At 32.8% G+C, this 71,236-nt stretch overlaps 5 protein-coding genes, 1 long non-coding RNA gene and 1 pseudogene across 8 annotated transcripts in view; 3 read left to right on the top strand and 4 right to left on the bottom strand.

Annotated features, from left to right (window-relative positions):
* LOC133703517 (uncharacterized) overlaps window positions 1–3,367 on the bottom strand; it is a 4,739-nt gene extending 1,372 nt beyond the window's left edge. The window contains exon 1 of the long non-coding RNA XR_009843899.1: window positions 3,043–3,367. This is a non-coding gene — a long non-coding RNA (uncharacterized LOC133703517). The remainder of the gene's footprint in view (window positions 1–3,042) is intronic.
* Window positions 3,368–8,736: 5,369 nt separating this feature from the next.
* LOC133693459 (F-box protein At5g03100-like) lies at window positions 8,737–11,792 on the top strand. 2 transcript variants are annotated; one of them, XM_062114680.1, is made up of 4 exons: window positions 8,743–8,983; window positions 9,445–10,743; window positions 10,920–11,105; window positions 11,210–11,792. In XM_062114680.1, exons 2-4 carry the CDS (start codon window positions 9,544–9,546, stop codon window positions 11,408–11,410), a joined length of 1,587 nt encoding a protein of 528 aa, XP_061970664.1. In that variant the 5' UTR covers window positions 8,743–8,983; window positions 9,445–9,543; the 3' UTR covers window positions 11,411–11,792. The 2 variants fall into 2 exon arrangements, with proteins under 2 accessions (XP_061970671.1, XP_061970664.1); XM_062114687.1 differs by lacking the exon at window positions 10,920–11,105 and having other exon boundaries at window positions 8,737–8,983.
* A 25,572-nt stretch (window positions 11,793–37,364) lies between these two features.
* On the top strand, window positions 37,365–38,460 carry LOC133693128 (probable glutathione S-transferase parC; annotated as a pseudogene).
* A 1,141-nt stretch (window positions 38,461–39,601) lies between these two features.
* Window positions 39,602–40,446, bottom strand: LOC133702137 (probable glutathione S-transferase). The gene is made up of 2 exons (XM_062126415.1): window positions 40,080–40,446; window positions 39,602–39,916 (listed from the first exon to the last, which is right to left on the bottom strand). The coding sequence occupies exons 1-2, from the start codon at window positions 40,389–40,391 to the stop codon at window positions 39,602–39,604; spliced, it is 627 nt and encodes a 208-aa protein (XP_061982399.1). The 5' UTR covers window positions 40,392–40,446.
* An 8,100-nt stretch (window positions 40,447–48,546) lies between these two features.
* On the bottom strand, window positions 48,547–54,499 carry LOC133668759 (ubiquitin carboxyl-terminal hydrolase 25-like). Its single transcript, XM_062088746.1, has 9 exons — window positions 53,959–54,499; window positions 53,416–53,878; window positions 53,258–53,333; window positions 53,044–53,136; window positions 51,038–51,124; window positions 50,116–50,897; window positions 49,579–49,707; window positions 48,990–49,126; window positions 48,547–48,906 (listed from the first exon to the last, which is right to left on the bottom strand). The coding sequence occupies exons 1-8, from the start codon at window positions 54,146–54,148 to the stop codon at window positions 49,021–49,023; spliced, it is 1,926 nt and encodes a 641-aa protein (XP_061944730.1). The 5' UTR covers window positions 54,149–54,499; the 3' UTR covers window positions 48,547–48,906; window positions 48,990–49,020.
* A 1,284-nt stretch (window positions 54,500–55,783) lies between these two features.
* Window positions 55,784–58,841, bottom strand: LOC133692651 (probable sugar phosphate/phosphate translocator At3g14410). Of its 2 annotated transcripts, none has more exons than XM_062113757.1 (8): window positions 58,553–58,841; window positions 58,129–58,236; window positions 58,005–58,039; window positions 57,779–57,891; window positions 57,105–57,366; window positions 56,717–56,985; window positions 56,343–56,503; window positions 55,784–56,155 (listed from the first exon to the last, which is right to left on the bottom strand). In XM_062113757.1, the coding sequence occupies exons 1-7, from the start codon at window positions 58,652–58,654 to the stop codon at window positions 56,379–56,381; spliced, it is 1,014 nt and encodes a 337-aa protein (XP_061969741.1). In that variant the 5' UTR covers window positions 58,655–58,841; the 3' UTR covers window positions 55,784–56,155; window positions 56,343–56,378. The 2 variants fall into 2 exon arrangements, with proteins under 2 accessions (XP_061969741.1, XP_061969732.1); XM_062113748.1 differs by having other exon boundaries at window positions 55,784–56,122; window positions 58,553–58,840.
* A 7,452-nt stretch (window positions 58,842–66,293) lies between these two features.
* Window positions 66,294–70,625, top strand: LOC133675952 (glycolate oxidase). The gene is made up of 12 exons (XM_062097523.1): window positions 66,294–66,454; window positions 67,209–67,383; window positions 67,496–67,620; window positions 67,756–67,802; window positions 68,388–68,465; window positions 68,589–68,713; window positions 68,819–68,885; window positions 69,012–69,074; window positions 69,468–69,537; window positions 69,632–69,732; window positions 69,836–69,940; window positions 70,199–70,625. Exons 2-12 carry the CDS (start codon window positions 67,247–67,249, stop codon window positions 70,388–70,390), a joined length of 1,110 nt encoding a protein of 369 aa, XP_061953507.1. The 5' UTR covers window positions 66,294–66,454; window positions 67,209–67,246; the 3' UTR covers window positions 70,391–70,625.
* The last annotated feature ends 611 nt before the right edge of the window (window positions 70,626–71,236 follow it).

Consider the following 71,236-nt stretch of genomic DNA (forward strand, 5'->3'; position numbering starts at 1 on the left):
TTAAAATTCACTTGCACAGAGTCTATGCTAATCAAATTAACAAAGAAGCAAAAGTTTGCTTACCTGGTGCTGGAGACCGAAGACGCTTACAGTGCTGATGGATCCTCGCCCGCTGCTTCCCTTTGTCTTCCTTATGCGCTCACCTGCCTACATGTTCCTTTTGTTTTCTCAGCAACTTTGAAGCTGAAAAGGTGATGAAGAGGTCGACCTGCTTTGAATTGGTTTTGATTCTGGGTCTTTCTCTGTCTGCAAGGACGAAAGTAATTGCAAAGCCAATCCTCCTCTCTGTGTTGCTCCTTTACTTTTCCTTCTCTTTTCTGCGTTTTTTTTATCCTCTGGTTTTTGGTTTTTTGTCTGGGTTTAGCTTCTGTTCCCCCCTTTCTCGTGGCTCTTTTTCTTTAGCCTCCTCTATTTCTTTGAGAAGAAACAGAGGAACGAAAGTCTACTCGTGGCTCTCTTATCGTCTCAGTATCATGTCTGTTCGGAGGGGAAAGGGGGTGGCGCAACCGGAGACGAGGTTGGCGCTCCTGTGTTGGCTGGCCAATGCGCCTCACTATTTTTGTCTCTCCAGTCTTCTCTCTCTCGGTTTGTTTCTGTTTTCGTTGTTTTAAGGCCGGTATTGGTAAGGGAAGGGTTCACTTTTGGTATGGGGTTCTAAAACAACACTTAAAAATTCAGCTGGTATCTTTAGGTTTCTCTCTTTTGGTTTCGTTCGTCCCCTCTCTGTCCAACCAACCTCTGTTTTTTCGATGCTCCTCCGTTTATATAGAGTTCGGCGGGTGGTAACGGGCGGCAGGCTGAGGGTCGACCACCATTAAAGTGCCTATTACTGAAGCCAACGGACGACGATTACTGCTGCAACGTTCGGCGTCCTCCATTACTGCAGAAACGGTCACTGGCTTAAAGGAGAAGAAGATGAACAACATCCTCAAAACGACGCCGTTTGGATATAAACAGTGGCTATTTTCACTTTGACCCATGAAGTTTCGACAATTTTATAATTAAACCCCTGTTTTAAACAGTAATTTTCCCTGCATTTCGGCGCCTTTTACAAGTTAGTCCTTGGACTTTAATCTGCTGCAATCGTATCCCCAATTAACCCCAAACTTTGCTATTTCTTTAATTAAGTCCCTGATTTCATTAATTTAATTAATTCCAAGCTTAATTAAGTCTCAAAACTTATCAATTCTCCAATTAAACCCTTGATTGGATGAATTAAATTAATTTCAAGCTTAATTAAGTCTAAAAATTTATCAATTCTCCAATTAAACCCTTGATTTGATTAATTAAATTAATTCCAAGCTCAATTAAGTCTCAAAACTTATCAATTCTCCAATTAAACCCTTAATTGGATTAATTAAATTAATTCCAAGCTTAATTAGATTAATTTTAAAGTTTAATTAAACCCCAAAACTTCTAATCATGTTGCCCTTAACCCAAATTTTAATTCATTCTTCATTTATCTCATTTTACTTGTTTTTTTATCATTATTATTTTTTTATCATCATCATCATTTTTTTTTATCCTTTTCAGTAAATAAAATAATAATAATAATTAAAATAAAATGGTCAAAAATTAGGTTATGACATGATCGTTAACTTCAAGGCCCGCAAGATTAGTCGAGGTGCACGCAAGCTGGTCCGGACACTTACGTTAATTAAAAATAAATAAACTACTCTCTAAAGATTTCTTACTGCATGGAAGGGACAGGCATATAATGAGCTAAAATCAAAAAGCTTTTCATCAACTGAATTGATACTGCATCAACCTGATTGCTTGGTAGTGGATTCAGATAAATCATTCAGAACTTGGTGAAATCAATGAGTATTTGGAAGGGGGAGGAACACCACAGCAACTCTGTTTTAGCTCATAACAATATCACTCTGAAAGTTGATATGCCCTGTCAAAATCAGCCCACTAGCACTCTACATTTCAATGATATTGCCGTCCTCAATCTCATAGATTTCAAGTTCTCTCAAACTTTCAATTTTGAGATGCAAAACAATCTATTCTATCATTAACACTTCGAAAGAAGGTGAGTACAGATCGTTCAGATTGAAATTAAACTTAGAGTAACATCCTTATAAGATGTGTGGCATAACACATCCAGAGAATCCCCTTCCAAGACTACGAATCCAGCAGTCTCGTTCACCAACTACGCTCTAGGCAATACAAGAGAGGGAAAACAGATTGAATTTACGACATGTCATAGTCCACAGGCCTTGTCAGACACAATCAAGATGAATCGAATATCACCACAATTAATAAAAGTGTATCTTTCTAACTTCAGAGGTAACGCTACTGTGTATTTGACCAGATGATGAAGGAAAGAAAGGGGAAAGAAAGTCTTTGGTGAGTGGGATTTGAATTAAAATTCAAAAGAAAGCTGTGACGAGAAAGAAAGAGCAAACAACCACCATCCTCACAACAGTTGGTTCAAAGAATCCTATCCCGAAACAAAACAACTGCAAATTCTGACCTAATCACTGAGAATTTTGAAATATAAAGGCGTGATATAGAGTTCCAAAAACAAAACCCACTGACCACACCATAGAAAAACCTAAAACCAAAGTTACTTGACCGGAAAAATAACAAATTAAAATTCAGCACCGCTATGAAGAGTGCCTCTATACACTACGGCAAGCAGCAGTTGCAGCATTCATTACCAAGTGACCTTCATGTTAAGACCAAGAAAAATTCTCAACCCTTTCTATCTATTTAAAATGATTCTACCACATGACCACATTCTCTTCACCAAAACCACAGGAATTTCAATACAGGCCAAAGCTTCTGAATAAATGGAAAATAACATCATGAGCTATTAAGGAATCCAATTATTTTATAACAAGAAACACAAACTACCTGAATCCCCTAAAAATAATTAAAGTCTCAAACAAAAACTAATGTGCAATACCATTATAATCAACTATTGAGTGACATCATCGAAACATAACAACAGAAATAAAAAAATAGCTGAAACTTCATGGAACTAACAATTATATAAACAAGAAAAAAAATTATCAATAGAGAGAAAGAGTGGACCTTGAATGTTGTCAGGTTTCTGTGAAGAAGAAAAACCCATAGCTCGAACAGAAAAGGAGCTTCTTTTGTGCAGCACAACAAGAATCTAAGACAAAAGGATTGGTTTTCGGAGCAATAACAAATTGGGTTTTTGAAGAAATGGATGTTGATGTTGTTGTCAAGCTTATACTCCCACGACTTGAAGCCATGCGGGGTGGGATGGTGGGGGGGGTTGATGATCCATAGGAATATTGTGCGCCTGGAAACACATGAATTTTATTGGGTGATACGTAGCTTTCTTGACTTTGACCAGATAGGAAAGAGATAGGAGTGAATATTTTCGGTTCGATCCGGTTTTTATTTAAAAAATTAATCAAATCAATTAAAAAAAGCCAAAACCGCACTAAAATCAATTTAGGCCGACCCGTTTCGGTTTGGTTAATTGAAGGGAAAAATAAAAAAAAACCGGTTTAATTTTTTTAGCTTTTTTTGGGTATTTTTGTGACTTTTGATAGTCATTTAAAAGGCTTGTAATTGATATAAAAAAACCTATATTCATTGTTTAACTTTCCATTACCGGAATTCATCTCAAATGACAGGAGAAATATCTTTTAATTTGCACCCAGTGGTTTTCTCAAACCAATCAACTCTAATCAAAATCCAAAATAAAATTATACATAACATGAAAAATGATTAAGACCTTGAAAACAATGGGCCTAGACCAAGAAAACAATGCCTCTAATAAAACTAAAAAAAATACAATTTGTAGAAGTCTTTTGAAATTGAAATAAAACGCATCAATTGTCTTTGTCCCAGCACCCACAAATACAAAACAAAAGGAAAGATGTTTTTATTTTAGTATTATTGTTAACTAAACCATATGCATTTAACATTTTATTGCTTGTATTTTCTTAGAAACAAAGTGAGAAGAAACTATAAAGAAAAAAACCAACTATTAAGGCGCGCAAGCATGGACATTAAAACTGCATCTGGTTTTCTTGAATAGTTCACCGAAAAGTTTAACAAAATAGGTTAATATAAACTGATAAAAACTAAAAAGAAAAAAAAAACAATTTAGAAAAGAGAATAGGCAGCATCAAATTTCTCATGCAACTTTGAGAGACAAAGAACTTCAAGGAGCGACTACTAGTTTTGATTTAGAGAGAGATTAAAAGATGGAGATTTGATCGAGAGATTGAATAAGAGGGAGTGGGGGGGACGACTTGGTTTGCTAGGGTTAGAAGAAGAAGCTAAAAAGTAGATATGTAGATGAGAAAGATGAAGATTTGGTCGAGAGATTAAACAAGAGAGAAGGGGCGGTGGATGGGTTTGCTAGGGTTAGAAGAAGAAACTAAAAAGCAGATCTGTAGATGGAATAGATGAAGATTTGATCGAGAGATTGAACAAGACAGAAGGGGGTGGCGGCTGGGTTTGCTATTGCTAGGGTTAGAAGAAGAAACTAAAGAGTAGATCTATAGATGAGAGACAATAGATATTAAGATTTGATTGAGAGATTGAATAAGAGGGAGTGAGGGGGAAAAGGGGAGGGGCGACGACTGGGTTTGCTAGGTTAGAAGAAGAGACTAAAAAGTAGATTTGTAGATGGGTTTGGAAGTTATTTATAGTATCGGTTTTTTTATTTCTATTTGAACCGGTTCGATTCGGTTTATTCAATTTTAGCTTTTTAAAATCGAAATCGAACCGAATTGTTTTTAATCGGTATAATCAGGTTTTTTTCACAGTTCGATTTTTTTGGTTTTTTTCTGGTTATCTCGGTTTAATTCGCTTTTAAATTTTTTTTACTCACCCCTATAAATAGAGGCTCTGTATTTTCCGCGTGGACAATGCTATATCTCTAGAATGGTTTTCTAGATGGGCTAACATCTCTACTAGGCCCACGTTTTAGCCCAACCACATTCCTATACATTTGGGCTTTCTAATGTCCTGCTTTTTATCGGACCTCGGTTTTTGCGAATTCGATACTTTCATATATTAGAAGTGTGGTCTATTCTTTCACCTTCTATTGTCTTTATAAAGGAAGAGAAAGAACTCCTATTTCCATTTCAAACAAACAAAATCAAGTTCGTTTGTGGTGTTGAAAAGTAAGCAAGGCTTGCTTTGGTTGTTGAGAGATCATTATTTTTAGTGCCTGTTCAGGCAGTAGTTGAACCTGTTTTTCATGAAAATTTATTTTGTTTTGTTTCAAATTAATTTTTTAAATGTTTTTGGATCGTTTTGATATGCTGATATAAAAATTAAATTTTAGAAAATAAAAAAATTATTATTTTAATGTATTTTTTTAACGAAAAACAATTTGAAAAGTAATTGTTATCACACTCTCAAACACCTTCTTAATAGAAATCGCTTGTTTCGCGGATGTGCTACGTTGATAGTTAACAAAACACTAAAAGAAGTGCATTTTCAATAGTGTTTTGTTTTGTTTGTTTTTTAAATCTATGTTTTTTCTTTCTTTCAATTTTTTCTTTTTACATTTATTTTTTTGGGATTGTGCTTCATAATTTATTTTTATTTTTATGGGATTTCTTAGTCTCATAACCCGAGTTGTGAGTTTGGCGAATTAACTTGTTGACTTAGGTTTTTTCCTTTTTTTAAATAACTTTTCTTTTTTTAATTTTATCCTTCAACATTTTATTGATAAGAAATTAAACTTCATAATTTGTTTTGTTTTGTTTTTTTATGAAGTTATTTTAGTTGCATGACCCAATTCATAGGCTTGGCGGGTTAACACGAGTTGGCTCGAGTAGTTTTTTTAGTTTATTTTTAATTTGTTTTTTCAATTTCATTGGATTGATTGAGAATTTTGTTTCATATTTACTTTCTAAGGAGTTATCCCAACCTTATAACCCAGGTCGTGGGTTTGGTAGGTTAACCCAAATTGATTCAGATTGTTTTTCGGTTTGTTTTTTATAAGGTTAACTGAGTCTCTTGATCAGGTTAAGGGTTTAATGGGTTAACCCATGTTGACTCGGGTAATTTTTTGTGCTCTTTTTTTAATTGAATTTTTTTTTAATTTCATCCTCCAACATTGGGTTGATTGGATATTGAGTTTTATAATTTGTTTCAATTTGTTTTCTATAAAGTTATCTCAATCTCATGATTTGGATTGTGAGTCTGACAGGTTAACATAAATTGAATCAGGTCATTTTTTTGTGTCCTTTTTTTAATTGAAACTTTTTTCAATTTCATTCTCCAGTATTAGGTTGATTGGGGATCAGGTTTTATAATTTGTTTTAATTCGCTTTTTTATAGGGTTATTTCAGTTTCATGACATAGATTGTGAGTTTAACATGTTAACACAGGTTGACTTGGGTTGCTTTTTATGTCATTTTTAATTGATTTTTTTCAATTTTATTCTTCGATATTGTGTTGATTGAGAATTAGACTTCATAATTTATTTTGATTTTATTTCTATTAGTGTTTTATGGTCTCATGATTAGGGTTTGCAGATTTGACAAATTAACTCGGGTCGATCCAATATATCTCATCTTAATATTTTTAAAAAATATTATCTTGAATTTTTTAACCTAATTTATATTTTTACTAATTATCCAGGTTGTCTTTAAAAATAACAAATTTACCGAATGATATTGAATCAACTTTCACATAATTAAATTAATTTTTTAATGAAAAATATTAGCAATATCTAAATATTTTTTTTAATGTATTAAAAAAAATTTATCCATCCGCAGGGCAGTATGGATCAATTATCTAATTTTTCTTTATACTGAACTCTTACCTTTTCTCTGATATAATTTGGTCATATATGCCTTTTATGCCACCATTAAAATTTAAAAAAAAAATAGACAAAAGTATCAGGTCATTAATAGCCCGTGGTTAAGTTATGACACTGTTCATTTTCTCAGCAGAAATTTCAAACGTGCAGGCTCTTTGTTTTGGGTCCAAAATTAGTCATTCAAAAGCCCGTGGTTAAGTCCACAATAATACTTGCAAGAGATCCAAGAACGGCCCGTTTACATGGGTCCAATTCGCTACTTAAGGAAAGCCCATGTTCACAATATACAGTCCAAAGGAAGAGAGACAGCCCAGCTTAATACAGAAGGAAACTAATGAACTTTTAGCCGCGCGGCAACACAGTAGCAGATCTCACACTGCAAGTGCAAAGAGATAAGAAAATGTTGTTGAATATATTTGTACTTGAGTGGAATATTACTTATTTGCCCCAACTGATTCATACTGAGATGTGAGAGTGTGATTGGATACAGTAAAAAAAAAACACTAGATTGGTAGCTGCAGCTCCTGGATCGGATTATTTTTTTTTAATTAGAAAAAAAGTTTAAGAAACAATTATATTTTAAAAAAATTAAGAGAAATTCAAAAATCAATTTAAATCTTGATTAATTAAATAATATGATAAAAATATGAGGCAACATAAAATTAAAAAACAATATTGAATGATGATATTGATAAAAAAACATGACAAAAAAAAATTTCAGTCCCCGTTAACTTTTCAAATTATTGTCTAAGTTATCAAATCGGAAGCACTATACATGAAAAAAATAAGGGTTAAAATTACACAAAAAATTCAAAATAAAAAACATCAATAAAAAAATGACGGTTAAAATCACAAAAAAAATCAAAAGATAACAACAAATTTTTAATTTAAGAGTTAAATTGAAAAGAATAAAATCATTAACAAAAGGACAAGAATCAAAAAAATAAAAACCCAAATGAAAAAAAAAACACTATAAACTTGGATTTGAGTGTAAAATTAAAAACAATGAAACTTTTATAAAAGAATCAAGGAAAAAAATCATAAATAATAAGAATAAGGATCAAATCTAAAACATCAAAACATAATAAAAAAAATTGAACATGTATAATTTTTCAATGTCTTTTTTTACATTAAATAGTTTCTAGATGTAAATTAAAAAACTTGTGCACATATCTAACTAAACAAATCAATAATTACTCTATAAAAAAAATCATCAACAATAAACAAAAATAAAATTAAAAAAATAAAGATATATATAGATCAATATATTTGATATCACAACACGAGTAATTTACCCAATTATATTTAATGAATTTGTTCAAAAGCAAAATAAATGGTAATCAAAATAAGGAGTACCAAAATCAATAAAATTACAAACCAGAGAAAACAATTGTTTTTTTGGAGCGGTTGACATTAATTTCAAGGACATGAAAGAGAAAGAATAGAGGAAAGAAAAAAAAAAACTTAATCGCAGCCCAACTAAACCTTCTCTATGAGCATGCATCATATCACCAGAAAAAGGACAATTCACTACTCCCAACACCGCTGTGAATAGAGGATCTTGGTAATAAGATAGACCCGCACGAGCCACCTGAATAGCACGGGTGTTAACAATTTTTTTAAAATAATATTGAATTACTGAAAATTACTAAATAGCCCTTAACCAAATCTAAAAAAACCAGAATAAAAAGACTAAAACACCCTTGAATTCAACATTGTTTTTTTAGATGCATATGGTATTTCAGCAATTTAATTATTTAAAAAAATTAAAAAATCAAAGCAATCTCTTTCTGCATATTCATTTTTTATTTTCTAAAGATATAACCGTAACTTAATTGTGCTTTTTTTTTTAAAAAAAAAAAAGATTAAGAGTCTCGCGAAAGCATGGTATTTTTTTTTTGCATGGAAAAGATAATTCTACCTCCAATTCATAGCTTCATCAGTTCTTTTGTCAAGAATAAAAATATAATTTCATTGTTGTAATGACGAGGAAGAAGTGTCTCTGGCGATAGTATTGTACTTATGCCGTGTCGAACAGACATTTCTAATTTATTGTTGATTCTTTTAAGGAATGCCCGACCATTGGCAGTACTCCACCGACAGCTAAAGTTTTCTGAGTTGCGTAACCTTCTGACTTTAGACTCGAGGGAACTCTGAACTCTCATTTCCGCCCCCGTCTCTCTAACGCCAAAGCACAACAAATTCCTTGTAAGTTCTTCTCCTCTTCCCTTTTAATACAATTTGTTTGCATTTGTCTCTTTTGTTGTACATGTTTTTATTTTTGTGAACTCTAATGGTATAGCTGTTTGTTTACAACAATCCCATTTTGCATTTTCTTGTAAAACTTTTCACAGCTTCAAAACATATTTGCACAATGCTCTCCTAGCAATACGAATTGCAAATATAATACTATATAGCTGCAAATTTCAATCTGTAGTTTTGGTTTTGTGTGAATTGTTTCTGTTTTGATAATCCTAGCAGTAACTCCATCTTTCCCCTTTTATTTTAATGGCCCAGAAATTCATATTTTGAGTTCTGATTTGTTTCTATCTTATTTGTATGTTTTTATTCTGTTCCTGGTTATGATTGCTTTGTCTTCAACACGCTGATTAGTAGGTCACATCACTATATAAGTCCTTATTGAAATGTTCTCTTAACACAAATTGCAGGGTGCAGTAGCTAAATAAAAACTGGCTTTGGCTTTCTGGTAAATCTCACTAGCCGTATCATTCTCACTATATAAGTCCTTAGTGGTGGGGATTTATCCCATGGATCATATTTCGCGTTTTCCTGATGGTGTTCTTCATCATATTCTGTCTTTCCTCCCCACTAAAGATGTACTTCGAACTAGTATCCTTTCCAAAAGGTGGAAACTTGTGCTTGACACTTATCCCATTTTAGATTTCAGTTGGGGTGACTGCGTAGGACAAAGTAGTGATGCTATGTACAGTGAGAATGCTTCTGATGAATATCGCCAAATGCTAACAAAATTCATGAATTATGTGGATACGTCAATTTTCAGATTCTGCAAGTACAAGCTTAGCATGCAGAAGTTTAAACTTTTTCTTGTCCTCCCTGATCTGGAGTTGTCTTCTCATTTGGACAAATGGGTACAGAAGGTTATTGAAAATGGTGTGAAAGAGGTTGATTTTGGCATTGATTTACCTGGTTATTTACACTTTAAAAAACCCTACAATATGCCTGATGCTATTTTTGCTGCTAAATCAGTCACTGTTTTGAAATTATTCGGTTGTAATGTGAAGCTTGAGGAGTCCTTCTGCATAAAGTTGCATTCTCTTCAGAAGCTTGCACTGAAGGAAGTCCAAATGGATGATCATTTGCTTAGAAGAATTGTCACATGCTGTCCATTAATTGAGGATATATCTCTAAGATTTTGTTGGGGTTTTAAAAAAATTCAGGTTTTCGAGCTTCTCAGGCTCAAGAAGTTTGAAATCTACTCTCACTTATCTAAGCCTGAGAGTGTTGAGATCAAATCACCAAGTCTTGAAAGTTTCCATTGCTCGTTTACTGTAAGATCAGTGAAACCTATTGTTAGCGTGGATGCTTGTCAAGGACTCAAAAGTTTAATCCTATCTGGTTCTTTTGTCACAGAACTTCTATTACAAGATTTGGTTCCAAAGTTTCATGTCTTGGAGAGTTTGAGAGTTGGTGACTGCCCGGTATTGAAAAAGTTGAAAATTTCAAGTTGGAGGCTTAAGAGTTTGGAAATTCATTCTTGCGAGAATATAATGGATATTGAGATCAATACTCCAAATTTACTTTCATGCAAGTACTGTGGTTCTGTTGTACCGGTTTCATTGATAAATGCTCCATCTTGTCATTGGCAAGTTGAATTTAGCCTGATGAACACCCTTGACATTCTTTGGTATATGACACTGAAAGAATTTCTTGCGAAGTTGAATCAGCTTGTATATCTACACGTATATGTATATCTAACAACAATCATGGTACGTAATACGTATAGCAATTCAAGTTACATCGTATGCTTTTGTATATGCTTATTTGGAGATTCTTGCCATATATATGAACTACTTGATGCATTTTCTCTTTAAATTCTGGTAGACCTTTACATATGCTTCTTCAGATATATCATGATATAAGTACATTTTCATTGTGAATTTAGAGTTCACTTAATTTGGAAGACTTGAGCAACAATGCCTCTCCATATGTGGTCGACAATGTGGTCCTAACAGTACATTCTGCATCTCCGATAATGACTTATGCTAATTTTATGGATGGTTTGTTCTTCTTTTCTCGTCCCAAAAACTTGTTTATAAGATCCACTGATGAGCAAAAGAGATATGTAGAGGTATGTGTGTTGTGCTACTTGCCTAATGGTGATGCTTGTGTCACTTTCAGTTTTGATGGATATATCTTGGTAAGTTCTGATATACTAATTTGCTTGAATGGCAGTATCTTTGTGGGTTTTTGAAAAGAGCTCTATCATGCTGCAACCATAGGAAAGTAAAATGTTGGCGACATGACCTAAAAGAAGTGAAGCTTGGGAGCTTTGTAGAGAGTGCAGATGGGATGGTCGATTACAACAGAATGACCTCGAGTTTCTTTTGGCTTGTAAAAGGCCACACTCATTGTAAAATGGAATGGGAATTGTAGTACATGCTTAGGATTAGCAGTGAAGCCTGCATTCTGCTCCTTATCTTTCCCCTAATCTGTTATATTCTAATGTGTGGGATTCTTGTTCTTATTAGTAACCACATTTGTGTGGTTTTGCCTAGAGCTATTGACAATCATGAATCTTGATTTCTTGTATATGAGTTGCATGATGGATCGATGATTTGGAAGGCCTACATAATTTGGTAGCTGTCCCTGTTAGCAAGATTGGAAGGAGCAACAGTGCAATACTGTGTCATGTAAAACTTGATAAGCATGAGGGTTGAGCAGATTCTATTTGTCAGATAACCTGTAAGCATGAGGATTTCCGCACTTATCATTTCATCGGAATTTTGAATCACCCATACGCTCTTGTTTTGGTTCATTCTCCCTTTTACTGGAGCTTCCTGCGTACAAGTTAACAGATCTTTCCTTTCGTCTTGCATATTTTTGGATTAGGTATATAACTATAATTTCCTATGAACTTAACATTTCTAGTTCTGTTTGGATAACTTGGGTTGCCTTCCATACTTGCTGGTGTTTTCATGCAGATTGGAAGTGTAATTTCTTCAGCAAAGATGGTTTCTTATGGCAAGGTGACGTGGAGTGATGGAAATATGCCTTATTATTGTGACTCCATTGCATTTCCATGGTGAATAATGTTCAGTAGATACTAATTTCAATTTCGAAGTTAATCTTTAACGCAAGAGAAGAAATCGCCTGTGTTAATAATGCTTGTTTGGAAGTCATGAATTTCTTTTTAATTGAAAAACAGAAAGATATTTATGTTTAATAAAATAAATGAAAAAAATATAAATTAATAAATTGAAAATGTTGTTAACACTAATTAAATATTAAATTAAAAAACTAATCTTCATAATAAAAATAAAAGATATCTCCACATGTAAATGTTTTTCCCATGATTGTTCTTTTCTTGTTTAGAAAATATAATGAGTAGGTGGTGGCTCATGCTTTTGGTTTCGTCAAAATTTCTCTAACATAAAAAAAAAATGCTTAAGTGACACTAGTTTTAAAAGAAGTAAGAATAATTTGACTATTTGTCTAGGTTTAATAAACTCAATTAATTTAATAATATAATTAAAAAAATAAAAAATAAATTGAATTAAATAAAAAAATTAACAATAATTAACTAAAAAAATAAATGTTTGCCAACATTACAAAAAGACTTCCTCCTAATATTTTTAAAAAGTCTTCATAATTTTATTTGATCTCAAAACAAAAATTAAATGAGAACGTAATAACTTCATAAAAAATAATAATATGAAGTTTAATTCTCAGTATGTCAAATGTTGAAGGATAAATTAAAAAAAAAAATCAAATTAAAAAAAAATAAAAAATCTCAACTCGAGTTCATCTGAGTCATCCTGTTAAATCCGCGACTTGTTCATGAAACCGGAATAACCTCTTAGAAAGCAAATTGAATAAACATTGAAGTTCAATTATTAAACAACTTAATGTTGAAGTGAAAAACTGAAAAAAAAGCAAAAAAAAAAAAACTCAGATTAACCCACCAAGCCCGCGACCCTAGATATGAGATCAAAATAATCTCATAAATAAAAAAAATACAACTATAAGACTAGCCCTATAGAAGGCAAACCTAAAAAAGTTATCAAGCAAAATTCCCTATCAACAAAATGCTAAGAGATAAAATTGAAAAAAACAATTCAATAAAAAAAGGATCCAAAACAAAACAAATAGGACAAAAAAATAAGGACTAAATTTAATATAAAAATAAAATAAATCCAAATGATAAGTATAAAATTGAAAAACAATCAATAAAAAAAAGATTTAAACAAAATAAATATGAATAAAAAGAATGGGGACTAGATTGATATAAAAATAAAATAACAAAACACCTTTTAATTTTTGCAAGCCAGCACAATTCTCGAGAAGATAAGAGTGAAAAAAGAGGAAAATAGAAAAAAGTCGTCGGAACCCTAACATCGGGAAAAGTGTGGTGTATCGCTTTCAATGTCATTATGAAAGTCAACATTTAGCCACCAGGGGAAGTCGTACGCATAATTGGAACACGACAAGCTTCCCCACCCATGTGCTCATGCATTGGACGCACTAGCTAGTTGACCTCGCTCGTTTCCCTAGTCATCATACTTGTTTTAGTATCAATTTTGATACCTTAATACTTAATTGTTCTAAATCATCTTAATCTTATTTTATTTTTTAAAATCGAGCATCAACAAAGCACTGAAAGTTTCCCTCAATATTGTAAGACCTTATATGAAGGCAATTAAAACAAACTATCAAGTCAAACCCCAAATAAAACCAATATGAATGGATCAAATTGAAGAAAAAAAATCAAGTTAAGGGACTGAGATTAAAAAAATAGACATGAACTTCTTCTTGACTGTGCAAATTAGTCTCTGATGTTGGCAAAAAAAAACAAAAAACTAAACATTTCTTTAAGCTTCAAATTTGGTCTTTATAACTCTAATTATTTTAAATCAATAAAACCTAATTTGGTTTGCCAAATCAAGAATTAACCAAACGACAAAATATTTTCTTAAGACCTTAAGATTCTTATGTCCATGCATGCAAAGAAAAAAAATTACCAGAACTAATCACAAATCAAAACAATTTTAGAGGACTAAATAAAAAGACAGAAATTAAGAGATAAAAAAATAGAAATACTATTTGAATGAATAGATAGTGTTTCTCCTCGCATGTTTTATATATATATATATATATATATATATATATATATATATATATATATATATATAGTGAAATACAGAGTCTTTTTAAGGTTTTTGTTAATTGTCCTATATGTAATAATATGTTGGGAATTCCAACCGGTGATGTTCTGATATTTGCCTATTGGAGGCTAAGCACACTGACACAATATTTAACGTGGTTCGGCAAAACAACCTATATCCACGGGAGAGAGTCATTGTATTAGAGCTAGAGAAAGGTTTACAATAAATACATGTAGAGGAGGAGGATTACATCCACTCTATTCAACTCATCAACTCTCATTGCTGCTCTTGCAGCTGCTGCAATGGCAGCAAGGCTGCTGCCATTGCAGCTCTCTCTTTCTCTCTACACTCTTGCACAAACTCACCACACTCTCTACACATTTTGCTCTCACTCCCGGTGCCCTTTTATAGGCAACAATGGTGCCACCAGCTTCTATTCTTCTTCAACAAAGGTGGCTGCCAACTCCAGCTTATTCAACAATGGTGGCTGCCAATAGTCAATGGTTGTTGCCATCCATTTACTGCACATGCAATGACAACAATCCAACAATCACCCCATTTACCATTCATGTGGGGCAATTGTCCTCTTGCTTCTTCAGCATAGGCTTACATCTTGCAGCTCTTCCAAGCTTACCATTCTGAGAGCATCTGTGGCCGAGTTTACAGGTACTCGCTAAACCTTTCAATCACCAGAGTCACCAGAGCACACCTTTTCTCACACAAAAGGATCACTACAACTAGATGATCTGCCACTTCACATCTGAAGAGTGTTAACGCTTGTCTCTGGACACAACATTCCCTTTCGAGCGTATCAACCATGCTCGGTCCGGAATGATTCATCAAGCCTTACACCAAGGCTTACAGCACCCCCTCAAACGAATATTCTCAAGTGCGACAGTCATTGAGTATTTCAATGTGATCACATGCTCGCCACTCTTCTAAGAGTCTACTCATCTAGGAGTTGCGCCTGCCCTCTGTTCCACCCTAGGAACCACGTCTTACTTCTCCATGAGTCTCTCGCTCTTAGTCGTAAGAGTCCAGGTAGCTCTCCACCTTTAACCATGTGGGTAGCCCATTAAAGGTTGATCCATATCTGTCTTCATACTCTGAGTATTACAATGCCATTACCGAGCTCACCACCTTGACAAGAGTCAACCCGTTCCCAGAACCTGCGCATGCCCTTCTACTTTTTCATAGCAGCCGCATCTTAGTGCTCCACAAGTCATCCACTTATTGTCCAAGGCAAATGTCTTTTAGCTCATTGATCTTTAGCATGAGAGCAATATCCATGAAAGTCAATCTTGCATTTGTCTCCATACTCATCATAGCCACTTCATTGGCTATACACCTGTCCACTCATATCTAGCCATCACATTGGCTCTGGGCGTTCTGAACTGGGCTCATATCATAACCCACACACCTTCTCCTTAGGTGTCTCCGCTCGTCGTCATGCGGCGGTCTGAACCGCGGCTTTTATCACGGCCCTCACACCTTCTCTAAAGTGTCTTCGCCTGTTGTCATGGGACGGTCTGATCCGGGCTCCTATCATGGCCCTCACACCTTTTGTAAGGTGTCTTCGCCCGTTGTCATGGGGCGGTTGCATCCTCCTTCAGCTTGAGATGCTTCAAAGTGGCTCCAAAATTCTCTACCGCTATGTGCACGATGGGAGAGATTACTGCCACTGACTACATAGAAAGAGAAAGTTGCGGTATACTCCTCGCAATCCTCCACCTCGATTTCTATGTTTGGAGCTTTTATGTTTTTCTGCTTGACAACTCCACCTCCACCAACTCTCTTTGGTGTCTTCGCTTTTCATCATAGGCAGCCGCCTTTTATCACAGGCGTTTGCACCCCCTCAATTAGATGCCTCTACAACAACTCTCTTTCCATCCTTGCATGCATTGAAAAAGTCTTCGCCTGTTGTCTTCATCAAGAGCATAAGAGACTTCCTGTTGTACAAACTTTAATAGTCTCTGCTCTGAGCTTCATCTGGGAACACTTCTTCCCATTGCACCTGTTGTCTCATTACAGTACCTCGTTGGATCCTACGGGTACTCCTGCACAATCTCCATGTGCCTTCATGCAATTTCTGTTCTCCAGATTTCTCCATATTCCTTGCTTATATTTGACAGCAGCTCATTCTATCACAACACCTGTCCAAGTCAAAATAGGGTGCCAATGTTTATCCCCTTGCTCTATTTCTCTTCCATTATTAGGGTCTTCATCAATTCTCTCTCGAGAAATCACAGTCACCGAATCTAACTTCTTTGGAGAAATCACCACTTCATCAGATCCTTGAACATACGGAACTCAATTGTTCCTTTGTGCCATCGAATTGCTAGTCTTCAACCGTTTCATTACAAACTGCTATATATACAAAAATAGTATCGTATGGATAATCCTTCCACTAAGCAAGTTCCCAGGAAAGATTAGAGGGGTCACACTGGTCCCGCTTAAAACCCAATCTCCTAGACAGAACTTCTTAGGCCATATCTATCAATCGTACTGTCTTTCCGTATATACAACCATTTGCTAGCTTTGTTGCGGCTTTCCTTTACAAGTGATCTGGAATATACTGGTTTAATACATGATTTCTCAACATCTAACGAGACTACCAGTTCTTAGATTCATCAAGATTGGTCTTCATCAATTTTCACTCTTCACCTCAAATTGTCCACATAACCGGGTGTCCAGAGTGTCCCAATTTTGCCTTCCCTCAAGGCAATTAAAATTCTCCTCACTTAGCAGTTCAGCACATGTAATTGGGTAAACATGTGCACCTTCTTCTTCTTCATCTCCACCGACCACCATGATGCCCTTCAGATGCCTTTTAATTGGGCAATCTATATTAATAATTCACCACCACCACTTTTGGTCACAAATCTCAACAATCGAACCATACCATTGCATCTGGAACGATCAAATTAGCTGGAAACAAGTCTGAAATCGTCCAAATCGCATTTCAAACCGTTAAGATTTGATCAAAACAATTCTGGCCTGATGAACGACCCAGATTTAATCTCAGATCCGGTTGCATGTAGACTCCGCTGCACAGAATCTTATCCCTCCGCTCGCAGCTCGGCTCCCAAAACTGCTCGGCTCAACTTGGCTCGGCTCGCGGCTGATGACATGACAGGTGGGTCCCACTGTGCTGACGTGTCAGATGACTGAGCACTGACATGGCATGCCAACTGTGCATGCTGACATCATACTTATATCAGGCTGATGTCATCCCTGGCATGCCTACTGTGCATGCTGACATCACAATTATGTCATGCTGGCGTCATTCATATCCGGGTCAGTCACATGGGTCGGGTCAACTGGTATTCGGGTTGGGTCAGCCCATCCGGGCGAAGAAGACGCGTGGCACGCGTGGGGCGCGTCTACACGCGTGGACTGCCACCTTGTCGGTGTGTGGGGGCGCGTGCGGGCATGTCCGACGTCGTTTTCACCAGTGGCTTCGTCTCGGCCTCCTCTACACAGTGGTATGGTCAAAACACCATTTTGAGAACTTTCATTTTTTAGCAAAAATCAAACACCCCTTTAAACCATGTGTTCTGATACCAATTGTTGGGAATTCCGACCGGTGATGTTCTGATATTTGCCAATTGGAGGCTAAGCACTCTGACACAATATTTAACGTGGTTTGGTAAAACCACCTACATCCACGGGAGAGAGTCATTGTATTAGAGTTAGAGAAAGGGTTACAATAAATACATGTAGAGGAGGAGGATTACATCCACTCTACTCAACTCATCAACTCTCATTGCTGCTCTTGCAGCTGCTGCAACGGCAGCAAGACTGCTGTCATTACAGCTCTCTCTTTCTCTCTACACTCTTGCACAAACTCACCACACTCTCTACACATTTTGCTCTCACTCCCGGTGTCCTTTTATATGCAACATTGGTGCCACCAGCTCCTATTTTTCTTCAATAAAGATAGCTGTCAACTCCAGCTTATTCAATAATGGTGGCTACCAATAGTCAATGGTTGGTGCCGTTCATTTACTGCATATGCAATGGCAACAACCCAATAATAATATAAAAATTACTTTGTTCTTTTGCTTGGAAAGAGAAGAAGCTCAAATGGATATGAACGTGAACTAGGGCTCAGCGTACATGAGGCTTTACGCCCATAAGAATTAACGAGAAACGTGGTAGATCAAGATTAATCGTTGAGATATATATATATATATATATATATATTGAGTCGCTATTCTTGGAATAGGGTTGTTAAAGCTAGGCTATCTTATCTTTTTTTTTTTTTTTTTTTTTTTTTTTTTTTTTGATTATCGTGGGTGTCCGGGCCAGCTTGCGCGCACCTCGACTAATCCCACGGGCCCTGAAGTTAACGACCATGTAAGCCTCCAGTGGCCATCATATGAGCAGCCATAGGGTTTGAACCTGAGACCTAAGAGGGAGCAAACCCCTTAGTCCCAAGCTCTTACCACTAGGCCACCACCTAGATGGTTTAGGCTATCTTATCTTAAATTCATGAGAGGTGTTCTATGGTCTCATCACATGACATCCATTCAATTGCACACGTACCAAGTACTTCATATGACCGTACTTCATCATTTTTCATTCATATAAAATATCCCATCCCTCACTTCAAAAGTGTTCGGCGAGGCGTTTGAAATGTTGTTTGATAAAAAATTAAATTTTTAAATTTTTAATTTTTAATTTTATATTATTTTTATATAATCCTCCGCCTTTGAAAGGAAGAGGAGGAGGTTGAGAGGCCGCCCACCGGTCTACTCATAGCTTATCTCTCCAATATTCATTCAAAGCTTTCATTTTGCTATGCGTTGGACCTATCCCGTGTCTGTATCAAAACTTTTGAACAAATATTCAAGCAAAATCACAACAATGGTTATTTGAGAGGGGAAAAACAGAGCAATGGACCGTGCTGGTCTGCACATCTCATCTTCTTTCTTTCGAAAGTCGGTTAAAGTCATGCAAGACAACAGCAGTAACTTTTGGACGACAGCAACAAGTGACCACAAGTGGGCATTCTGGTCCCCGTCCTAACAACGTATTGGTGCAGTCAGGAATTGCAGCCACACTCTCATGGTCCCTCTGGCTAAAGCCATGCCTTGACTGGTAGCGTACTGCTTCAACCTTCCAGTGTACTTTTATACGACTTCATTGTCAATGAGCAGGTCACCGCCACTCGGTTTCAGGTCACCACACATGCAAGCCATATTACCGCACGTCTCAATTCTGTCGAGCTATAAAGACAACTTAAATAAGAAAGGGAAATATATACTTTGCGAGGGAAATAATGCATCTCGTGATGCAGCTAACTCTACGTAGATACCATCTCCACCTTGTTATTCAAACCCACCGTACGGGTAATTGTGAAAGGGAAAAATCTAGGCTTCATATCCATATCCACATCGGTTTTTGTGGTCGTTTTCGGGTTCAATTTTCTTTGATGCAGTGGATATGTTTAGATTTCGTTCTATAAAAATTTTGAATTTTTTTTAAATTAATTTTTTTAATGTTTTTAAATCATTTTGATATGGTAATCTCTAAAATAATTTCAAAAAATTAAAAATATTGTTTTAATGTATTTTCAAATAAAAAATATTTTTTTAAAAAAACTGCTGTCACTTAATCTTAAAGACACAAAGTACACCTTAATCTCAAAGACATGAGTTGCTAATGAATCATTAGCCCGGTGATTGAGCACACAAGGATCAAAACTAAACTCAAATATCTCCCTGTTAAGATTAAGCCCGTAGTAATTCTGCTACACTACTAAGAACTCTCAAAGGCACATGGCATGTTGTCATGAGTTTCAATTGCACTTGAATTAGATGCATGAGAAGACTAAAACTGTAGTTAATGACCAGAGTATTGTGTAATGCGTGGGAAGGAAATAATTATGTTGATAAATATTGTTAGAAGAGACTCACATGACAGCATTTTGTATGAAACTTAGCATCTTATTCCAACAGGATTAATTCTTAGTTGGAAAATCAAAATGATATTTTAGTAATAAAATTGATATAAAAAAAATTGTTTGGATGCAAAACTGATAATACCCTAAATAATTTGATAGTATATTTGATGTTCGAGCAAAAATGAATCAAAATACAAGCACTGCTAACGTATTCAACATAAAGAAAGAAAGAAAGAAAAGAAACCGAACCTATTCAACATTTTTTAAAAAAGAACAAATTAAAAAGAGAATTTGGAAACTACGTTCAGAAGATCTGAGCAATAATGTACAGTCCCCTCAAGTGCTTCAGAGTGTGGCGCCCCGGGCATGAGAGAAGTTTCCTGTGTCTTTCCAGCTTCCCTTTTGTGAAAGGTCGTATTCATGCAATTAAAACCAAAAAGGTTACGGTTAGGGGCGGAGGAGCATAAAAGACTGAGGTTAGCTGTAGTCTAGATAGAAAAATAAATTCAAAAAAACACCTAATATTTCATCTTATAAGTATGTATAGTCTTTTCTATTTATTTTTTTCGAAATCCGTTCATGTAAATAGTCTCATCTGCATTATTTCTTATTAGCCTTGTGCCTTTTCATTGGACTTTTTAGCCTTTGGCATCCCATTTTTCTTCTTACTCATTGAATAAATCTCTAGGATTTTCTATTTCTGAGAAAAGAACCCATTTTATATATCTCAATTTATATATATTTGATTCATAGAAAAACACTAAAAAATTTAATTGAAAAAAAAAAATTTTTAAAAATAAGTTTAGATATGGTTACAGTTGTTTTTTAAAGTGTTTTTTGTGCTGAAATGTATCAAAATGATTTTTTTAAAAAAATTATTTTTGAGATTAACGCATCAAAATGATCCAAAACATATTAAAAAAATTAATTTTTAGCAAAATATAATTATAATAATTTTGGAGGAACACGGTTTGCATCGAGTTCCCAGACTCTCTCTCTCTTTAGCCCCATCCCATAGCAGCAAACACTACAAGATTTAACAGTTTTACCGATGGAATTTTTCCGTCGGCGTAAGACACATATTCCGTCGGTAATTAATTTACCGACGACATCACCAACGGAAATGCTCCGTCGGTGAATCCTTCGTCGGTAATTTTTTATCCGTCAGAAATAAAAAATAAAATTACCCGCTTCATTTCGTCGGTATATTCCTCAGTAATAATTTTTTATTACCAATGGATTTACCGACGGAATTACCGATGGAAATTTCATCAGTAATTCCGTCGGTAATTATTAAAAAAAATTAAAAAAAATTCATTTTATAAAATTATAAAATAATTAAATTAACATAAATCAACACTGTATAATATATACTCAAAATGCTTGAAAAAAAATAATAAAATAAACTCAAACAAATTTGCAACAAATAAATAAAATGAAAAAATAAATTCAACTAAAAAAATTCATATGAAAAAAATAAAGTTGCAATTGCTAAAAATTTAAAAATCCTATAAATAAATCAACTAAAAATTAATCTCATATGAAAAAAAAATCTCACAACATTTACACAATTATTAAGAACAAAAACAATTAAAAATAAAATAAAAAACAAATATAAAGGGTTAAAAACTCTTGAAAAAAGAAGAAAAATCTTACCTTAATGTAGTTACAAGTGAAGCTAAGGAGAGAAAAAAAATTTTCGTAAAGCATATTAATTAAAAAAAACTAAGAGGATAAAAGAAGAAAGAAGAAGAAGACATACCCGAGCATGGAGAAAAAGAGAAGGAGATGAGGAGAGAAAAGAAGAGAAAGAAATAGATATTGATGTTTTTTACATATAGTGAAGAAGAAAAAGAAGAAGAAGAAGTAGAAGAAAAAGAAGAAATAAGTCTGTCTCTTGTGAAATAAAGGATTCAGGCTTTTTATTGGGGCACGTTAGCGATGGATTTATCCACGGATAATTGAATATTAATATTTTTTAATTATTTCATCGGTAATATTTAATTTAAATTTTCAATTTCGTAAAAAGTTTTCAGAAACCGCCAACAATTACCGATGATTTTTCAGTCCGTCGGTGATTCCGTCTATAATATTTAAATGAAAATTTTAAATCAATTCAATTTTTTCAGAAAACCACCAAATAACACCAATGACTTTTCAATCCGTCTGTGATTTTGTCTGTAAAGAACAACAATTAACAGTGCAATTGAAAAGTGAACAGTTCTGGAGCTCTCTGGAAAATACCGACGGATTTTGTCCGTCGGTGATTTCCTTTGTAATTGACATGATAAACAGTGTAAACAAGTTTACCAATGGATTTACCGACGGACATAAATTCTGTCGGTAATTCCGTTGGTAAATCTTGACATGTCATTATTTTTTTTGCTTTATTTTAATTTTTTTGTCCCTCCATAATTCCCTCGATATATACCGAGGGAATATGTCCGTCGGTAAAATCCCTCGAAAATTTACCGACAGAAATATTCCCTCGGTATTTCCGTTTGTATTTATCGGTTTTTTGGTAGTGAAATAAATACTCAATCAACAATGAGGAGTGTAACATAATTGGTCAAGCTCTAGATTTACTTCCTAAAGGTCATTAGTTCGAGTCCCACAAACCTCAAGGTCACTGAAGGTTTACATAGTCGTTAACTTCAAGACCTGTAGGATTAGTTGAGGTGTACGTAAGCTGACCCGATTATCCATATTAATAAAAATAAATAAATAAATACTCAATCGAACTTTATGATATTTCACGCACTTACCACATCTTTTGCCACCTGCTTAACTCCCATCGGTATATAATATGGTTTCTTAGCTCATCCTTCAATTCATAATGTGAAAATTTCCATGTATCATTAGTGAAGTGATAGAAAATAAAAGGCCTGAAACCAAAGTGTCTATTAATTGATATTGAAAAATAATTTATGTTTATTTGTTCGTAGCCCAGGATAAAAAAATATTCCTGGCTCCGTTCTTGGTGATGATAGCATTGATGGAAAAAAAAAAGTTTTTTTTATCATATTTGTTTTAAATGTCTTTTAAAATTAATATTTTAATTTTAATTTGTTTATTTTTACTTTTTAGGTTATATTAAGATATTCCATAAACTTTGAGAATTTCATTAGATTTACACTTCCTATTTTCAGCATAAATGAACAGAAATAAAGAGTGGAACAAATATGAAAGATACTAGGTTTAATTGAAACAAACCAAATATTTGTAAGTAAAACTGAGACAACACAAATATCATGGACAAATACAATTTACTCAATAAACAATGATAAGAAAACAGTGGGCACGAATTCAGAAAAAAAAACTAAAAAACATAGTTCAACAGCACTGCAGATCGAACAACCTGGATTGTTCAGAAAATAAAATGATAGAACAACAAGGTAAAATCAGATCTTCGAGCAGAATGACCTCAAGCTAACCACGGAAACTTACTAATTTCCAGAATGAGCAGTACAGTTGGAGATTAAAAAAATCAACCCAACATGACAAAAAAGACAGACTAAAATGGCAAAAAACAACATGATGCAGCAGCAAAATTGTTGTCTCTCCCCTACTTATTTGATGCAGCAACCGGGAGCCATGATATACAGTAAAAACCATGGTTCTTTATTTACTCTCAAGAAAACAAAAACGGCTACCCAAAGTTTCACATGGCTATAATTATGGTTTGTTCAAGCACAATGACCTCTCCTTGTTCTTGGTAGATGCAACGAAGATGATATGAAAATTGGTGATCTTGATAACGGGCTATCACCGACACCAAAATCCTTCTCTTCCTCGACAATTGTGGCCAACATTATTGTCATTGGGCGTTTAGTCACAGAGATAAATTGTGGGGGAGCTACTGTCATGAACCATGGGTTTTGTAACTTGGCCATGTGAACTAGAGAGCACAAAGAAGGCGGAGAAAGTGCCTGGAGTAAAAATGAAAAACTAGCATAAAGAAAAGGAGGAGGAGGGGATGACTTGCTTTAACACTCTCGCCCAAAATTTATAATGCTGGAGTTGTCTGTACAAATTTGAAGCCGGGGTTTAGTTGTAGCTTTCATGCGGTCACTTTGCATGTGACCAACTCTGTCAATGCATTACAAAACAGAAACCGACGGCCAATTTACCTTTTTGGTTTTTATATTTTGATTTTTTAGGCGAGCTATTTTCAATTCATTTAGAAAAATGATGCAGGAACTTTTAGAAAAACAATTATTTTTTTATTTAGTAGGCTTTCCAAGCTTTTTTATTTGAAAAGAATAGTTTTTTTATTTTTATTTTTCTATTCAACATTTATAGAGTTTTTGAGTCTCTCTCTCTCTCTCACACAGTTCTAATAATTTTTTTTGGTAAGCGAGACTTAAATGAATAAAAAATAAATGTTTTGAATGTTTTTTATTTTATAGTTGTTTGTCTTATTTTGGATGTTTTTTTTTATAATAGTTTGTTTTTTTTTCTTTGTTGAAGGTTTTAACTTATAACAAACTCTAATAATCGCTCTTGGTTATGTAAATTGATATCAAAACTCAACAATTCCTGATGATTAGTTATTGAGTATTGTTATTGAAAATCTTGATATTAAAACTCATTATGGTTTAACATATATAAAGGTATTAGTGATCTACAATAAAATAAAATGACTCGTACAAAGGTGTTAAGAACTTCCGATAGGGCATATCACACACAAAAAAATAATTGATTTTATGATTAAGGAGGTTATGCTCGAACAACATTAAGTTTGATGTTTTCATAATGGATGACAGTTTCTAATTGAGGGGGTTTTGCTCCACGAATAATTTGAACTTGAAAATGAGTTCCTTTCAATATAGAGAGAGACTGACATAAAAGTTTTTTTAAAAAAATAAATATTTTCTTTAATTATTTTTATTATTTAGTTTTAATTTTAAAAATTTTATTTTTTTATTATTTTTATTTTTCTATTCAATGTTATTAGACTTTTCTAGTTTTCTTATGTGAAGAGAATAATTTAACTATTTTTATTTTATATATATATAGTATTAATAGAGGTCTATAGGTGTAGCATACTAATGAATTAAGAATTTTACTTCAATTATAATTTTTAAGGCTTTTGCATTTATCCATAAGCTTTTATATCACAAAATCATACTAGATTTCACACCATAACTTTCCCAAAAACACATATAAAACATGTAATTCGCATATCCAATCAAAAATCTTTCTCAACACAATTACTCATACCTACACATTAAATAAACATACTATCCCATAAAATTTAAATCAATTTTGTCATTTCCCAAAAACTTTCCATATAGGTGGCCTAGGTGTGTGATTTCCCCCAATAATTTTTCATGAACCCTAAAATTGAAAAATTAAGGGTTTTTCATCCACCCATGCTAAACCCATCAGAACAAGAAAAATAAATGGTAAAAAACTTCTTACCAGCTTAATTAGAACTCAATTAATGGATTCCTTGACAAGTTTTTCTTATATACCTTCTTTCTTCATCACAATTGCCTCTCCCCCCCCCCCCCCCCTCACTCCCAAACTTGTTTTCTCTCTCAATTTTCTATTTAATTTTGTTTTCTCCACTAATAATTACTCATAATCACCCCCACAAGCTCATAAATTTAGAAGAACAAACACTTATTTTGGAAGAAAAAAAATATTTTTCTTTTCCCATGGCTGGTCACAACCTTAAATGGAAAAGGGGAAGGGAATTTTGACTTAGTTACGATAACTCCATCACTAATTTCCTCTATATTATTATGTAAACAACATGGCCACCGATATTTTGTACATTACTTTATGATTAAATTCACTGATATTTCTAAACTAATTCACGAGAAAAAACCTTCACTTTTAATCATAATAAAAGATTTCTTAGAATTTTCACCATTTTCAATTAAAAAAATTATCGACAATCGATATTATTTGTGCACACTTGTATATTTAATTATTTGGAGTTCCTTTCTAAATTTTTCTAAGGATTTTTCATCCCAATAATAAAATTTTCCTTCTTAATAATAAAATTTAACACTGGTATATAATTTTAGAACAAAGATTTATATGTCAGCCTTGACATATCGTTCTATGTGCCACTAGTGTTTGACCATCATGTGAAGGATCCTATTGGGTACACCAGGTTGTCCTTCTTCATCCTACAGTGGTGGCTTATGCCATATCATGGTGATTGAGGAGATACGACTTTAGAAAGTCACGATGGTCTTTTCTATATATTAGGTTGATTTGAAACTTTTAGATATGCTCACGTTATGTGGCTTCTTATGTTTCTATGTAGTTCTCTTCAAAAGGATAAGAATGGAAGTGGCTTTTCATGATTAGGAGGTCAAGGAGAGAAATCAAAGAGAGAAGTTTTTGTGATGTTTTGTCTCTCTTTCTCTCTCTTCAATTGATGATGATGATGCATGTGTTGTTGTTTAAATTGATTAAGGTATTTTATAGAGGACTTAAAGACAAAGAGAATAACGGTGGTCTCGTCAAAAATAAAGATAAGAGGTGATAAAAATCAAGGAAAGAAATTTTAGCTTTATAGAGAGAAATACAAGGATAGGGGTTTTTTTAGGGAGAGAGGTATAATTAGACGAATATTGTTCTTTCTAGGGTTTATTTATCTACATTTTAGCTCATATTTTTTAAAAAACTTTATGGTGACTAGGATTTTGATGGAAAAGAATGACTTGTGTTTTTTGGTTAGGGATTTTAGATGGAAGAGATTATGAATAGTGTTTTATATGGTAATTCTCATTTTCTCTCTAATTCACTCATCTTATTATAGACTATAAGTTTGGTCTTCTTCTCTTTAGTTATTTGATCCAAAGTAACTCAATTTTATTTTGGTCCATCATTTCTCTTGTTTTACAGATCACTTACTTTTCTTTTTTTCATTTTAGTCCCTTGTTCATTTCTCTTCCTATTTTTTTTCTCATTTTGTTTTTGTTTTTTTAAGGAAAACAACGTTAAAGTCAATTTGATAAGAAAAGCGATCAAGAAATACAAAATGGATGCAAATGCATCAAAAATATTGAGTTTAATTTTCTTGAAAAGGCATCAACAAGAGAAAAATAATTAAAAATTACAAAAAACAAATGCATGCAAACGGTCGAAATTTGTTGAAAACATGTTTTTTTGGATTTTTTGCTTTTTAAATTTTTGGAAAATGTTTTGAAAAAGATGGTCAATAATCAGATTATGACAATTTTTTTTTATTCTATCCATTTTATTCCTCCTATGCTAATTTTTTTTTATTTGAAGATGCAATAATCTTAGCAGTAGTAACATGGATTACATTTTACTGTAACAGAATGACCCTTGCACCTCCTATATATGTGCATATCAATTTTTTCTTCTTAATATCTTTTTATTTATTCCCATAAAATACCTAAATTTGTATTTTTCTTTTTAATGCTTTCCTTCACTTATACTTTGGCACTTAAAGTTATCCTTTTGTGCAAATTCAATGTTCTTTATGTCTTATGGTTTTTGTTGTTCTTGGATCATTTCACTCATCTAGGGCTGAAAAACTCATCATTAAAAATATTCATATGGAAGACAAGAAACATGGGCCTTTGTAATCTATCAAGACTTCACCTTGAGAAAATCTACTAGTTGGTTTACCAGGAAAGATGAATTCATAAGGCTCTTTTCAAGAAGCTGAAAATGTTTCTCACTTGTAAATATTATACAAAAGAAGAATAATAGAGCATAAAAGAGATGTATAAAGTGTATTTGTTTCTCCATTAATGAGCTAAAAGATATGGAAATGTGAAGTATAGTAGTGTACATATAGATGGAGGGCAATGAAGGAGGAATTAAGTCAGATCAACTATGACATATATATATATATATATATATATATATATATATATATATAGCCATTGTTTTTAGCATAATTGAAATGTGGAGTGTTCTATTTGGTTGTTAGAATGTATAAAGCAAGCTAAACAAATTTTTTGTTGAACTAATTTACAAGTCTAAAACCATATAAGGAAATTATAAAGACATTTTGAGAAAGGGTAGGATACCAGAGTCTAAAGTACAACTTTTTGTCCTTTTGTTCTTCCCCAAGTGGCGACTCCAATTCTTTTATTTTTTCAATATTTTCCAAACCCAATAATCCAATCCCCAAGTCGTCATGATGTCCACCGATGTATGAGAATCAATATAAACAACAAGAATAATAGATGAGGTAATCAATATCCATCTTATTTATGGCATTGTAGATTAGGTCATATCAACAAAACAAGAATCATAAAGTTATATAAAAAAAAAGGATATTTCAGTTCTTTTGATTATGAATTGTATGAAACTTGTATATTAGGTAAGATGACAAAAACAACCTATGCTGGAAAGAGTGAAAAATCTAATGAATTGTTATGTCTAATACCAATACAAATATATATGGATTAATAATAATTTGTGTTATAGATGGATATAGGTGTTTCATCACAATTACTGATGATTATTCTAGATATGGTTACGTATATTTAATGAAACACAAGTTTGAATCAATTAAAGGTTTAAAGAATTCAGAAGTAAAGTTGAAAAACAAACTAAAACGAGCATTATGGTACCTTAATCTAATGAGATGGTAAATACTTGAGCCAAGATTTTCAAGATTAACTAAAAGAGAATGAGATTCTGAAACACCATAGCTTAATAGAGTTTCTAAAATGAGAAATTGCACTATATTAGATATCATACGGTCCATGATAAGCTATGAAAACCTACCACCTTCTTTTAGGGCTAAACAAATTGTTGTTTATTTTTTAAATAGTCCTAATAAAATATGTTGATAAGACTCCATATGAAATATGTAAAGGTAGGAGACCAAACTTATCATACTTAAATATTTGGAATATAAAACTTATATGAAATGTATTATATCTGAACAATTAGGAGTTAAGTAAAAAAATATAAGTTTATTAGATATCCAAAAGAAACTATTAGGTATTATTTCTTCCATATGTTAAGTGAGATGTTTATCTCAAAACATGTTACCTTTCTAGATAAAAAAAAATTGTTCTTGAAAGGAGTAGTAAGAGAAAAATAAAACTTAAAGAAGATTAAGAACCACAAACTAACATACAATTGAAACCCAGGCATGAAGCTATAAAATTGGATGTTTAGCATAAAGCTCAAAAAACACAAGAACTCTATAGATTTGTTATGATATGTCATATACCAATAAGATATGGACTTTTCATGAAAGTTAAAAATAATGAGTTATTCATACTTGATAAGCCTACTAACTATATAGAAATAATAAATAATGACTTGAGATCATGAAATCTAAGATGGATTCTATGTATGCCAATCAAGTGTTGACCTTGATTAATCTACCTGAAGGGATAAAACTCATTAGAAGTAAGTTGGTCTTTAAAAGAAAGAGTGATATAGATGGCAATTTACAAGCATAAAAAGTTATATTAGTTGCCAAATGTTACAGATAAAGACAAAGGTTTAATTTTGATGAAACCTTCTTATAAGTAGCTATATTAAAATATATAAGGATTTTACTTGCTACAGTTGCATATCATAATTATGAGATTTGTTAAATAGAAATTAAAATTGTATTTTTAAATAGGAATTTTCACAAAGATGTGTATTTGACACAACCTAAATGTTTTGAATATAAAACATTTGCCAATAAAGTATTCAAGTTACAAAAATCCATTTATGGACCTAAGTTTGAAAATTTGTTTTGATGAGATAATGAAACAATTTGATTTCATCAAAAATATGGATAAGCCTTGAATCTATAAAAAGGTTAGTGGGAGTGGAGATATTTTTCTAATATTATATATAGATAACATATTATTGATAAAGAATGATATTTTTTTACTCTAGTCAATACAGATCTGGTTGTTCAAGAATTTATCCATAAAGGATATAGGAGAAAAAACTTATATACTAGGAATAAATATCTGTAAAGATGGGTCTAAAATGTTGCTTGGATTATCCTAATCTATGTACATAGACAAGATATTAAAATAGTTTAATAAGGAAGAATCTAAGAGATGATACTTACTAATATAGTCAGGAATACGTGTCTCCAATGATATATACCCCAAGACATAAATTGAGAGAGATAGGATGAAAATGATACCTTATGCTTCGCTTATATGATCCATCATGTATGTGATTGTATATACAATACCATATGTATCTTATATGTAATGGACTAGAATCTTATAAAACAATTTTGTCATTTCAAATGATTAAATTACTATAAAATGGGTTGTATTTTTTATATAAAAAAATCAACATAATTTTCCTTGTGCAAATGCCCTTCCCAAAATATATCAAGTCTTAAATTATTAACACAAACATGGCCTCAAGCTCACCATCCATCAATTTCATAAAAAAAAATATAATTATACACAATAAACATACAAAATAGCAAGACCATAATACTTCTTTGAATATATATAAACATCCTAAAATAAAATAAAAATAAAAATAAAAAAGCCATCCTTTATTTTTGTTTTTCTTACAATCCATGTGGTTTTACTATCTTAAGTATATATGGTACATTTATTTACATATCATTAATTTGTTTTACAAAATCCCATCTAGTATGGAATAACTGATAAGTATATGGAGTACTATATCAAGGTAGATGTGATGGATGTGATGTGCTTGTAAAACATATAAAAATATAGAATGCAAAATAAGTATTCAAGTATCCATTTCAACTAATAGCTTTACTGGACTTTAGGAATAACATAACATTAAAGGTCTTTTCACAAACATTTTTAATTTATACTATATTTCCAAATTATTTCATTCTCTTCATAAAATAATAAGCCTCGTCTCCTTTTATTAAACCACCACTCTTATGTGTTGATTAATATTCCATCAATTATTTATCCATTGATCCATTTCAATAATTATAACTTGTGTCTTAAGACTCTCTTTAGCCCCTACTATTGTGGTTAACTCAATTTTGCATCAAATCCCCTATCATTATAGCCAACTTAGTTTCCATATTTTAGCCTTGATCATTGTGGCTAGCTTAGTTTTCACATCTTAGCCCCTATTATTATGACCAATTTAGTTTTCACATTATAACCCCTGTTATTGTGACTGGCTTAGTTTTCATATTATAGCCTTGTCATTATGGTCAGCTTAATTTTGCATCACTTACACATTCCTATAACATACTTCATTTACAATCATAACCCTCACCATTTTGATCAGCTTAGTTTTCACATCTTAGCCCCTCATCATTGCAACTGATTTAGTTTCACATTATGTACATATTTTCATAACATACTTTATTTGCACACAAAGTAATTATACAAAACACCTCTTTAATTAAAAAGAAGTAAGGTGATGAACACGTACCTAATGCTCCTATAAATTATGCTTTTTTTACTACGGGTTCCACGTCTAATATTCCCTCTAAATCTTGAAAGAATATCCCAATCAATGCCTAATTTTCTTTGGTTTATTTATCACTTCTACTAAATCATATTTTCACCATTTATGCAATATAATTTAGTGCCCAAACACATCATCATCCATTTTTGTAATACAATTTAATGTCTAGGCATGTCATCATCCATTTTCATAATATAATTTAACAACACGCCATTTTTACATATTTACCTTACTCTAAGCAAATCAATATCTCATATATATGTCCTTAGTCTATAATTTTAGGTTTAGTAGCTAACACATTTGTCTTCCTATGACATTTAGTTAATCATCATCAAGATTGATAAGCTTCTATTTAACAAGTTTACTTTCATTCATGTCATTTATCAAACACATAGGGTGCGCTTCATTGAACCATCCTTCATATAAAGAATATATACGTGCACGTGGACGTGCACGTATAACCTTCCCATCATATAACAACAATGGTTTAAAATCATTATAAACATGTAAAGCTCCTCTTAGCAAAGTACATATATAATTATATAAACATGTTACAACCATATGCAGGTCTAAACAAACTCAAAGTTATAAAAACTTGGAAAAAAAAACAATGCATAAAATGTACAAAAAAATTCTAGTGGCTAAAAGGGTTAGTTTATTTTGGAAAAACAGTCTCACCATTTCTAAGAGAATGGTTGAACAACCATGTTGCTAAATATTATACTTGATCTTCAAATGTAAGTTAATCAATTTTTTAAATTGATAATAAGTTAAATTATTTAATTTATTTAATCCTATTTTATTTAAGATTGTGATTTATATTCGAGTCAGCTTATTAGAAAACCTAACGAGTAACACACATAAGAACTATTTGTCAAAAATAAATTAAATAAGTGTGACTTAATTGTAAATAAGTTTTAGAAATTGAGAACTACAATATAATTACTATAGGAAATTATAATTCTAGAATTAAAAAAAATAAAGAAGAGACTTGATTGAATAAATTAATAAAACTACCTTGAAAATATATATGTAATATTAGTTAGGGAGAAAATTTATATTTTATCATTTATAAAGTTATCAAGTTTCCTTATAAATATAATATTATGCCTTATATTTTCTAAACAAAAAAATTATATAAGTTACAGACTATATATAAACACTTGAAACTATAAAAGAAAGAGCTAACATTCAATGACAGATAAATCACTCTCTCTTATTTGAAGAGATTTCTCATTAGTAGTTCATGTGGGTTACTGTTAAAGGTTGAACACTTACACAGTTTATGGTTTATGAAAACTTAGCCTTGAAAAAGTTTACCAAACCTAAAAAAAGATTTGATTGTTTTGGTAATCTTCACTTACACCCTAAATGATCTTAAATGGTTTAACAGAATCCTAGAAACTCCTAAAAACTTTTATATTTAACATTTTTTATTGTGTTAATGTGTTTTAATTAGAAACTCAGCAAGGATCATAGACTTGTCATTTCTCTTTACCATCGCTAAGAAGGTTTCTATATACTTGTGAAAAGGGACATCATGAAATGGAGTTCTTAGCAAGTTTTTTCTTATGCATGTTAATTTAAGGGTCTTAAGTGATTTTGACATTACTAAATTCATGGAAATAGACATTCGCTCATGCTTCAACCCACTATAAAATTCATAAATACTTTATTTGACCATAAATGGATAATCCTCACTCTTTTCTTGGTATCCCCTAGTACCTTGTGGATATGGCTAAGTACGAAAGGTCTTAAAGCAATGATTTTACTTTCAGGCAAGGTCAATGATATCCTCTGAGGAAACTTAGAACAAATCAAGTTTCTAAAAACCTAATAAATTATTAGAGAAAGGTTGCATGCTTTTTATGTATAGGAGGATTTACTTTCTTTCTTTCCCTATGTAACAGAGTAGTAAACTCTAGAGTTTATGTCAATAAGCCCTTAAAATTGGCTAGTTTGAACTTGTGAGGAAGCAAACAATACATAAACCTCTTATTAAAGCTAAAACATAAATTGTAATAATTTGTATCTCTTACCTAAATAAGAAAGCATTACTAGACTTTGACTAAAAGAGGGATATGTGTGCTAATAGTTCTTTGTTTGGCTTGGTTACAACTTGGGATAGTTGAATCATGTTTAACATATTTTGATATTTCTATTATTCACCAAAGAGCTCTTTCACACCAACTGATGTAGTTTATAGTGGCTATTGTAACCCATTTTTGGGTCTCCTGCACAAAAAGGATCAAAAAATCAAAAATCAAAATATATCAAAAATAATAGCAGTAAAATAGTAAAAATTAGTTGAGGAGGTTCAAAAATACAAAGATGAGAATTTGACAGTATATTGTTGACTGGTGAGAGCCTTGTTGATGAAGAAAATTCAATTTGAGGAAGAAAAGTCCAAAATCAGATGTTTATGGACTCAATGGAATTTATTGAAGGTTTAATTGAATTTATGGAGGGTTTGAATGCAAGAAAAATTGATTATGAAGTCAATTTGGGCTTTAATTGGAAGAAATTAAAGTGCTAGTGTCAAATTATAATTTTTTAGAGTTAATTTGGTCAAATCAGGGGCTTAATTGCATAAATATTAAATTTTGATGGCCAATTAGGGACTTTATTGAAGAAATCCAAAACCAAGGACCAAAATGAAAAAGCGCACAAATTGAAGGACTGATTTGAAATTGATGCTTTTTGGCGCCATTTCCTTTTAAATGAAACAGCGCGTTTTGGGCGAAACGATGCATTTTGGGCAAAACAGCATCGTTTCATGTACTGTTAAAAAAGAAGAAGAAGCAAACGGTGTCATTTTGAACGGCACCATAAGTCTTCTTCTTCCCTTGGACACGCAGAGGACAAGGGAAGAAAAGGCTATTATGTTCCCTGCAATGCCACTATTTCCCTGTCTCTCCACCCCAGTTGCCCAAGAAACCCAGCAACGACCCATGCCCACACAGGCCCTGCTACCATGCCACAATGATGAAAAAGTCAATGGAGTCATGCCCTACGAGCAACTCCCCAGCTCACCTTACCCTGCGCCATGACAGCGGTAAGGTGGCCCTCTCCTCCTATGCCTATAAATATCAAAGGAGGGGGTGCCGAAAGGAGAGGAGGGGGGTGGAGGGGATTTTTTAGAAGAGAGAAGCTAAAACAGAAGGAAAGAAGGGAAAGAAACAGTGGAGAAAACAAAAGAGGGCCAGGTGTTTTGAGTAGTTGAAAACAGAAAAAATAAAAACTGGAGGGATTTTTGGGAGAGGAAAGGAGAGAAACCGAAACAGAAGGGAATGGGAGAAAAGAAGAAAAAAAAGGGAGGGGGAATACACAAAGAAAAAAAAAAGAATCCAAGTGGGAGAGGGAGAGTTAAAAAAAACAGAGGAGAATAGGAGAGAGAGGAAGAAGAGGGAAGAGAACCAGTGGAGGAAGGGGGAAGACGAAAACACCGAGAAGGAAAAAACAAAAGAGAGAGAAACAGAGTAAGAAGAGGGCGAAGAAGAAGAACCATTGTCGGCCACCTTCAGCCCGGCAGCGCCACCATTGCTCTTCCTCTCCACAGCCACCGGTAGCGTCGAGCAGAGAAACAGAGGAAGATAGCAGAAATAGAAAAAAAAACAAAGCAAAAAAAACACAGAGAATGAAGAAAAAAGGGGCGACCACCACCCCTGCCGCCCCGCTGCCGCCAGCATTTGCCAGCATCGCCACCACTGCAGGTAACTGCGCCTCCCCATTCTCTGTTGTTAGCCTCGCCTACATTTGCATGCAGAACGTGAATAAATCACGTTCTGCAGCAAATACAGAGTTGGCTGGTTACTGTGCTCATGCACAGTAACCAGCTTATTTGGTTATGGGCTGGAACATCAGCACATCCCACGCGGCTTGACTGAGCCCAACCCACAGTATATAGGTTGGGTCAGGCCCAACCCAGGATGGTTAGGCTAGGTCCGGCCTAGTTTTTTCGTTAAAAGAAAATTTCAAAAATATTTTTGGAATTTTACAATTTCCCCGTGTATTTTTTATGTCATTTTGATTACTATCAAGCAGTTTTTTTATGTTGCTAAAAATACAAGATCTGATATTAAAATACCTGGTTTTCATCAAAACTTTCAAAATACAAAAAAAATTTAGAAAAAAAATGTTTTTGTGCATACGGTCAAGTGTCTCAAAGCTAAAAAATCATATTGTGTTTTTCATATATCAAAAAACAATGTTTTAGCAGAGAACATTGGCCAAAATTTCAAAAACAAAAAATTTTATTTTGTTTGTCTTTTAGTATCCGGGGTAGGATATTACACGTAATACATATTTTAAATATTAATTTTTTTTTCCAATGTTAGAACGGTTAGGTTCTACCTCATTAAGATAAGAACCTCCTTATTGATGATGACTTTTCTTGAATCTTAGACAGACAGGACCAACAATTAGAAAACGCGACCAAACCTTAGATTTTGATCAGACAAATAAAACAATGCAGCTTACCTTAGGTATGGCGTATTTGGGGTGCTAATATCTTCCCTTTATGCAACCAGTCTTCGTATCCAATCTCTGAGACCAGTTAAGGTTCCTAGTGACCATAATACTAAGTGGCGACTCCCATTTCTTTTTTTTCACTGATAAAAGACAAGAATTCCTTGTCTCCCCATATCTGTCAAGATAGACACGACTACACCTTGAGAGGGTGGTGAACGATCGCCGCGACGCCACACACATGCGATAGTGACAATACTTAAAATTCAAAAGGGAAGAGGCCATTTTTTTCATAGGTAATTTTCACATGGTACAACCCTAGGAATTACCTAGACATTCCTTTTAATGCATTACTTATAATTTCCTAACTGATATGGGAAATGCAGTATGTGCATTTTTTAAGGTGAAAGAGAAGGTTGATTTCAGTTAAAATAGGTTGCTTGAAGAGGTCATTAAAAAAAGCTTAAGGTTTTTCATAAAAATTATGGGTCTATGTTAAAGAAAGATTGAGGATATTAGAAGGCTTTAGATTTTTAAGAAATTTAAGGGTTTTGATATAGAACTAATATTAATTACATAATAACATTGCAATTCATGGAATCCTAAATGTCTCTTCTAAAATAGCATAGCATGCTTTGTTTAAAATGATTTAATTGACTAATATGTTAGACAGAAAAGCATAGTTAACGTTCTGACATATCATTAATGATTAATTTGTTTGATCGATTTAGTAGTAAAATGATGAGGAATATTCCTATATTTATTTTAAAATAAAGGAGTATGTAGGATATTGTTTATATTTAAAATAAATATACAGATAACTAAATAAAAATAGTAGTTGTTCATTATCAAGTAGAGAAAAGAATCCTAAAATTAATCATTAATAATAAGACCAGCCATGAACAAGAAAACATATATTTGAGTACGTATACTGGAGTAGGTTAAAATGAAATTAATCCTAATGTCTATCTTGATGAATGAAATGCCACCTGTCTTTGGCGATAAATATATATATATATATATATATATATATATATATATATATATATATACGCACGCACGCACTTGGTGGTATTCGTTCATGATTTAAATTCTGGATCTTCTCATGTGACGACTGGTCTACTGCACTATAATTTTTCTACCAAAAAAAAAAAACTATTCTTTTTGTTGACAAAATGATGCACAGGAAAATCCAAACATTTCAAAAAGAACTGGTAGGAGAAATCGACTAATCATATAGCAGAATACAAGGAAATTCTGCAATTCTTTTCTTGAAGCAGTTCGACCATTCTGATGTAATCAATGACAACAAAACCGAAGAACCTTGAAGTAGAAGGGAAACTGAAAATTCCCACCAAGGACTCAAGTTCTGCTATAAATTCTAGTTTTCGTCTCAGTCCCACATCGCCAAGTGCAAATAGAAACAAATTACTCAGTAAAATATTTTTTTCACGTGTATCAAATGGCTAGTGTAGTAGCTTTTTTGGATTTTAAGGTTAGTCCTTTGCAACAAGGGTCAGGATAGCTTTGGAAGAGAAGGGAATAGAGTATGGATCATGGAAAAAGGACTTGAGCAACAAGAAGATATCTCTTCTTCTCTAGATGAACCCGGTTCATCAGCAGATCCCAGTCTTGATCCATAATGGAAGACGACCCATATGCGAATCAATGATCATAGTTTAATATATTGATGAGGCTTGGATCCATAAATCCGCATCATTGCTTTCTGATCCTTACCGACGTGCACATGCCAGGTTTTGGGCTGACCATACTGACAAGAAGGTAAGCTTCTAGAACTGAGTTTTTTTCTTATTAGTTGGTTCTTTCTTATTGTGTTATCGCGAGGTGGGGGGGAACGTTGATTAAAAAATATGTTTTGTCAGCACACTGACTATATATCAATCTATCTTTGTTGCCGTGCAGTTGCTTTCGTGCAGATTTATCCTTTTGAACAGAATTCTCTATGTGCGTCTAAAGGTGAAGTCAAAGAATTATCAAAGAAGGACTTGATTGACTGCTTCAAAATCTTGGAAGGAGAACCTGGAGACAAGATATACTTGCCACTTATTCCATCCTACCGCTTCTTTTACAGTTTTGAGACCGTCGGAAACTTTGCGCATGCTAATTGTTATTAAAAAATAATATAAATTATATTTTAATAATTTATTTAATAATTTAAATATTTAGATTTAGATGATTTTTTGATATGATATCAAAATCTTGATGATCAAATGATCACGAATTCAAATTTCATTATCTTTATTTATTTAATATAAATTAAACATAAAGTAATATAAGTCTATACAAGTTTCAAGTTTAATGAGCTTTTATTTGAGGGGATATGTTAAAGAATAATATAAATTATATTTTAAAATTTTATTAAATAATTTAAGTTATTAAATTGAAATGATTCTTTAAAAGCTGAAATGATTCTTTGAGAGCTGAGTATCCTAAGCTGGGATGAGAGTTGCCTTTGAAAAGGAGAGTGTCCTTAAGTGATCAGCAAAAGGCATATGAAGTCATTTTGCAGATAAAAACATAAACTGGGGGTCGAATAAATATGTAGCAGTGCAAAAGAAGCTTGATAATATTGTGCATTTTGTGTTTATTAACTTGTTGTGGAACTGTAATCGGTTGGTTTTTTCAGCCTGATGACAATAATGGGGTTCTTAGAGGATAACGTTTACGGGATGAAAATCACCAGGTGTCCCTCTATGTGTTGACTTTAAGCTTGAAGCCTGAGTTTGTGGGACCTGTGTGTTATTCAAAGGAAGGCGTGGGCAAGGGCTTGTTTGGTATGAGATAGAGAAGAAAAGAGCTGTTGGTTTTGTGATTGAAGGATATATGGGAACGTTGGTTCGAAGCAATTTTATGTTTGAATAGCCTTGTTTTACGTAAACATGGACGGCAACCCACTGACGAAGAAAAGGAAGACGACTAATCCAGTTGTATTCTCGTGCGAGAATTTGAAGCTTCACCATATCTTCAGCAAAAATCAAACCTGGCATCAATTACTTTCATGTCTGTAGAGGACCCTTTTTTTTAGAAAATCCTTTCACCAATTCAGCCAAGATAATAAAAAAAAAAACACCTTGCAACAGATCACAGCGACAGCCATGGAAAATTACGCACTCCCTAACATTTCTCAATGATCACACGCTCTTTTGTCGCGAAGCACCATCATCAACCAATAAATTTCCTTGTGAGAAATGAAAATTTCTCCATTTCTCAATTTACTCTTTATTTATTTATGGAATAGGTAAAAGAGGACATGATATTACATCACAAACGAATTCCCTTGTGGGAAATGAAAATTTTTGTATTACGTAGTAAAGAAAAGTAAAATCCCAATAAATTTAGTCAAGGCCGGGCAACCCATGTACAGAGAAACAGGGTAACGAAGACAAGCTGAAGGTAATCAAGAGAAAATCAAATACAAAAGGAGTGACATGAAGCCTTATTGTGTAGTAGATTTGCGTGCGATGTAACAAGTTCATTCAATCCCAAGCTTCTTCCTGTGCTCCATAACAAACTCGTAGGCCTTGTATGCAGGGACGGAGCCAGAGGGTGGCAAGCAGGGGCCCGGGCCCCTGCAAAATATTTTAAAATTTTCTATTATTTAATATTTTTAATTTAAATAAATAAGCTTTTTAATAATATATATTATTATATTAATTTTGGCCTCCCTGTAAATTTCACCTAGTTCCGCCCCTGCTTGTATGGGTCAGGTAGGTTCTTGGACACACTTTCCTTTTGCAAACATCTCTTAGCCCATTCAACAAGTTTGGGGCACTCTCTAGCAAATCTGAAGTTCCCAAACGTCTCATAAGTATAGAAGTACCCATAGAAAGGAACAAGGGCAACATCAACAAAGCCAAAGCCTTCTCCTCCAAAATAAGGCTTGTCTCCAAGCTCTCCTTCTATTACTTTGAAGAACTCGATGAGGTCCTTCGCGGCTGCTTTTTGGTTATCACTGCTTGATGACCATACCAACCGTCTAATAAGGCTATAAATCTGCATTATATGATCCCAGTTTTTCAAATCATAGAGGTTGATGCTATAAGATGGATCAATTGATTATGATATGGATGGACACAAATGATCTTTTAACATAGAAATTAGCAGCAGCAGCGGCAAAGAGGGGTGGGGGGGGGTGGGGAACAAGATGATTCAGTACCTTTTTGTCAATTAAGTGAACCCAAAACCTTGCTCGAGTTCTCTCCTGAACATCTGAAGGCAGCAAAGGAGACCTGTCATTCCAGACCTCGTCAATGTACTCAACTATAATCATCGATTCACATATGGGCTTACCATTGTGGATCAAAACGGGGATTCGCTTATGGACTGGGTTCATCTCTAGAAGCAGAGGGCTCTTGTGTGGCAAATCCTCTTCCATGGACTCATACTCGATTCCTTTCTCAGCCAATGCTATTCTCACTTTCATTGCAGCAGGACTAGCCCACGAATCTAGTAGTTTTATTCCTGCCATTAATAAACAGCTACCTTCAAAAATATGGAAATTCAGATGGCTTGTTGCTTTCGTGTTGTTGTAAGTATTTTCTGTTAGTGCATGATATTGAGGCAAAAGCAAGTGTTCATATATATATATATATATATATCAAGAAACATTCAAGCTGTCCTATTGAATGTTTCTTGCATAAAAAATTTCCACAATTTCGAGATCACAGTGAAAGTTCAATACTTCCCATGAAATACTAATTCGGTGGATGAAATTAATCATTCAGTGTTGTTTTCACAGGTTTTAATTTTAACGTTCTGGTCAAAGTTTTGCTTAGTCTAATGTACGTGCAGATGTAGAAGCGGCTTGTAAACATGTCTCTCGCCATACTTTGAAAAGGAAGAAACAAAGGAAAAGGGTAAAGAAATCAAGTTTTGTGCATAAAAGTCACCAAGGATCAGCTATGGCCAAACAGAGTTTAACATTTAGGCAGCATGTAGCTCAAACTAGTACTCTTATTAAAGCAATGATCCAGAGGTGATCTTGGAGATTTTAGAGGTGCTCTGGGACTGCAAAGCACAATATTAACCATATATAATGTTGTCCCACTCATCAAAGGGAGAGCTATACGAAGAAAGAATGAAACCAAGGAAGAACGTTGGTTTGTATGGAATATCTTAAAGCTGAAATTTTTACATTAATGGTTGAAATCCAAGATTTAAGCGCAGGGAATAGGAATTTGGTTCATGAAATTACAGATTTGAAGATAGTTTATTGCAAGTAGGGGTGGCAATTTACGAATCCGATGGATACCAACCCGACCCGACCTGAATGGGTGGGTATTTTTTTAGTCTAAAGGATAATAAGTAGAATATAGATATTGTTAAACCCGATCTGAAACGTATCTAAACCCAATATATAAATATATTTGTAGAATATTTATATTTTTTTAATATAATATGATATATGCATCCCTTAATATTGATATAAAACACATATATATAATAATATTTATCATTTTATCATTTAATATACATATAAGTACTTCAAATATATATTAACTATTTTACTTTTTATTGATTAATAAATAATAGTAGATAATGGATACCCATTGAATACTAGAAACCTAATGGATAGTTTATGAATATCTAAATTTTTTACACGATACATAATGGATAGAGTATAAATATCAAAAAACTCCGACCCATATGTAGCTTTACCATCCTTAATGACAAGCAAAAAGGGAGCAAAATCTTTTGAAGCTTGTTGTGTTCATATGTTTTTCATAAGACAACTAGAAAGATAATTTATGGAAAAATATCAAATAAAAATATAGAGAACTAATATATCAAAAAAACATAGAAAACAATGTTTAATCACACATTCTCAATAATTTTTATTTTGATTTATGAGTTCATTTTTTTTATTTTTCAATGCATGTCTTTGAAAGTCGTCTGAAAATGTCAATGAGAGAGAAAATCATTGGTTAGGCCATTTTTAGGCGATGAAACCTAACATTCTTTGTTTCAATGGATTCCATTCAACGAGAGAAGTTTGACGGGGGTTGTTTTGAACATTCATCTTGCCTAGAAAAACATATTGAGGTTGAGAAGGAAAACTTGATATCATGTTTTCAAGCTTAGATTTTGGAGTTTTTGGCTTGATAAATTGGTTTTCTAAGATTCTAAGGATGTTTATTAGGTGTTTTGGTTGTTTATTTTTCAATGCTTGTCTTTGAAAGTCGTCTGAAAATATCAATGAGAGAGAAAATCATTGGTTAGGCCACTTTTAGGAGATGAAACCTAACATTCTTTGTGTCAATGGATTCCATTCAACGAGAGAAGTTTGACGGGGGTTGTTTTGAACCTTCATCTTGCCTAGAAAAACATATTGGGGTTGAGAAGGAAAACTTGATATCATGTTTTCAAGCTTAGATTTTGGGGTTTTTGCCTTGATGAATTGGTTTTCTAAGATTCTAAGGATGTTTATTAGGTGTTTTGGTTGTTTATTTTTCAATGCATGTCTTTAAAAGTCGTCTGAAAATGTCAATAAGAGAGAAAATCATTGGTTAGGCCACTTTTAGGCGATGAAACCTAACATTCTTTATGTCAATGGATTCCATTCATCGAGAGAAGTTTGACGGGGATTGTTTTGAACCTTCATCTTGCCTAGAAAAACATATTGGGGTTGAGAAGGAAAACTTGATATCATGTTTTCAAGCTTAGATTTTGGGGTTTTTGCCTTGATGAATTGGTTTTCTAAGATTTTAAAGATGTTTATTAGGTGTTTTGGTTGTTTATTTTTCAATGCATGTCTTTAAAAGTCATCTGAAAATATCAATGAGAGAGAAAATCATTGGTTATGCCACTTTTAGGAGATGAAACCTAACATTCTTTATGTCAATGGATTCCATTCAACGAGAGAAGTTTGACGGGGGTTGTTTTGAACATTCATCTTGCCTAGAAAAACATATTGGGGTTGAGAAGGAAAACTTGATATCATGTTTTCAAGCTTAGATTTTGGGGTTTTTTGCTTGATGAATTGGTTTTCTAAGATTCTAAGGATGTTTATTAAGTGTTTTGGTTGTTTATTTTTCAATGCATGTCTTTAAAAGTCATCTGAAAATATCAATGAGAGAGAAAATCATTGGTTAGGCCACTTTTAGGAGATGAAACCTAACATTCTTTGTGTCAATGGATTCCATTCAATGAGAGAAGTTTGACGGGAGTTGTTTAACTTGATATCATGTTTTCAAGCTTAGATTTTTAAGTTTTTGGCTTGATGAATTGGTTTTGGTAGATGAGAAAATGAATTTTTCACACCCAAAAACTCTCATCCATGATTTTTCAGCCACTATAATGATGGCTAGCTTCTGGGTAGGCAAACGGCATGTTGTTTATCACATTAGACAACACATCACCAAATATATATATATATATATATATATATATATATATATATATATATATTTCATCCTCCCTTTACAAAAGAAAAAAAAAAGAAGTTAGCTTATGCTTCTGTGATTTTTTTCAGGCCCACGCAAGTTAGGCAATCTAGGTTCGCGCATGTTAAGCAATGCAGGCCTGCGCGCCTAGCCTGAGCATTGTTTTCCTTTAGAATACCCCAGGCTTAGATAGGGAGAAGAAGAGGATATATAATAGGCTATGTCAGCTCCAAACCGAGTATGAAATAAATTGTATGAATCAAGGACTCTATCACCCTTCTAATACCAATATTCCATGTTCTCAATCATTTATTTTAGTTTAGCATTGTCATTCATCATCTAATGTTTTCCTTGTGCAGAATCCTTAACAAGAACAATCTTACTCGTAGTTCAGCAAGTCCACAGTAGCTATGCCTAGCCACGTGACTACCCCAACACCTAGTCACGCCTCTTTATCCAGAGACCTTTCTATCTCCCTCTCAGGGTAAGTCCTTGTATCCAAGAGGATAGATATAAAAGAAGCTTACAAAGGTGTTGAAGGACTCTTAATGATTAGGTCTTCTCATTTAAGGGACGTTTTTTTAATTGAGGTGGGACCCCAAGTCATTATAAAGAGAGTAGAACTGCAAAGAGAAGTCAATATCCAATATCAAGGTGTTACAAGGCACTTACTCTCACTTCAGTCATCCTTGACGTTGCCTTTCATTGGAATAGACAAAGGGTCCTAGTTGTTTCTGACTCTGATGTGAAAATGATTACACATTGCCAGCACTCTAGCTTCACCAAGCCAAATGCCTAGTTTCTATGCTCATTGGGTCTTCCAACCAGGTGCTTTATACCATAGATGTGGATCACTTCTTCTCTAGGTTAAACCTGAATCATGCTCTTCTATACTTTCCCAACTTTAATAAAGAAAAGAGAAGGATGATAGAGTTTATCTAGCAATGGGGGTCCACCCCAGGACTTGATGGACTAGAGGTAATGGATACCTTGGACAGGTTGCTCACCCTACCCTCTGACATCAGCACTCTAACAAACCCCAACTAGCAGTGTCATTTGGCTATAACTAGGTAGATGATTTTTCAAGTATGAATAATCTTTTTATATAATTTTTATTTTCTATGAACTAGTATTTGATAATAAGAATTAACTCATTTTGTTATTTATTGTTATTTAGACCTTCATGATGTATGCCCATTCAAGAAATCGATGGGCTGAGGAAAGAAAAGTCGTGAAAAAAGGTCATTAAGCAGTATCGTTCTAATAGGGCTAGGATTTGTAGACTGAGGGAGGAGAAAGTTGCTCAAGATGTTAAGGTAAAGGTTATCAAGGCTACCCATGCTCAACTATATGGCGAATTAAAAGGACAGACTTACATCCTAAGCTCAGTTAAAGAGAAACTTGGGGAGGCATACAACCTAATAAACTTCTTGGAGAAAGGGGTAACTGAGCTCAAATAATCCAAATAAGTCTTGAGGGAAAAGATGAAAATGACAAAAGAAGAGGCACAAAACTTGAGTCTAAGGATAGAGACATTGAAGAATTCTTTTCAAGAGTTCTATGCTGAGTATGGGGAGTCTGCTCTTTAACAAAGACCATTGGGGATACACTCTTTATCTTCAAGTCCAACTTGTACTTCTTCAATCTTTCTAAAAAAAATACAGGTGGACTTTAAAGAGTCTTTCCCTGATGATCAAGTTCCTGACTTCGAGGATGTCTTCCCTACAAAAGCTGTGGTGGCCAAGGATGGTGTTTATCTTGCCTAAGAGTTAGGGATGGACATGTAAAAGTTCCTTTTAAGTAGAAATAATTTGTGTTTCTTTATTTTGTTTTCTCTAGTCCTACAAGGCTTTTCATCATATAATGAATATTATGACTTTAAGCCTTGGATTTAGCTTGAAGAGTTATATTGTGTATTCTTTTATTCTTTTCTAAGTTTGATGTAATGATAGATTTAAGACTTTTATAGGTAGTTTATATTAACATATTCTTTTACAGCCTATATAAGTCTAACGCTCTACACTTAGAAAAATATATGGGAGGGACTTTTTTTAGGCATCTTTTATGAGTCCAACACCCATACTTGAAAAAACTTTTAGGCCATGAAATTCAAATAAATATAATATATCATTGTCTCAATATTCAAACAATATTTATAATGGTAATCTGAGGTGCCTTTAAAATTGCCAACTTAATTGTTTCATGTCAAGGCATCTCCTAAATTGTTTAATTTGAAACAAGGAGTTAAGTCAAGAAATTTTAAAATTGACTCGTTAGCGGCTAAGAATTTCTTTGTGGTCTGAATATTTTTTTTAGTTCAAAAAAAATTTTGAACAGCCCACCGGCATAACACGCCACCTATCTAGGATGACCTAAACTTATGGAGTACTTCACCAGTTACAAAATGTCCAGTGAAGACTATACTTGCGTGTATACTCTAGTTGAACTTATGGAGTCACAGGACAGCAAAATACAGAACAAACTTGAGCAGAGGAAAGCTAGGACCACCTGTTTATCCACCATTTCCTTCTCCGCCAAAGCAATCTTCACCCTCATTGCAAAAGGGCTTAGCCCAAAAACCCAGTATTACCGATTCTTGTTCCATTACTATCACACTGCTTATTTGTTGTCAGTTTTGCATTTCCCATATTTATAACTGAATACCAGAGGATATGTTCTTTGTTGAATACTTTCCCAAGTATGTCTAAGTTCTTGGAGAAGTTGGCATTGCTTGCACAAGGCCAAACAATTGTGTTTTAAAATTTGACCAATTGGTCAAGAAGGGAAAGGAGCGCGAAGATGTTGACAAATCCAGGCTGGAAGCTTGTGTAATTAGATTCTTGAAACCTGCCAGTATATACCTGCGGGAGCATCAATGTCAGATGTCCAGCTTCAGATTTATCTTATGAAAAAAGCCAACGCGCTAGTTATATCGTATTGAAAACGTCAATAAGCACAAATGAGATTATAGAATGAACTACAAAAAAGGCCCGTTTTATGCCACATCTTTTTTATATTGATAACTTTCGACATGCTTTGACACCCTGATTTTTTTTTATTGTCTCATACCATAAACCACTTGATTCGGGTTAATACACAAGAGGATGGTAGACTAGTCTTGGCTGGAAACACATGTAATTGGATTTTTGTAACCCCCATCCTTGCTTGACCACCAATTTCAGAGGTCCAAAGTCAGAATCAACGCGTTTGTTTTCTAAATCCATGATATTTAGCTAAAGTCCAATCCTTTGCATAACCAAAAGATAACATGATTGGAGTTCTTCGATGAAACAAATCTTACCACATATTTTGTAAGTTTTCGAATGAACTCGAACTCAAGGTAACTTTCACCTGATAACGGCACTAGCCACAACTTGAAATAGAAATATCAACCAGCATAGACTTTTGATTTACCTGTTTTACCCTTCATACTTTTATATTTTATATTATATTTAGTACTTAAAAAAGGCTTGAGTAATCAAGAAATGAACATTATTTCTAAGAACCTGGAAAGTAGTTTTTTAAAAATAAAAAAGTTCTAGAAAAGTTGATTATTTTCTAATATTTAGTAATGTAATGAAAAATAAGTTGGAAAACATTTTCCTGTATTTGGTTATATCATGAAAAATAAACTGAAAAATAACTTATTAATTTTTTTTAATTTTTTAAAATAATGAGAAACAAATCTTACAAATTAAAAAATTGAATGAAAATAAAATTAAAAAAATATAATTTCATAAAGTATTTCAAATAAAATAAATAATAATCAAAATAATAGAAAACAAATTTAACAGATAAAAAAATTAAAAAATTATAATAATAATAATAACCATTTCATAAATTATTTCAAATAAAATAAATAACAATCAAAAAATTAAGGACCAAATTTGATAGATAAAAAATTTCAATTAAAAAATGATAAGGTAAAAGCAAAGAACAATTATAAAAATGAGGACCAAAGTTAATATAAAAATTAAATTTCAATGGATGAAATTGAAAAAAAAAATCAAAACAAAATATATATATATATAGCAATCAAAAGTTTGAGGACCAAATTTGATATAATCAGCAAATAATATAACATTTTTAAATTTTTCACAACTTCTAAAAAGTATTTTCCATCCAAAATAAAAGAAAATACTTTACTGAAAACCAAGTTAAATTTTCCTTTAACTGAAAAGTGTTTTTCGTTGACCAACTTTTCTAATGACAAACAAATACAAGAAAATTTAAAAAGTAATTTCAGTAAACCACTTTTCATCAAACAAACACCACCTAAAACAAGTTCAAATAAGACCCACTCTATTCTAGTTAACATAAATGTCAAATAAAGCACAATCCGTGTCTGCTGTATTTAGGACCTTAATACTTGGCAACCGAACCAATTTGTTTTGAGATATGCAGATTCCCGTGCCCAACAAAATGAATAATCATCAATGCATGGCTAATTGAAAGCTAGAAACTGACAAAAGGTGGTGACAATATTTCTCAATTACGATAGTCCATCAAAGTTAGATTGCAATTTAATTATATCTGCAACAAATTAAAGAAATTAGATGTATGATAACCTCACTCTTCAAAGAGATAAGCCCAGAAGCATACCCCTGCCTGCAATGTCGCTCTAGCTGTGATTTTCCATGACCATCATACATGCCATGCAGCTCTACTTGATAACATGAAAAAAAAAAAAGCAAAAGCAAAAGCATGTGATACTCCCCCTGCCTCCCGATACATATTCAGCTTCCATGGAAACAGTTAATTTGAAATGGACTTACGCGTGTAGCAAACCAGCAAATAAAAGATCCATGCCTCATATCAGACTGTCCCAGAATAGATTTCAATCAAATGCATGCTCCACTGAAGAAAACAAAATACTAAGTGCAGAAAAAGGAAAGTGGCTGTACCAATTAAACATCTTCAGTTCAAAGAAGTGGGGAGGAAGCGAGCTGTACAAGGGATAAAACCACGCCAAGCTTGAAGGACAAATCAATGATAGCATATATTCCACGACTATCCAGCCACATTTTCATGAAAAAATTCCAGTGCATTCATAAAATGAGGATTGTATGCTAAGATATTGCCAAAAAAAAAGGTCAAGAGTGCAAAATCTATAGGATTACCGACTTCATCTCTGCCAAAAGCAACTTTAAAACCATGTAATGCTTGAAGGACAAACTCAATGATAGTATACATTCAAGGACTATCCAGACACATTTTAATGGAAAAATTGCAATGCATCCATAAAATAAGGATCGTATGCTAAGATATTGCCAAAAAAGGTATAGTACAAAATCTATAGGGTTCCTGACTTGTTCTCTGCCAAAACAAACTTTACAGCCTTAAGGAAGAAAATTTTTGCAAGATTTTGAACTCAGCCTTCTCTTCTCAGCACCAACAATGGTGCACCTACCAGTATACCATATTGCCGTGATAAAGAATTAAAAAGACAAGATAATGACCTCTTGTCACTGCCAGCACTTGCTCAGAGATGCAGGTCACAGCAGATCCCCAGTTATTATCTCAAGAAAAGATATCACTGTCAATACATCAATTAGTGATACAGATTATACACCAAGCTCCTCCAGTGACAAAATCAAGAGACTGCAAAAATATCATTGCAGAAAAGTAATGGTCAGCCAAACTCAGATATCAAAAACCAAAAAAAAAAAAAACACCTCAATTACCGGTTGAGTTCACCAAAACTCCAGAGCAATATCATTTCTCTTGACTAAATAACTGGAGGCGTTTGACTAGGTCCTCTTTCAATGACTCAGGTATTTGTGGAATATAGGTTCGTTTGGCATCGGCAATCAACAACTTCCTGCATTTCAGAAGCACAAAGGGAAACCAGTTTAAAATCCATAACCTAAAATCTCATTTAGATTGCTGTATTTAATTGGACAAAGCAAGCAACCACCAGAGAAATATAACAAGAATGGCACAAGTTTATTAAGAACCTTTCCCCTCTCCTCCCATCAAAGAACAATAGTAAAAAAAATAGGTCAAACACTGACAGGAAGAAATATTTAACTTGTTCTAAATATTTAACTTGTTCTAAATATTTAACTTGTTCTAAATATTTAAAAAATGGCACACGAAATATTTAACTTGTTCTTGCAATGTTAATGTCATATTAAAGAAAAGACCCTAAAAACATATTTTTCATTACATGGGTTGCGATTACAAGTGGCATTGTCTATGGGGAGAAATTACTAGAATCACAACTCTGAACATATATGAAACTGTACAGAAGTCAAATTAATCAAGACTTACTTTAAATCAGTACCACTTGGTTTGTTTCCTGCTTCTTGAATACATGACCTCTTTCTCGCACGCATGAAATTGTATACCTTATCTGACAAACCGCATGATCCCAAAATGGAAGATGCTTCTTGGTTGAGGCTAAGACAAAATAAAGCAGCACACAAACAAACAAAAAAGTTAGTAGGAAAAGCGAACGTGATTAACAAAATAGTGAGCATACAGATAATAAGCATTCAACCATCCAAATATATGAATATAGCAACATCTAGTTTCAACTTATAATGAAATGGCTACCAATGAAATGGTTTAAGAAGAAAAACATCAAAATACTAAGCTTTAGTATGAGGATCCAAAAGACCAACAAAAAGCTTAGTAGCAAACTTGAGTTTTTAAAATTACAGAATAACCACAACCACAAAATTTAATAAACACAAATCAAGCAAAATAAAAATTGAATGCATAATTTAGGAAATTTAGGTCATACTCCAGAAGCTAATCGATTCAATAAATAAGACTTCAAAACAGATTAAGTATAATATAACATACACTTCTTTGAATTCTTCAACTTTGGCTAGAGATTGAGCATCCTGTGAAAGCAAAATGCAGGATTCCTCCTTTGGCTTTCTCTTCAAACCTGAAATGCCAGCGTGATACTTCATACCACCATTTTGCAATTCAAGTTGATCATGTCCTCTTCCTGGTGTCAACTTGCTTGTTGTACCATTACTGTCACAGATATGTGGCTTTACAGAATTAAAAGCACCATTTTGAGAATGACCATTTTCACTTGCTGCTGCAAATGTGTGGTGGGTCTCACCTTCAACAGCATCAACATTTTTATGCTTTTCAAAGCCATTACTGCTTGTCACTGTTGATACATCTTTGTCACATATCTCCACATGAACTGTCTCTTTCACATTCCCATTCATTTCCTTGTTTTGACACTTATGAGGATCAACCTTTCCATTAACAGATGAAGGAACACTTTTGGATCCAGAGTTCCCAACAAAACTGAACTTTACCGGTGGGCTAGAAGGCACTCTGTCAATCTTAGACATGGCTGAAATATCCTTTCTTGAAGATTGTTCAACCTGTGGTTTTGTAGGCAGTGCTTTCAAAGGAACAGCAGCCTTTGAACTTTTGGATGCTTCACTGCCATTCAATTCGCATGATTTTACTCCACTGGAGGTAAAAGCAGAGTCAGCAGATACTGGCCTTTGGTTAGTGCGAGAAAAGAAAAGAATATAGGCCTTCTCTGACATGACCTCCTGCAGTGTTGAGAGTGTCACATACGAATCATTGCAGCAATACCACCGACCGATTGCATCCTGCACACAAATATATGGAAATGGTATCAATTAAAAAAAAATTGAAGTAGCAGCTTTTATAACTACCATAAACCAAAATCAATAATGAAGTACATGTAAAAAAAGAAAAAAGAAAATTAAAAAAGCCAGCGAACACAGACCTTGATGTATGCATAATAGTGTCCAGCTTCCAAGGAATATCCAGAGTGCACAATGATACCAAAAAGATTATACTTGGGTTGTGGATCCTGTGATGGATTAAAAAAGGAAAAAATAATTAAATAAATATAGAAATTGTCATAATAAGATACAGGGCCCACAATGGCTATAGTACAGATGAACCTTGTGCTCAATCAAACATTAAAGTTTCTCAGTTATAAATGAGGCATTGCACCAAAGAAATTACTTTAACTAACATATATGTGCTTTGATTCCCCACGCAAACTTTCAATTCTTATCTATATTTGGGACCCTATATAAATGTACTGCCATATCATTTTTCTATGCACACAACAGAGAATAAGAAGCCTGAGGAAATATTAATACCGATGAATTACAGAGGAAAAAAGGGAAGAACACAATGTGAAATATTTATAAACTATGGATTACATGTGTTCCAATCAGGTAGCTTTTTTCATTTCACAGGCTTTATTTGTTCCTTTTCTTGTTTGTTGGGAGGTGAAAGAAGGCATTAAACAGAAATCTCTCTACTGTCCATTTGTCACCAATAACTGACCCTTGTGAACATAAAGAAAGATCACAGATAAGATACTTGAACACCAATCAATTGATTACAAATGAGAATGCACACATGAAGAAACAACGAATTTCCTTATCTGATCAGAAATAATATCTGTCAATTTTGTTTCTATTGTAAAGGCACATTCACTTTTATTGGATAAGCAATTGTCTTTATGCAGCATGAAATTCTGATCTATTAATTACATCAAAAGGGTATAATGCACTCATTCTTTTTCAATTGCCAATAGAAGAGGTTGTAAAGAGAACTAAATGGTGATAGGGGTGGAGTGTGAAGGCATGGGAGTACAATCTTTCTTCATAGGCAGGAATTCTATGAAGCATTGGCAAACTAGTTTACCAGAAGATCCCCTTGTTGGAATGGACTGTTATTCTCCATTGTTTCTGCAATTGATGATTTTGAAAGACAGTGGAGATTGCACAATCATTTGTGCTGGACACTCCCCAAGTTGGTTTTAGCAGTCTCATATATCAGTTTCAATCAATTTAGGGACCAATTTAAGAGGGAAATGGAAAATCGAAAGTTGGGTAAGAATACTGTCACATTTATTTATCTACATGATGCTATGATCCCATGTCAAGCAGCATAAATTGCAAGGTCATGCTAAATGGACTTGAAGATGACATACAGTATCATGACGGTGTTAGGACTAGGTGGTTGCAATTGTAGAATAATACACAGCACAGCAGGAATCATTTCTTTTCCATCTTGTTTCTACAATTAAAAAGGAAGGCTAAAAATAACATTCTTATAAAAGTCAATGGGATGGAAATGGTGCAAATTGAGCAACAGGTTGGTTTTCACTTGCTTTAAGATTTCAAGAAGAGAGTTAAAAAAAATAACCATGCATTGAAGCACCCTTCAACAAGCTTTTGAAAATGGTGATCATTAATCTTATCCATAAAAAAAAATGGTGCTCACTAAATGCTAGGGGCTTATATTCCATTCTCATTATATACACGTCCAATCTGAACTGCACTGTTTTAAGGCAGAGTCTAGCTTAAAGACATCTAAGACTTCAATTCTGCAGATTAAAGGAAATCTAACACTTGCAATCACTGCAACTGCCTTCTGTTTTGGGCAAATCCCACTCTACCAACTAACACCTGATTCTGAAGTCTAAAACCTTATATTAAGTTTTGAATCTAGTATTCAAGGAGATATAAGAAATATGAATGTTATATATTCTACAGATTATACTCATCATCAAGAAATTGCAAGTCTTCTAGTTTATTTGATTTTAATTTCAAACTAGGTGCATGTGTGTTGTTGGAGAAATGCATATTATTCACATATAAAAATTGAGAAGTGCATTTATAACGAACTAAATACTGGCAGTAGAAGAACCTAAGTCCAACCACGTAGATCTACAGGACCGACCGATTGAACTCATCAAATTATTCAAACCTGGCTTGTCTTGCTCATGAAGCTTGAAAGAACCAAAACTTCTTCAAATGCAATGGCCTTATCAAGCTTCCCACCGAATATGCCCTCAAATCTCTGCTAAAACCAAAATCCAACAATAACTCTCATCACTCAAAAGCAGCATCACAACCAACTTCAAACACCTACAACCTAAATAACAACAGCAAGAACACAATCATGAAAAGTTAAAACCCACCTTCAATTGGATAACAAGAACATTGGGCGCTTGAAGTACTGACATTTGCTTCCTAGCTGCCACTAGTTTCTTACAACTAAACAAGCATAAGTTTCTCATTCATAAATATCAAACACAAAAACAAAAAATAAATACACACACAAATTCAAACTACTTACTTTTCGCATTTGTACTTGTTATTCCCATCCAAAACCTCAGGCTGAAAAAACTTTTGCATCGCATCTCTTACCGAATTACTATTTAAAACATCTAAACTAATATCCATAATCTCGTCAACTTTATTCGACTCGCAATTGCAACACAAGCACTTCACTTGACTTTGCAATGCACCTCCAAATATCTTCTTAACCACACTCCCATCACCACCGTTCTCAATCCCTTTCCAACTCAGTTTCTTCAAACGCAAACACGTATTATGGCACGCATCAATCACATATCGCAAAAATTCGTGCGCATCTTCCTGTCGTCCACAGCGAAAATGCTCAGCAAAAATCTTCAAACAGCTTCGAATCTTCGAGGGCACATCGTGCGCGAGATCCGAACTGAGTGAACGGACTATCTGTTTTTCAAGAATACAAAACGGACAGTCTCTCTTCCTATCTCCGCTAGCAAGGGAATTACCTTGAAAAAATCTTTAAGATATTAGCCAAAAAAATAAAAAAAAATAAAAAGAGCAGAAACTGAAAGATAGAAATGCTTACAGAGAGAGGAGTGTTGGAGACGTAGGCAGAAATTAGCGAGAGGAGGAGTGTAAGTGAGGCACTGAAGGACGCTATTGAGATAACAGGAGTTGCCGAGATTCTTTAACCCTAGAGGACCGTTTTTGCGTTGTTGACTCAGCAAATTCGGTTGCCAACTCATTTGCAATTTTTGCAGCTGAAACCCGCCCATTCATTAATAGCAAAACGAAATCTATGGTGATGTTTCTTCTTCTTCTTCATTAGAAACGACGCTGTTTCCTGTCGTCAACCACCGCAAGAGCCGCCGGGAGAAGGCGAATCGCATCGAATCGAATGGAATCGAATCTTTGTGTGTTGAATGGGTATTGGTTTTGGGAAAGAAAAAATAAGGGATTAATTATTAATTATGAAAGGTAGGAATTAAAAATGGAAGCATTTTTTTAAAAGGGAGGAAGCAGCAGCAGCAGCAGAGGCAGCATCACAAGAAGATCACCAATCCCGAAAAATGCTTCTTTCTTTTATTTTTATCTCTCTCTCTCTCTCTGTGGTTGTCGAGGGTTAACCCCTCAAGGCACCGTTTGGGAACGCGGCTGTGGCCGCGTTCCCAAAAAATTTGAAAATTTTTTGTTGTTTTTTTTTGCTAAAATTTAATATAATTTGTACGTTTTGGATCGTTTTGATGTGCTGATATCAAAAATGATTTTTAAAAAATAAAAAAACATCATTGACATGCATTTTGGCACGAAAAGTTATTTGAAAAGCACCCGCAACCACACTGCCAAACACGCTCTTGATATTTTGGGTCTACTTTCTCTTATAATTATTCTCTTGTAATTTTATTGTTTTTTCAATAAAATCTTTTATTTTTAATATAAAAAATCTGATATAAATTTTTTAACTTTTAATTAGTAATTACATCGATAATCTCCAAAATTATGAAATTGTATGGGTATAAATTTTTTCATTTAAGTGTCTCAATTTTTTAAAATCATTCAATCATACTATACAGTATTTTTATTTAAAAATATATTAAAATATTTTTAATATCAACATATTAAAACTATTCAAAACATAAAATATTTTAAAAATAAATACATTTTAACAAAAATCTATTTAAATTGTACTTCCAAACTCGAGCTAAATAGCTGATGGGGGCATCAAGTAAACATGTGTAGTCAATGCTTTTCTAAACAATCAAGAGATTGTGTGCTTATGACCTATGGAGGTTATGAATTTATTTTTATTTTTTTATCTTGAAATTTGCGAGCATGGGAGAGTCATAAATTAATGTTTTTCAAGGAAAAGAGACCGCAACCGAGAGTCTTTGTTTCTGTTTTAGGAGCTTGGGAGAAGTCAATATGAATTTTCAGTCGGGGTCATTTACCTTGGATTAGTAAATTTAGATTGAGCACTCGCATGTTGGTCGGTCCAAATGGTCCCCCGCCCCCCTAAAATGGGTCCAAGTTCTCCTATTTTATATCAAGGAAATAAATAACGTGCAGAGAATTTATTTTAAACCAGACCCTAATCTATTTTATTGTTATTTTTCCTATCCCTATATTCTTAACTGGTTTTTTAGAAAGTAATTTTCATTTAAAAATATATCAAATAATTTTTTTACATTAAAATCATAAAAAAAAACTTTTAAAAAATATTAATTTAATATATTAAAAAATATACTTTTAAAAAACATATAAAAGCAAAACCAATGGCACTCCAGAATGGACTTGACCGAAAGGTCAAGAAAGGTATGGCGAAACATTCTTATCTAAATGAAAATTTTGACATTTTTCTTAGAGGTTAAGTTTTACTATCGTCGGTCAGCAGACGCAAGAATACGACAATGTGAAAAGGTAAACTGCAGGCATGGCACATCGGCATCCACTATCCAAATTTAAAACTATACACGTTATACATTTGTGATTTTCATGTGTACCCGGGCAATGATACTGGTATTTTCTAGAAGAAGAAGGGAAAAGAACGTAGGGACGAGGGATCCCACAATTGCTTCACCTCCTCCTTTTCTCTCCTTACAAGTGACAGAAAAAAAGGAACAATGGACAGCAGTCTACAACAAAAATACCTCAAACAGTGAAACGATTCCGCAAATGTTTCTTTTCATAGTGATGCATTTGTGGGTTTTGCATCTTTACACATCATTGCCTCCACTAGATTCAGCTCCATACTGGCACAAAAAGAAACACCAAAGTAGGAGCAGCTGAGCCAATGCATAGGATGACGAATTTCAAAACAAATTCCACTATTAACATGCAAGGTAGTTTCTTGATGAAAAATAAAAATTGCGAGCAGAGAATTGACAAACAAAAAGTTACACTAAAAATACAAGATACAAGCAACTGATCTCACAGAAGCAACAAAAGATTGCTTTATGTGTAATTGCATACCTCAAAAATGTCTTCACACACTACTCTACGGTATATTTAACTGTTGGAAGTTGATGGTTCAGTCAAAGGTATGGATTCAGGATGTTTCGATTCATCAGAACTGCCTTTAGAAGCTTCCTTCTTCAATTTGTGATTATTATATGCTGCTACACCAGCAATAGCTGCAACAGGTTCAAAAAAATCACCATTTAGCATAACTTGTGCAAAATGCCACTTGTAAATTGTTGGATTTCTCTACATTTCACAAGTCTAGGCCTTCCAAGCACAAATATGAAGGGTCTGTTCTTGGAAATGGAATTTCATGAAAAACATTCTTATTTTTTAACTAAACGGGCATTTATAACATCATTAGACTTCTTAATGGAGACACTCACCAATAGCATAGCCAAACAGGTTTATAATTGTTAGCTTCGTATCTGCAAATAGAAGGGCAGACAGCAAGACAACCACCCAATCCTTGACGACACCAGCCACACGAATGGTCAGAGCACTCGTATGTGAGATCACAAGGAAAACTGATAGATTGAGAGCAAAGGTGCAGAGAGAGTTGAGCATTAACACTAGTGGTTGAAGGTTCCATGTCCCATGTGCTTCCATCCTTGATTTCTCCAGAAAGATCCAAGGAATAAACAGGAAAACAGAACTGCATAAAAGAACCAAAAATCTCATTCAAACGATAATAATTTTCCTGTTCATGGAACTAGTAAGGAACACTTCCATAAGAATGAAGTTTTACTAGTTAAAGATTAAAATAACACTTGCCTGCAGGGACTGACATAGTACATGACAGATATAGGGTTTAATTTCAGACCCTTCCTCTTCACCAGAATCTCCATAAAAATAAGTCTCAAGGCCTCTCCAACAACTCCACCCATCTGGTACACAACTCCAATCCAGTTGATATTTATTTCTCCATAAGAAGCCACTAGAACACCAAAGCTTATCACTGACATTATGAAAAGCATTCTGCAGCTCATCATTTCAAGTCCAGCTGCTACACCAAGAACGAAAACAGCTACTGGCACTGCAAATCTCATTGACGAAATCAAACATCACAAAGCATCCACAAGGACAAATCCCATAGTACTTAGTAATAACCGGCCAACTCTAGCCACCGAACAGAGATGCAGTCACAGATGCTCAGGATCATAATTAATATCCAGAATAGATCCAGGTGATTATTCAAAATCATAACGACAATTTATCAAGATGTAAGAGGGAAATGATAAATATAACGAACAACAAAGACATGAATCACCCACATTAACAAAAGAGGCAAAACGTTTAGCGTAATCACAACCAGAGCATTGTGTGTTCATGAAGTTCTGTGCCTTTAAATTCGTTGAATGTAGCATTGATCATGTAAAAACCATGTTTATTTTTTACACTGTAAACCTAGTAAACTAGGGACGAAAATGAAAACAGTAAACACTTACTGATAGCCTTCAACATTTGTGCAAAAGCCACAGATATATAGAGGTATGCTGTGTTTCCCAGCCACAGAGTCATTGCAAACGTTGCACCAATTGGAATAACTGAAGTTGTATATCTTGGTACACAAACATCAGTTAGATATAGGACAAAGCATAATCATATTTAATGAAATTGTCAAGGATGTTCATCAATGAACAGTTACGGAGAAGTTTTAATTTTTGTACTTACATTTCCAGTGTCATTCCTTCCTCAACCCTCATAACCTGTAACGAGTTACAAATCAAGATTAAGAGTTGCTTAAGGGAAATTATCATAATCAAAGAGCCCGATCAATCAATCAATCAATCAATACCTTGAAAACCTTGGTTAGTACAAAACACAAAACAGATGAGAAAACCATGTGAAGCAGAGTCAGTCCAAGAGGATAAGGAAAGTTTATTTCCTTAGATGACAAAACCCACTGCAATTAAACAAAACCGTACATTAGCCACACAAAGGAACAATTTATTAAATAGTACCCATGTGAGCTTCTTGTGTAAAACAAAATCATGAAAAATTTCATAAAATGAAATATTAATAACATTAAACTCACTCTATAAACCCTATAAATATAAATATATAAAGGAACATTCAACTGCAAATGCCAACAACGATAGGCTTTAATGCAATCTTGCCCAAAAACTCAACAGAACACTGACGCTTAATCAATCAATCAGTTAATGAAGAAATGAAAAGGAAAAGGAAAGGAAACAGCGTGAGAGAATAAGGGAGTTGACCTTGTTAAAGAAGATCTGGCCACTGGAGAGAGCAATGTAAAGGAGAATATAAGCATACGTTACTGTTCCTTCTTTCAGGAAACTTCGACTCCGATCCGCCATTGCCGCACACTTGCGAGATTCTGTTACTTGGTTTTCTCAGTTGAGTTTTGCTAGAGCGACTGGACCTGGAGAGAAGTAGAGTAGAGTAGAGGAGAGGGAAGTTGTGAAGAAGCTATGCTTTGCTTTCCTTGCTCTCTAGTCTCGCCTCTTTTCTCGGCAGGAAATTAAAAAATCGTTTGAGACGGATTGGGATTGGGTCTTTCAGTTATAAAACTTTAAAGATCTGGATATGGGCCAGCAGTCTGTCCAAGTTCAGTGTTAAATTAACATACGCTGGGCTAGCCTTAACTAAGTTGGTGAAAGCTCTTAGCCCAATTTAACACTCTTTCTTTTTTCTTTTTTCTTTTTTAGAATCAGTGAACCTGTTTATTTTTTTCATTTCAAAAAAGTATTTTAAAAAAAATTAATTTTTTTTATTTTTTATTTACTTTAAATTAAAAAAATTTTGGTGTATCCAGATTATTTTGATGTGTTGATGTCAAAAATAAATTTTAAAAAATAAAAATATATTATTTTGATATATTTCCAAGCAAAAAGCACTTTGAAAAGCAATCGTTATCACAATATCAAATAAGATCTTAATCTTTAATGTTCTGTGAGTGTTATACAAATCAATTAATTAAACAAATAGAAGTTTAGAAATTGATTTTTGTATTTCGTTTTCAATTTTATCTTTTTAAAACATATAATTATTCAAACTTGAGAAATTACTCGTATATCAAGAATTGTATTCACTTTTTATATATTATAATAATAATAATTTTGGATATTTTCATAATAAAACTTATATTTTATAAAAATAAAGAGCACAACTAGTACATATCTATGTTGTCTAAAAATTAGGTGATTAATTACACTAGCGAACATGGATTATTCGGTTTATTGTTATAAGAACATACTAAACAAAAAGTTATCCAAGAAAATATTAGAGTTCATACATGTTAAAATTATAAGCATGTAATTTTATATATCATGCAAACTTGCAATCAAAACTAAAAACTAGCGTGTATACTAAACATACATTCAAAGTTGCATAAAAGATTGAAATACAATCATAACATGCATGCTAATAATATAATATATTTATGTTTAGACTAAAATAAATAGGAGTAATTATTTGTTAAATTATTTTGAAAATAATGAAGTTTTTGTTGCTATTAGTGATGAATTATTTGTCATTAAAATTTCATTACTCCTTACTTGCACAATTAGAATATCTGTAATAAACTTCACATGATTCTAATAACCACTACCTTGTTTAGATGTAATTTTAAATAAGGTTTACAAACAAAAATAAATGGACACAAGAATCTCTCAACAAAACTGAATCTAATCTCTAGGTTAAGAAGAAAAACAAAGCTCAAAACTCTAAAAAATTGAGGTGATGAATAATGTATAAAATTTGAAAAAATAGTATGGAAAACTATTCATTTACATCTTATTTTACAGTGGATTTTAGAGACTAATAATGATTACCATAATTAATTTTCATCATTACCAAATTTGATTACCTATCATAAAATCATATAGAGAAATTAATTGAAATATATGTACTAACTCAAGTCAAGTAAAACTAATTTAAGAATACTTTTAAAATGAAAAGCTTACATTATAATTGTTCTCTTCAAGATTTTATATTTTAAAATTGCTTTATAATGATTTTATTTTTAATCTCATTAAAAATATCTTTCTTAATACATACAATAAACTTTCATTTATTTATTTAAGGATTAGGAAAGATCTTGGCAACAATTAGGTGCTGACATATGGTACATAGCATTTAAAACCATAGCTTAAAATGATTGTTACAAATTGATGTTGTTTTTGCTAACTTGTTGTTTTGTACAAGTGAATTAAACATAAATATTAAATATTTTCTTTTTAATTTATCTATTATGTCTCTACTTTTTTTAGTTTATCTTATACTTTATTTTTAATCACTAGTAAATTCATCACCATCATTTTCATATGAAATTCATAACAAAATACTTATCAATTCATCAAAACTTATTTCAATTCATATCCATTAGCATATAATATTACCCATACACATATAATTCAATAAACCCATAAATTATTATAAACCCTAACATTTTCAATAAATAATTATAAAGAAATAAAACTAAAATTATATAATGAAACAAATAGAGAAGATGAAGGAAACTTCCCTCAAGTATAAAGCATAAGAGGTTACTTGCTTAACTAATTAATAGCTTAGGGCTTGAAGAGAATTTTTGTAGAAGAAAAAGAGGCAGGGACAATAGTAAAAAAAAAAAAGAGCTTGGATAAATTAGTAACTAAAAAAAATTAACTCTGTAAAACTATTATATTAATATTTTAATAAAAAAATTATTTTTAAAAAAACATTAAGGGAGCAATTGCCCTCTGTTGCCTCTATGTGGCTCCGCCGTTGTGCTTTATCATTTTTTTTCTACTCATATTAAACAAAAAAAACAAAATAACCTCTTATGCTTATTTTTTATGAAAAACGACGTGTATGAATGAGTAGAAACAAAATATTTATGAAATTTGTATTCATTCATGTTTTTTTTATTTACTCCAAGTGTGCTAAAATGACATAAAAAATAACAATTTATTAACTTGAAATTATCATAGAAAAGACATTAGTTATAATCTTATGTTATCGTTAGATGAGAACTTCTTACTTATTGTTTTTAATAGTAACAATATTTAGATGCATTGCAAAAAAGAATAAGGCTTTCTTTCTCTCTTTTTCATATCACTCTCTCCTTTTATTTTAAAAAATAAAAAATGATTTTTTTTATAAGAGCATGATATATAGAATATTATTTTAATCTTTGAGCATGCTTATAAAAAAATTATATGAGACTTTTAAGGATTATTTGTTGAAGTTCTCATAATACATATACATATACTAAGCGATTTAACCTGCGCTTCAATGTGGACCACGTAATTCTTTTTTCAAAAAAAAATAAAAGTAGTTTTCTCCAAAGTGTTTTTTGACAAAAAGAAATCCAAAGCATAAATATAAAAGCATATGCATGTATTTAATTAAAAAAATTAAAAATTATTTATGCCAATAAATAAAAAAACAATTATTAAAATGTTTATTCAACTCGTGCCGGATAATATTTTTTTAATGTAAATGAATGAATGTGTAGGAGCTATTAATATATTTTTTAACATTGAGAAAAGAAATATAACTATGAATAAAAACAGTTGATGTTTATATATAATTTTACAAGTCAACTCACAAACCTACTACTCGAGTCATGGACTCCATTGAATATAATAAGATTTTTATGTATTTTTAGTTTTTGCTAAATATATAATAATAATTAAAAAAACAAAAAAAGAGAAAATTAAAAGGGGAAAAGATTAGGCCCAAAGCCTCTAGGCCTTTAAAAAACTATGCCTGAGCTCACGTGCCTGAGCCTATTTATTTTTTTGAAAACAATAAAGTAGACACCAAGCCTAGACCAACACATCTAGCCTTGTTTACTTTTTTTAAAAAAATAATGCAAACGACGTGTCGTTTACCAGCTTGAAATTTGGCCACCATTGTGGTGATTGAAAAATTAGGTCATAAAGTTTTTTCTCTTAAAAACTCATTTTCAACCCATTTTTACTTAAAAACACCAAGAAACACTTGTATAACATCAAAAAACCAATTTATCAACCCAAACAATTATAAAAAAAGGTCCAAAAACACCAAATCAAACTAGGTAAGAATTTTCTTTCTTGACCTAGATCTGTTTTTAGACAACTTTGAGACTCAAAATAACTTCCATCAAACTCTCCTTGTTGAATATAACTTGTTGACACCAAGTTTGATTTTTTTTTTTTGTTGGAATTAATGTCAATCATGATTTTCTCTCTTTATAGGTGAAATTCAATAATTTTCTCTCTCCTCTCTTTTACATAGAGATTGAAAAATAAAAAAAACTACATTTTCATACCAAAAGGGAGTTTTAAAATTCTACAAGTATAAAAGAATAAGTCATTGGAAAAGGAAGAGGACCATAGTTAACTTTTTACATAAAGTTTGAAACCACCATCTATTTTCTTTGAAAATATATAATAACAAAATTAAAAAAATAAGGGGAAAAAAGACTAGACCGAGCACATCTAGGCATTTGAAAACAAAGCTTAAACCTACGTGTTTGATCATGTTTATTTTAAAAAAAATTAAAGCATACATTAAGCCCAAACCCACGCGTCTATCCCTGTTTATTTCCTTATAAAAAAAATTAAAACAGACAACGCGTCGTTTGTTAGCCTAACATTTGATCACTATTGTAGTGGTTGAAAATCAAGTTATAAAGTTTTTTCCTTTAAAAATCTATCTTTACTTTAAAATACCTAATAAATACTCGTACAATATCAAAAACCAATTTATCAACCTAAAAATATATATATTAAAAAACAAACAGTCCTAAAACACCAAAACAAACTGGGTAAGATATTTTTTTTCTAGGCCTATATATATTTTTAGGCAACATTGAGACTTAAAACAATCATCATTAAACTCTTCTTGTCAAATAAAACCCGTTGACAACAAATTTGATATTTTTTATGGTTGAAATCAATTTCAATCATGATTTTCTTTTTCTTTAGTTGGAATTCGACGACTTCCTCTTTTCTCTCTCTAACATAGGGATTGAGAAACAAAAAAAAGTTTCATACCAAAAGTGAGTTTTAAAAATCTACAAGGATAAAAAATGTGTTATTGAAAAAGTAGGAGGACTAAAGTTAACTTTTTATGGAAAATTTGAAACCACCACCTATTTTCTTTGCCTTTTTTCACTTTGATATTTTATCTTTTTATTTTATCATTTCTCGATAATCTTACTTAAATTGATACTCAATTTAGTTTAGAAAAAATGAAATTAAAAAAGAATAGAATAAAAACAAAAAAGTAAGGGCATATAGATTCATGAAAAGATCCGCAATGCAATTTTAAAAGATTAATCCTCCATGTCTTTTAAAATATTGTTATTATATGTATAGGTGTGTGTGTGTGTATATGAACTTTGTATTTTATAGATATTAAATATTAAAATATTTCATGAAAATTGATAAAAAAAAATATATATATATCAAATATATAGTTGAATAAACACATGCAAGGCAAGTGACAAGAAATTAAATTGATGATCAAGTACATGTAAAAAAATAAATCTTCTTTTAAATATCAAATATGAACTTATAAGTCTATAAAAAATACAATAAGACTTTTTAATCAGAAAATTTATTGATAATTTATAATAATGAAAAGAAAATATATAACAATATATCCAACTTTTATATATTTTTTAATAATTTTTCCTCGACAATTATATCTAGTCTGAATTAAAATACATTTTATTTTATTCAAGTTTTATTCCTATAGATAGCATTTGATTAAATTTTAAACTCTTGGATTTTTTTATTTTCTTGTAATTATTTTATTAACAAATACTCTAAAATGCGAGAGAAAAGTATTGTAGTTTTCCCCACATGTTTTTTTTTGTTTTTTCATTTTTTTTGTGTTTGTCTTTTTTTTTTTGGGTTTTACATGTTTTTGTTCTTTTTTTCTCCCAAGATTGTCTTCTTCTCTTTTTTTTTTTTTTAATATTGAACTGATTGAAAATTTAGTTATGTAGTTTTTTTCTTTAAAATATTATGAATTACTATAATGTTTCCCTACATGGTTTTTTTTTATGAATTTTTTTCTTTTTTTTTCAAAATAGTCTTTGTTGATTTTCTTTTCATATTGAACTGGTTGAGAATTTTGCTTCATATTTTTTTTCTTTAAAACACTGTGGATTATTACAATATTTCCCAACATGGTTTTTGTTTTGCTATAGTGTTTCCCCACATATTTGTTTTTCAAAGTTATCTTTGTCGAATTTGTTTTTTTAATATTGAACTGGTTAAGAATTTAACTTTAACTTTCCCCACATGTTTTTTTTTTAAATTATCTTAGTTGAATTTTTTTTTAATATTGAGCTGGTCGAGAATTTAGCTTTAACTTTTCCCACATGTTTTTTTTTCATTTTATTTTGCTTTTGTTTTTCCAAAATTGTCTTCTTCTTTTTTCATTTTTTGTGTTTTTTCAGAATTATTTTTGTTGATTTTATTTTTTTTAACATGGAGTTGGTTGAGAATTTAGTTTTATATTTTTTTAAAAAAAACACTATGGACTGCTACAGTGTTTCTGCACATGGTTTTTTTCTCCTTTTTTATGGTTTTTTTTGTTTTTTTTTCTAGAATTGTATTTATCGATTTTATTTTTTATATTAAACTGGAAGAAAATTTAGCTTTGTAGTTTTTTTCTTTAATACACTGTGAATTGCTACATTATTCCCCCACATGATTTTTTTATTAATTTTTTCAAAATTATCTTTATCAATTTTATTATTTTTAATATTGAATTGGTTAAGAATTACAACTGTAGATTTCCTCATTAAACACTATAAATTGTTATAGTGTTTCCCTGCATGGTTTTTTTTCTTTTTTTTTTTGTTATGATTTTTACCAAAATTTTCTTTATTCATTTTATTTTTTAAATATTAAACTGGTTAAAAATTTAATTTTATAATTTTTTTCTTGAAAACATTGTAAACTGTATTAATTTTTCTCCATATATTTTTTTTTAATTTTTTCCATAAATTTACAACAACACATAAATATACCACAGGTTCGTAACATCACCCGGGAATAACATATAATAAAAATGCCAAACATGTATTTTCTCATTTGTTTCAAGGAAAAAAAAAGGTTTTCTTTTGCGACACTTGTGCACATGTTACAAGGTGTTATTTAAAAATATTTTCTGTACTTTAAATCTATATAATATTGTGATGTACATGGAAATTTCTATTTTTATCAAAGTGAGGTGCTTGAATTAATTATTTCTATCATATAATACTAATAACTTGAAAAGAGTGGCAGAAAAACAAGACCTCCATCCAACTTAACCTGACATCACATATTAAGGTATGTCTGGGATGTGTGGGAATCTAATACGGTAATAGTTTAAAGTATTTTTTTATTTAAAAATATATTAAAATAAAATTATTTTATTTTTTAAAAATATTTTTGCTCAAAACAATTTAAAAATATAAAAAAATTTATTTTAAATAAAAATAAAAAAATTTTAAATTTTTTTAAAATATAATTTACATTACGTTTCCAAACACACCCTAATTAATTGGCATGAATCTTGGAACATAGAGAAACGCCATCACCTCAACTATTATGATATGGAAATCATGGAAAAAATAATTTTTATTTTTAAAAAAGTAATTTTGATATTAATATATTAAAATAATACAAGAATATAAAAAATAATTATTTTAATTTTAATCAACTTTTATTTAAACTGGAATTCCAAATACGTGATTCATGTATTTTGGGTTGTACTGATATTTCATTAGTTTTTTTTATATATATAAAAAAAAAAATTGGTGATGGAAATGATATCGAAGGAGAAAAGGCTGCGAAACACACAAATGCTATGTGGACGAGAAGCACCCAGTTTGCAACGATAGGATTTGATCTTAAATTCCCACCTCCAAATGCTCATCCACTCCAACACCATGCATATATATATATTTTTTCCTTTTCTCTTCTCCTGTACTCCTGTATCCCTATCCGATATATGTAACCACCGTGCATACATATGGTCGAGTATCAGCCCCACCACTTTTTGTCTCCATGCAGATTCCTACGTATAATTAACCTCCTTGTTTTGCGTTCTGTTTCTTTCTCTAACTATAATCTCTTATATCTGCTTTCTCTGCATGTAGTGCATACTCTTGCTGCTTCTCCAAGGTCTGTTTTCATGTTCTCTCTACCTTTCTTCACTCTTAGTTTCTTATTGCTTGCTAGGATGTAACCACAGTGGTCTTTTATCCTTTACCCTGTTCTCGAGGTTCTGCTTCTGAGCACATAACATGTTATTTTTCTTCTCGTGCTGCTACAAGTTATTACTTCTTATCCTTTTCTTTTAGCTGTTCAAAGTTAGAGGTTTTTGTTTATCTTGCGTCTTTTGAGTGTTTCAAAACTTCAAGACAGAAAAAGGAGCTGCAATTAATGTTTCGTTTTTACAGTGTGCTTGATTAAACAAAGCGTTAAAAGTTTCTTGGTTTATACTTTACACCTTATTATAGTTATAGTTACTTCGGAGATAAATTAAAGATATGCATGTTCTTTTTCTCTTTTATATATATATATATACCATACGTGGAATCCCACTTGAAGTTTGATACACTTTGCTGGTTTCTTTTACCTGGACTTCTACAAGTATTTCTTTTTGGTTCATACTTCATCAACAATTTTACTTTTGTTCCTTTTCTTTTAGTTTATTCAGTTCTTTCGGTGTGTCTGTTCTTTTTGTATTAATTGTAATTTTAGATGCTTTGGTGAAGATTCTTTCAGCATGAGTATAGTGTAATGATAATGCAGTATTAGTTGAGAGTTGTGTTGGGAACCCATCATGTGTTTGTGTTTTTGTCCTTGCACTGAATTCTTTACATGGCCTCTTGTGTTTATTGATTGGTAGTAATTTGTTAATTCTTAAATACAGATTGTTTAAGTGGGAGGATTTAACAGTTGATTTTAAAGATGGAGATAACCAATGTCATGGAGTACGAGGCCATCGCTAAGCAGAAGTTGCCAAAGATGGTCTATGATTATTATGCTTCTGGTGCAGAGGACCAGTGGACTCTAGCAGAAAACAGAAATGCATTCTCAAGAATTTTGTGGGCCTTTGTCTCTTTATCTTTATAGTTTATAGACAAAACGCAGGATGTGGAACTTGATTGTAATTTGCATCTTTAGTAATGTGTTTGTTTTGGTTTGAATTATACATAGGTTTCGACCCCGTATTCTTATTGATGTGAGCAAAATAGACATGGCCACCACTGTCTTGGGATTCAAAATATCAATGCCTATTATGATTGCTCCAACTGCCATGCAGAAAATGGCTCATCCTGAAGGTATGTAGCAGTGTGCTTCGATTTTGGCTTGTTGTTGGTGATGGATCTCTTCTGCTAATGGTTTAATGTGGCCCTTGAATCTGTTGAAGACGGGCGTGGTCCTTATTTTGATAGAATCCTTCTCCTTTAATGCAGGGGAGTACGCAACAGCAAGAGCTGCATCGGCTGCTGGGACGATCATGGTTTGATTTTCACCATCTTCCGTGTTTCATTTAGATATGAGCACTGCAGCGTTCCATAAACTGAATTCTCTACCTTGAGAGGCACTGCTAATGTTTCTTTTTTAAGGATAGATAGCACTAATTCAACTAGTTCATACCAAAATAGAGTATCGAGCAGCTAATGTTATGTGCCTGTTTGTTCATGTTTTATCACATTTCTCCCTGAATTCTGATAATTTGGTGATTGCAAGTAGTTAAAGAATGTTTCAATGTTCATTATGCTGCTTACAATTATGGGATATGTGATTGTTTGAACTGTCTAATGTAAATCACATTACGTGAAACCCTTACCTGAAGTGTATACCCTCAAACATTGAAGTGGTGCTGTGGTGATATTTTTCGAACTTTGAGTGTTTCACAAATCTCTACTGGTTGTTTTCTTCCTTAAAACTGTTCTCTCTCTCTCTGTCTTTTTCAGCTGTTCTTCTGAAGAATGTTTTTGACAAATTTTAAATCATTGACATTCCCATCATAGATGCTTCTTCAACTTCAATCTTAGACGTCTTCGCTGTACTTAATTTTAAAATGTTTTCCTGATTATTTCAGACATTGTCCTCGTGGGCTACATCCAGCGTTGAAGAGGTTGCATCCACTGGACCTGGCATCCGCTTTTTCCAGCTCTATGTAAGCTTGAGATACTATGTTTGACGTCCTTCTATTTGTTGGATCAAAATATCTTGGTTTTCAGGTGTGCTTGCAGATGTCAGTAGTTTGCTTGCCAAATGCTTTTGCTGTTTATTTTCGTAGGTGTACAAGGACAGGAATGTTGTTGCTCAGCTTGTCAGAAGAGCTGAAAGGGCAGGTTTCAAGGCTATTGCTCTTACAGTTGATACCCCAAGGTTGGGCCGCAGGGAGGCTGACATCAAGAACAGGTGCTAACTTAAAATTAACATCGACCTTAACAAACCATTTGCTCAGAGGAGTGGTATATCCTGATTGTGACTTTATATGGTTTCTGCTGATTGGTTTTCTTACAGATTTACTCTGCCACCATTTTTGACATTGAAGAACTTTGAAGGTTTGGACCTTGGAAAAATGGACAAGGTGAGTCCAATTAATTGCTTATGAGGAATAATTATATGATTCTCAGAAGAATAATTGTATAATTGAACATTTTAGATTGATAGCTCTCTTTTACACAACTCACAATTAGCTTTGTTAGCGGTGCAGGCTGCTGACTCTGGACTTGCGTCGTATGTTGCTGGTCAAATTGATCGTACACTGAGCTGGAAGGTATGCTAGATTGGTCTCTATGGTTGAGATTTGAAATGTTCGGAGGCTCCGGGTTAATTTATAAGCCACTACTTGAATCAGGACAAAGCATTTAGATATTTTTCTTTTATTTGTTTTAATTGAATTTGAGACATTTCGTAAAAGAGGTTGGACATTCTTAAGACTCGTAAGATGTTAGAATTCTAAATAAAAACTTTTTTTTCTTGAGTTCTTTGTATTGGAAGTTTAGAAAGATCATTAGGCAATCCAAATTACTATGGTAAGGAATTTAGAATATTTCAAAATCTGTGAGTAATTGTAGACTGCAATACTGATATGGCGTGATTATGTGTTAAGTCTTAGTATAGATGAGTTGCTCCATTGATTTCTTTTGGAATATGTATAATTGTATAGGACGTGGAGTGGCTTCAGACAATCACCAAACTGCCAATTCTAGTGAAGGGTGTACTCACTGCTGAGGATGGTAAGAACAATACAAATAATAGCAATTTTGACAGTCACTTTTATAATTTTTGTGAACGCTTGAACATTTTTTATTTTTTTTACTGGTTTCGCAGCAAGGCTTTCAATTCAAGCTGGAGCAGCAGGGATTATTGTGTCGAATCACGGTGCTCGCCAACTCGATTATGTCCCTTCCACTATTATGGCGCTGGAAGAGGTAATTCAACATGTTTCTACCTGAAACATATGCTAAGTTGATTGAAAAAATGATCACAGTCTAAAAGAGGGATTGTATTTTATCTCTGTATCGATGATGTCAGGTTGTCAAGGCTGCACAAGGACGAGTTCCAGTGTTCTTGGATGGTGGTGTAAGGCGTGGAACTGATGTCTTCAAGGCATTGGCACTCGGAGCCTCTGGCATATTCGTAAGTATCAAACCTTGACATAGCCACAGCTTTCGTTTGGCAATCCTAAGAAAAGGGCTGCATAATTATGATCCACCTAAATGCTAGGAATTAATATAGACCACAGTGCACAGCTATTGTTAATTAAGGGCCTGTTTCTTTTCCAAGTCACTGAACTTGAGGTGGAATTCATTTGACAAGATGAGCCTTTTCTCATTTTTATCATCTATTAAAAGAAACTGAGAATTGAGACCTGTTCGGTGGTGTTCTTGATGACAGATTGGCCGACCAGTGGTCTTTTCACTGGCTGCTGAAGGAGAGACTGGTGTGAGAAAAGTGCTTCAAATGCTGCGTGAGGAGTTTGAACTTACTATGGCGTTAAGTGGTTGCCGTTCCCTCAAGGAAATCACTCGTGCCCACATTGTAGCCGATTGGGACCATCCTCTCAATCGCCTAGCTCCAAGGTTATAGAAACATTCCCTGGATGTTCAGCAGCCCCATGCCTAATAACTTACTCTGGGAAGTTGAGAGCGTGCCTTTTTATTTAAAGATGTCATTACCCTATTGATGGGTCTGCAAATCTTTTGAAAATTTCAAGCTTTTCTTATTGATGATGGACGGTTACAATCTTATGGCTACTGTGCTGCTTCACTGTATATTCTTTGATCAAACAAAAAATATTATATACTATAGTTTTCGCCTTCAAGTGCTGATATTAAATGCATCGTCTTCAAGTCGCTAGGCTCCAACAGTTTGGATGCCAGATTTCCAACATAAAGGAAAGCTAAGGCAGTTAACTCTGCTCCTTCAGATGTTTTTATCTTCTGAAACTTCGATGCGTAAGCATGCATTTGAAACAAGCGTGAGACATTCCCGCTGGGAGCTTCGCTTAATCCTAGCGAAACTCCTTCAGATTTTTAGCTGAATGATTTTTCAAATAGATTAGTTTAATTTATATTAAATTATTTTCATCTTATATTTTATATAGATTAGTTGTATCTGTATGGTTTATATATATATATATATATATAAATAGAAATTATTTGTAATTAGCAACCATATTTAACTACTAGGATAAAATAAATTAAAATATATAAAATAAAAAAACAGTCGGTGTAAAATATTTGTATGTGTGTTTTATTTCTATTATAAAAATTAGCTTTTCATTTTAATATTTTAGTAGTATTAACAACTCTTTTTTAATTTATTATTTGATAAATTTTTTATTTTATTTTATAAAGTATAAATAACATCTTTTTATTTCTCAAGTAAAAAAAAAACCATAACACATGAAAACATATTTACTATTAATTTTTT

This window comes from Populus nigra, chromosome 1 (assembly GCF_951802175.1).
Source record: "Populus nigra chromosome 1, ddPopNigr1.1, whole genome shotgun sequence".
Taxonomy (NCBI): Eukaryota; Viridiplantae; Streptophyta; class Magnoliopsida; order Malpighiales; family Salicaceae; genus Populus; species Populus nigra.

What these genes read in the sequence shown, in the direction of transcription:
- LOC133693459 (XM_062114680.1), top strand. Translation starts at nt 9,544, where the DNA reads ATGGATCATATTTCGCGTTTTCCTGATGGTGTTCTTCATCATATTCTG. An exon ending in TATATCTAACAACAATCATG is followed by an intron (nt 10,744 to 10,919) that starts GTACGTAATACG and finishes TTGTGAATTTAG; the next exon opens with AGTTCACTTAATTTGGAAGA. An exon ending in AGCAAAAGAGATATGTAGAG is followed by an intron (nt 11,106 to 11,209) that starts GTATGTGTGTTG and finishes CTTGAATGGCAG; the next exon opens with TATCTTTGTGGGTTTTTGAA.
- LOC133702137 (XM_062126415.1), bottom strand. Translation starts at nt 40,391, where the DNA reads ATGGCAGGAATAAAACTACTAGATTCGTGGGCTAGTCCTGCTGCAATG. An exon ending in TTCACTTAATTGACAAAAAG is followed by an intron (nt 39,917 to 40,079) that starts GTACTGAATCAT and finishes CATATAATGCAG; the next exon opens with ATTTATAGCCTTATTAGACG.
- LOC133668759 (XM_062088746.1), bottom strand. Translation starts at nt 54,148, where the DNA reads ATGGGCGGGTTTCAGCTGCAAAAATTGCAAATGAGTTGGCAACCGAAT. An exon ending in TTCTTGTTATCCAATTGAAG is followed by an intron (nt 53,137 to 53,257) that starts GTGGGTTTTAAC and finishes TGGTTTTAGCAG; the next exon opens with AGATTTGAGGGCATATTCGG. An exon ending in CCAAGTGGTACTGATTTAAA is followed by an intron (nt 49,127 to 49,578) that starts GTAAGTCTTGAT and finishes TCTGAAATGCAG; the next exon opens with GAAGTTGTTGATTGCCGATG.
- LOC133692651 (XM_062113757.1), bottom strand. Translation starts at nt 58,654, where the DNA reads ATGGCGGATCGGAGTCGAAGTTTCCTGAAAGAAGGAACAGTAACGTAT. An exon ending in GAAGGAATGACACTGGAAAT is followed by an intron (nt 57,892 to 58,004) that starts GTAAGTACAAAA and finishes TTGTGTACCAAG; the next exon opens with ATATACAACTTCAGTTATTC. An exon ending in TACTATGTCAGTCCCTGCAG is followed by an intron (nt 56,986 to 57,104) that starts GCAAGTGTTATT and finishes TCTTTTATGCAG; the next exon opens with TTCTGTTTTCCTGTTTATTC.
- LOC133675952 (XM_062097523.1), top strand. Translation starts at nt 67,247, where the DNA reads ATGGAGATAACCAATGTCATGGAGTACGAGGCCATCGCTAAGCAGAAG. An exon ending in ACCTTGGAAAAATGGACAAG is followed by an intron (nt 68,886 to 69,011) that starts GTGAGTCCAATT and finishes TTAGCGGTGCAG; the next exon opens with GCTGCTGACTCTGGACTTGC. An exon ending in TGTACTCACTGCTGAGGATG is followed by an intron (nt 69,538 to 69,631) that starts GTAAGAACAATA and finishes CTGGTTTCGCAG; the next exon opens with CAAGGCTTTCAATTCAAGCT.